Here is a 72,089-nt window from a genome sequence, read left to right as displayed (position 1 = left end):
TAATAAATAACAATCTGGGGAAATTGCGACAAAATTAATCTTGTAAGAGAGAAATCTCAACGGAATTTCAGTTCTAAAAGAATTTTGTTGCATAAAGACATCTAAAAATGACATCTAAAAATATTAGAAAGTGTCGCGTTCGCGGGTGTTCTTCGGAATCGGGGGAAAGATTCTTTTCTTTCCCCAAAGATGAGGAGCAGTTCCGGAAGTGGGTGGAAAACCTAAAAATCCCACCAACGCAGGACTTACCAACCCACAATGCATTGGTTTGCATTAAGCACTTTGATAAAAGTGCAGTGGGTGCGAAGAGGCTAAGGACAAATGCAGTGCCCACCCTGCATCTTAGTAAGTGTTTCGTTTCTCTTATATGAAAGTGTGAATGTGTTAATACAAGTGAAATATGCGTTAATAAACTGTTAATTACCGTAAAAATTAATTTAAATTTCTTTTCGGGAAATTCGTTTTTTGTGTTCGGTTTTATAAATGTATGATGTGTGAGTTTGTGTGTGAAAGTGTATGAATGTTTAATATGAATAAGCATTGGTGCTTTTTATATGAAATAAGCACTGGTATTTCCGTGTGTAAGTGCATGCATATTATTTTTCGTTGGTTTCTGCACATTGGTAGCAATTATATGTATTTGTACTTGTTGCTGATATGTATGAGCCAATTTCTAATGTATGTAGATATTTACACACAGTGTTGGTGAAAATTAAAGCATCGCATAAGTAAAACAATAATGTAAATGTTAATTGATTATTTCGAATATATTTTTTATTCTACTTAAAGTAATGCAAAAATATAAAATAAATTTAAATAAGAGATTTTGAAAAAATATATATATATATAGTTTTTTCTTAATAACTTTAAAATGTTTAAATTTAAAACAATTTTGTGTTCGTTATATTATTGTTTTACTTAATTTAACCGAAATATTTTAAATTTTTTTCGCACCTATTTTATTGGCCAAGCTAATGTTCTTCGCAACAGTATAAGCTAAATGCACAACTTTTTTTTTGTCCATAAGTGAATATGTATGTACAGTAGAATCCCGAATATCCGAACACCGATTTTCTGAATATCCTATTATCGGAACTCGTTAGAATCGTTATTTGCCAATTTAAACATGTTTTAACGGCGCAACGAGACATGTCTATCTCATTGTTCAATTGAACCGAACAACGATATTATTAGCATTGGTGAAGGGGGCGATGAGGAGAATATTAAGGAGTGACTGATGAAGACCCTGGATTCTTAATATTATCTGATGGAGAAATCATGGACTTTTTGAACACTAAAGTGAGAGATGGTAATGAAGAAGCTGGTTTGAAGGACAGGATGAATTGGATCCCATACAGTTGATACAACTGGAGCGCACCAGGGACTTGGCCCCTTATTATCATTATAGCTAATATTTTATATATTGTGTTATCTATCGATTACATAATAAAAATTTAGTAAAATTAAAATATTGTTTGATTTGCTTTGAAATCGATTATCCGGATTTTCGATTTACCAGAATACCCCTTGTTTTATTTTATTCTAATAATCGGGATTCTACTGTACCTTTTATAATCTGTTATATTACAAACGGTTTGAAAAATTAAAGACGTGTGAACAGAACAACGTCTGTCGGGTCCCCTAGTATTTATATGTACATATATATTTATTGAATACTTTATTTTATAAAAACATAATTTAAATTTATTATAATAATACATTTATAATAAGTATATGTATGTAGTTATTGAGTTGTAGTATTTGTTTTTTATAAATAGGCTACGACGAACCACCGAAGCATATATGCACGCTGCCCCCGACTATTAGGAGTTGCTGTGTCAGCAGTTGTAGAGCAAAGGGAAACAAGATTCTCTAAAAGTTCCCCAAAAGGGAAGATGTTCGTCAGAGTTGGGCAAAGGCGTGCAAATTAAATGTGTCAGCTTCCGAGTCCTTACACATCTGCCAGGACCATTTTGAGTCACAATATGTGACTAAGTATAGACTTTTACCTGGGGCTTTTCCCTGTTTAAGATTAGAGCCAGCACTGAATCGTAGCTCCTCAAGTGCTGACTCTGATTGGGTGTGCCCGCCCGTTACCGAAACTTACAGTCGTCAAAAGTTAGTTTTAGAAAGGGACGATATTGATTTGTTAGAATTTGAGAAGTATTCAATTTTAGAAGGTAAGCGGTTAGGATTAGGACCCTCAGATAATGGCGTAGGCTTCGAACCAATTGACAGTCGCGAACGATTTGCTAGGTCGGCGCGCTATTATCAAAGTAATGCGCTGAAATTAAATAAAAAGATTGAAGAGTTGCAGAGGGAGTTAAACAAATTAGAAACTAAATATAAAGACCTGGAAGATCGTGCAATAGTTGCAGATAGTACTTCAAGCGATGACGCTATAACTTTCGCTAGGATGATCGTCACTAAACGCACTTTCTTTAGTGAAAAAGAAAAAACATTGGCCCAAAATATTAATTATATGTCCACCAAATCTTACAATTTCATGCGTGACGAATTAGGTTTCGCTTTACCAAGTAAGAGTTCTTTGTTGCAATGGCGCCCAATAAGATATGTTGTCCCTGGTTTAGATGCCAATGTTTTGAGTAATTTAGACAAGATAGTCAAAACCATGTCCGATTTAGAGCGCAATTGCGTAATTTTGTTCGATGAAATTATCATCAAGTCCGACCTAACTTATAACAGAGTTAGGGATGTAATAGATGGGTTTGTAGATTATGGGAATGGCCATCGCGAAATGGAAATTGGTAATAAATGTTTGTTTTTCATGGTGAAGGGGCTCAGTTCCAACTGGAAATATGTATTTTCATATTATATTTCAAAAGGGGGTATTTTTTCAAAAAGTTTACTGCCAGTTGTGAACAAAAATATTTCAGCATTGAAGTCCATCGGCCTTAATGTTAAGGCTTTAATCTGCGACCAAGGGGCCTCAAACTCTTCCATTTTTAATCTGTTTCAAATTTCTAAGGAAAACCCCTTTTACATGCACGAAGATTCAAAACTTTATTGTTTCTATGACTATTGCCATCTCATAAAATCCGTCCGAAACACATTAATGAAATATGACATTTCAACTCCTGATGGAATAGCCAGTTTTAACGTAATAAAAAAACTGTACTCAATAGACCAATCAAATACTAATTTTAAAATTTGTCCTAAATTGACCGAGCCCCATATATACCCCAGCGTTTTTGAGAAAATGTCCGTTAAGCGTGCGACTCAGGTCCTTAGCAATTCGGTCGCTTCCGGAATTGAAATGGCGTTAAGCCAAAATTTATTCGGCTCGGACGAATATTTGTTAAGATGTGCGAAGCCTACGCAGTTATTTGTTAAGAAAATGAATGACCTTTTTGACGAGTTAGATTGCAAAATTTTATATTCAAAAAATCCCTTTAAATGTCCGTTGTCCAGGAATAATTTCGAGAAAGTCCAGCGTCTTGTTAGTTATATAGGGTATTTAAAACAACTTAAACTTCCGAACGGTGTCCGCGTAAAGTGTATTGAGGGTTTTTGTATTACCATAAGTGGTATGCTCAAATTGAGCGATGAGCTATTTAAAGAACAGGGGGATTTACAATTTTTATTTTTGGGAAAATTAAATCAAGATGCCTTAGAAAATTTTTTTTACCGAGTCCGTGCAAGTCAGGGTATAAATACCCACCCTAGTGCTAATGAAGTTCAGTATATTGTAGGTCGTTTAGTGTCCATGAAAATTCTAAGGCATAATTTTGAGAAAAAGGGTAGCAATTGTGAGGAAGATGACGATGTTAATTTAGATTGGAATTTAGGCCCCGAAGATCGTCATCTTGAGTTGCAGGAAAGCGAGCAGGAATTAGTGCAATTAGCCACCGATATAAATATATCTGGCGAAAATTTTGCTGAGGAGGGTGACACAGCTGACGTCCACATCAAGCGGTATTACACTGGCTATGGTATTTACCAAAAAATTCTGTGTAAGCTTCATTGCGAAAAGTGCAGAAAGGCAATGTCGAAGACACAAAGTGATTTATCACTTTATTCGGAGGCTCTTATCAAAGCCAAAAACTACAAGGAAGACACCGATTTACGGCTTGTCAATCCTGATGATAGGGTCTTCGAAGTGTGTCGACTGCAAATGATGTGGTACGTCGAGCTCTTCAGCAAATATGCGCATTATTCCAATGTTCGCCGTCTAATGTTGTCCGCTATTAAAGAAAAAACAGAAAAAGTTTTCCCTCTTTGGTTTACAGAAACCGATGAGTGCCTTCCCCATAAACTTAAGTTGTTAGAATACTTAGTGACTGTATTGTTGTACAAAAACTCGAAATGGTTTGCGGCGGAGAAACAAAGTGAGGAAAGAAATCGGAAGCGCGACGAAAAATTAAAAAAACTGAAATAAACAATTGCACGCCCAAACCCTTTGCTTAAAGAACATCTCACTTTCGGGTGAGTAAATAATTAACAACATAATTTCTATCATATTTTTAATAATTTTTTCTATCATTATCGAATTTTCAGGTTTCTTGTATTTTCAGCCTTTTTTCTTCTATTTGCAGTTTTCTCTTCTATTTTCAGGTTTTTTATTTTCTTATCTTTGTTTTTTATTTAGCTGTGCTTCTGAGCCTAGCTTTTTTAAACACAAAAGTTGATCTTAATCAAGATCGATTGAGTTGTGTTTAAAAAAGCAGGTAAAATTAAATGACTTAATTTAATTATTGAGTCGTGTGAGAATTTGTCCATTTTAACAATCGAATTTTAACAATGGACAATTTCGCAATTCAGAAATGCATTTTTAATTTGTTTATTTTAAATTTTTTTGTAAATATGTAAATTTGTAAATATAACTTTAATATTAATTTAATTTATTTTAATTTTTTATTTTAAATTTTTTGTAAATATGTAAATTTGTAAATATAACTTTAATATTAATTTAATTTATTTGAATTTTATTTTATATTATTTTAAATCTGAATAGTACTTTAAAATAAATAACAAAATATTTATAAATAAATTAAAATTGTATCTTTTAATATTAATATAACAATAAAATAAATAACTAAATATTTATAAATAAATGAAAATTGTATATTTTATCTAAAACAATAAAAATGTCTATAATTTCCAGTAAAAATGATTTTGGATATTATAGAATTTCGTGTACTCAGTCTTGAACAATACAATCATATACACATTCATATATTAGCGACATGCCAATATGCGAACGAGTAGACAAACATACAAACCTATATCAGCTTGCGAGATGTGCAAAATCAACCCCTATTCAACAACTCGAACGCGTATGGAAATATGTACTTGTGCAAGTGAATGTTCAACAGCATATCGAAATATACATACATGTCTATACGTACATATGCATATATTCAGACAAATTACAAAGTCACAGAAAAATTGAATATTGTCTTGTAAATCGCCAAATATGCTATGTTGCCACTTTTATTCCTAGATTTTTGCGGTGTTGTCAACTTTCCTTTCTGGAGGAACTTTTGAAAAATATTCAATTTATAATTTTTGTCATCGTCGCGAAAAGACGTTTGTAGGCATGCGTATGTGCGGGGAGATGTGTGTGGCATTTGCGTTTATGAATGAAGCAACTTTGCCATATTGAATGTACGCTTGCGTCGAATAAAAATGTTTTTGTTGTGTTTGCTAGAATATTTGGCTTCGTCGATTGGCTGCTACATACATATGTACATATATTGAATTATGATGCCACTTCTGCGCATTCAGACGATTGTTGTTTTTGTAGAATAATGCTGTTTTTTTATAATTGTTGACAAACTTATAAGTTCTCATATTCATACATATGTATGTATGTAGGTTAGTGTATCACTTTTTCGGCAAGGTCATGCATACATATTTATTTGCATATAAAGCTGTGCGTACACATGTTCTTCAGTGATAAGTAAAATTATAATGATTTAAATTTGTATAGGTGTTATATGGAGGTATGTGGATATATAGATATGTATGAATATGCAAATTTGTGTAAGTGTTCCATATTTTATTTTATTTTTTTTTATATGTAGATATGTGCATACATATATAGATATGTACGTATATGTAAGCATTAACCGATTAAAGTGTGATTATTATTAATATTGTAAAAAATTGTTTAAAATATATATTCATATAAACATCGCAAATAATTACATACAATGCATATATAACATGACCTCATTGAAATTTAACAAACTGGGCGCAATATCATATCAGCGCATATTCTGGTATATGATTACTTATAAAATGTGCAAATATAAATATATGCCAAATAACTAACATATAGCGAGAGCATCGATGAGCATATTTTTCATATAACTCTCACCGTGTTATCGTGGCTCTGTTAATATTTCCCCTTCCGAGCCGGCTCTGGTGAAACACGCTTATAGAATCTTGTTATGTTTTGACAATTCACACACTTGTCCGCAATTGAACCTTCTCTATATTATACATTCTCTGAGTCTGCCCTGTTTGATGTGCGGCAGTCCGATAAGCCATCAGGAACAAGGCTATATGGGTATCCCAATCCTTTTGATACTTGTTTACCACTATCTTTAGATGTTCTTCCAAAGTTCGATTGAAACGTTCTACCATACTATCGGACTGTGGATGTAAGGCTGTTGTACGAGTTTTCCGTATACCTAATTTGTGGCACATTTCCTGAACTATATCGATGATTCGAAATTCCTTCCTTGGTCAGAATGTAATTGTATTGGAACACCATACCTCGTTATCCAATTTTTGATGAATACTTCCGCTACTTTTTCAGCTTCTTGATTAGGAATTTTGTATACTTCTAGCCATTTGCTGAAGTAATCCATAACTACCAAAACATATTTGTTTCCTAATTTACTGGTGGGAAACGGGCCAGCTACATCCATGGCAATTTGTTCAAATGGAGCACCACAATAAAATCTTTGCTTTAGTTTTTCCAAGGTTTTTGTGTTTCCCATGTGCCCTCCACTTGGACCGTTATGCATCTCCTTGAGAACAGCAGGTATTCTTACTTTCGGAACGATTAAAAGAGTTCGGGAACTTTGTCCATATTCACTTTCCCATACTGGATGTAAGCAGCCAGATACCAACTTTAAACTGTTCCACTCTGCCCAATATGCCTTTGCAACGGGACTCTCTGCACCTATTTCTTCTCTCGTTGGACGCTTGTTCGGCTCCACTCCATGTATTATATATATATATATATATATTTGGCGTAGGAACCGCTTTAAGCGATTATAGCCGAATCCACCAGAGCGCGCCACTCATTCCTCCTTTTTGCTTTTTGGCGCCAATTGGAAACACCAAGTGAAGCCAGGTCACTTTGCACTTGGTCTTTCCACCGGAGTGGAGGTCGTCCTCTTCCGCGGCTTCCTCCAGCGGGTACTGCATCGAATACTTTCAGAGCTGGAGTGTTTTCTTCCATCCGTACAACATGACCTAGCCAGCGTAGCCGCTGTCTTTTTATTCGCTGAACTATGTCAATGTCGTCGTATAAATCGTACAGCTCATCGTTCCATCGCCTGCGGTATTCGCCGTTGCCAATGTTTAGAGGACCAAAAATCTTGCGCAAAACCTTTCTCTCGAAAACCCCAAGAGTCGTCTCATCGGATGTTGTCATCGTCCACGCTTCAGCGCCATACATCAGGACGGGAATAATGAGCGACTTATAGAGTTTGATTTTGGTTCGTCGAGAGAGGACTTTACTTTTCAATTGCCTACTCAGTCCAAAGTAGCACCTGTTGGCAAGAGTGATTCTGCGTTGGATTTCAAGGCTGACATTGTTGGTGTTGTTAATGCTGGTTCCCAGATAAACGAAATTATCTACAACTTCAAAGTTATGACTGTCAACAGTGACGTGGGAGCCAAGACGCGAGTGCGCCGACTGTTTGTTTGATGACAGGAGATATTTCGTCTTGTCCTCATTCACCACCAGACCCATACGCTTCGCTTCTTTATCTAGTCTGGAAAACGCAGAACAAACGGCGCGGTTGTTGCTTCCGATGATATCAATATCATCGGCATACGCCAGGAGCTGTACACTCTTGTAGAAGATTGTACCCTCTCTATTTAGTTCTGCAGCTCGTATTATTTTTTCCAGCAATAGATTGAAGAAGTCGCACGATAGTGAGTCACCCTGTCTGAAGCCTCGTTTGGTATCGAACGGCTCGGAGAGGTCCTTCCCGATCCTGACGGAGCTTTTGGTGTTGCTCAACGTCAGCTTACATAGCCGTATTAGTTTTGCAGGGATACCAAATTCAGACATCGCGGCATAAAGGCAGCTCCTTTTCGTGCTATCGAAGGCAGCTTTAAAATCGATAAAAAGATGGTGAGTATCGATTCTTCTCTCTCGGGTCTTTTCCAAGATTTGGCGCATGGTGAATATCTGGTCCATTGTGGATTTTCCAGGTCTAAAGCCACACTGATAAGGTCCAATCAGTTCGTTGACGGTGGGCTTTAGTCTTTCACACAATACGCTCGACAAAACCTTATATGCGATATTGAGGAGACTTATACCACGGTAGTTGGCGCAGATTGTGGGGTCTCCCTTCTTATGGATTGGGCAGAGCACACTAAGATTCCAATCGTCAGGCATGCTTTCTTCCGACCATATTCTACAAAGAAGCTGATGCATGCACCTTATCAGTTCTTCGCCGCCGTATTTGAATAGCTCGGCCGGTAATCCATCGGCCCCCGCCGCTTTGTTGTTCTTCAAGCGGGTAATTGCTATTCGAATTTCTTCATGGTCGGGTAATGGAACATCTATTCCATCGTCATCGATTGGGGAATCGGGTTCGCCATCTCCTGGTGTTGTACTTTCACTGCCATTGAGCAGGTCGGAGAAGTGTTCCCTCCATAATCCCAGTGTGCTCTGGACATCCGCTACCAGATTACCTTCTCGGTCCCTACATGATAATGCTCCGGTCTTGAAACCTTCTGTTAATCGCCTCATCTTTTCATAAAATTTTCGAGCATTACCCATGTCGGCCAGCTTTTCAAGCTTTTCATACTCACGCATTTCGGCCTCTTTCTTTTTACGTCTGCAAATGCGTCTCGCTTCCCTCTTCAGTTCTCGATATCTATCCCACCCCGAACGTGTTGTGGTCGATCGCAACGTTGCGAGGTAGGCAGTCTGTTTTCTCTCCACTGCGGAACGACAATTCTCATCGTACCAACTGGTTTTTTGGCGTTGCCGTAGACCAATTGTTTCGGCTGCAGCGGTATGCAATGAGTTTGAGATGCCGTTCCACAGCTCCCTTATATCGAGATGCTGATGAGTGCTCTCAGAGAGCAGGAGCGCAAGTCGAGTAGAAAATCGTTCGGCTGTCGGTTGTGATTGCAGCTTTTCGACGGCGAACCTTCCTTGTGTTTGTTGACGGGCGTTCTTTGCTGCACAGAGGCGAGTGCGTATCTTTGCTGCTACTAGATAATGGTCCGAGTCAATGTTTGGTCCTCGGAGCGTACGCACGTCTAAAACACTGGAGACATGTCTTCCGTCTATCACAACGTGATCGATTTGGTTGCGCGTGTTTCGATCAGGGGACAGCCACGTTGCTTGATGAATTTTTTTATGCTGGAATCTGGTACTACAGACAACCATATTTCGGGCCCCAGCGAAGTCGATCAGCCTCAGGCCGTTTGGCGATGTTTCGTCATGGAGGCTGAATTTTCCGACTGTTGTGCCAAAGACACCTTCTTTACCCACCCTGGCGTTAAAATCGCCAAGCACGATTTTGACATCGTGGCGGGGGCAGCGCTCATAGGTGCGTTCTAGGCGCTCATAGAAAGCGTCTTTGGTCACATCGTCCTTCTCTTCCGTTGGGGCGTGGGCGCAAATCAGCGATATGTTGAAGAACCTCGCTTTTATGCGGATTGTGGCTAGACGTTCATCCACCGGGGTGAATGCCAGGACTCGGCGACGGAGTCTCTCTCCCACCACAAATCCAACACCAAATTTGCGCTCCTTTATATGGCCGCTGTAGTAGATGTCACAAGGACCCACCTTCTTCCGTCCTTGTCCCGTCCATCGCACTTCTTGGACGGCGGTGATGTCAGCCTTTAGTTGTATGAGGACATCAACCAGCTGGGCAGAGGCACCTTCCCAATTAAGAGTCCGGACATTCCAGGTGCATGCCCTCAAATCATGATCCTTAGTACGTTTGCAGGGGTCGTCATCAAAAGGGGGGTTTCTCATCCGAGGCTCGGTGTTTGTTTTCATTGGGGAGATTTTTTTATGTGGTGGGTCCCAAGCCCTACGCACAACCGCACAAGCGGGCTTCGCCTTCTCACTTTAGCTCGCCTCCAAACGGATGTCTGTTAGCTACCCAGGGGATACTTGGTCTAAAACCGGAAGTCGTGAGCTGCTTGAGTCATATGCAAAAGAATCGTTCCTGGCCACTCCCAAGTGAATGGCAATCAGAAACTTTCCTCACTTGCGTGAACTTCTACATATGACCCCATCCCCCAAGACAAACCAGTTACCAGTTCCAAATCTGGATCTTCTTGCTGACATTTTCGTAATTCTTTTGGATCCCAACCTTCTGTCGAGGTTAACAATAACAAGGACGACGGGACATCGCGTCCTCATTCCCATGACTACTATATTTGCGATGTTCTAGAGAGAAGTCATAACTTTCGAGTCTCTCAATCCACCGTGCCAACTGCCCTTCTCGGTTCTTGAATTGCAGAATCCATTTTAATGCTACATGATCTGTCCTTACTCGAAATCGCTGTCCTTAAAGGTACTTGTGAAAATGTTTGATGCACTTCACCAATGCCAGTAATTCTCTTCGTGTTACGCAATAATTCTTCTCAGGCTTACTTATCGTCTGGCTATAATACGCGACCACTTTCTCATTCCCGTCAATCACTTGTGATAGAACGCCTCCTATTGCATAGCCACTAGCATCCGTGTCCAAAACGAACGTTGAGCCTGGAACTGGATATGCTAACATTGGCGCAGTACATAATCTCTCCTTCAGAGTTTGGAAGGCCAATTCTTGTTCTTCATTCCATTCAAAGGCTCTGTTCTTCTTCGTGAGTTCATGGAGGCTATTAGCTACGCTGGCGAAATTTGGAACGAATCGTCGGTAATACGTACACAGTCCAAGGAAACTCCGCAATTCATGTAAATTTTTAGGTCTGGGCCAATCCTTTACTGCTTCTATCTTTTCCTGAGCTGTACAAATGCCCTTCGTAGTCACTAAATAGCTCACTTCCTTCTTGAACAGAGAACACTTCTTTGGGCTCAGTTTTAAACCAGCGCTGGCTATACGATGGAAAACCTCTTCCAAATTTTTGAGATGCTCATCAAAGCTTTTACCCAACACGATGATATCGTCTAGGTACACCAAACATGTCTTCCAGTGCAATCCTTTTAACACTTGGTCCATAAGCCTCTCGAAAGTGGCAGGAGCGTTACATAACCCAAAGGGCATTACAGTGAACTGCCATAGACCATCTCCAACGCTGAAAGCCGTCTTTTCTTTGTCTTCTTCGTTTATTTCCACTTGCCAATAGAAACTTTTCAAATCGAGTGTCGAGAACCAATTCGTGCCTGATAGTGAGTCTAGGGTGTCATCTATTCTAGGTAATGGATAACTGTCTTTCTTCGTGACATCATTCAACTTTCTGTAGTCCATGCAAAACCTCATGTTACCATCTTTCTTCTTCACAAGTACTACAGGTGAACTCCTTGGACTCGATGATGGTTCAATTATACCGCTATCGCTCATTTCACGTATGGTCTGACTTTTAACTTCACGTTTGGCTAATTGAACTTTGCGAGGAGCCTGGCGGATTGGTCTTGCATCTCTGGCGTTGATGAAATGTTTCACAATTTTGGTTCTACCTGGTTTGCATTCATCTTTATGAAATATGGTGGAGTATCTGAGAAGAAGTTGTTTGGCCTTCTTTTTATGGTCTACCTCTAGTTCCTCGGTCCAAGCGTTAATCTCGTTCGAAATATCGTTTTTACCCACAGGATTTCCTTCAAGATGTGTTTCGCAATTTATTACGGCCTCAATCTCCTGACATTGCCCTACTATAGCTCCTTTGGGGACTGTAATTGGTGACTTACACTCATTAAGGACTCTTACTGGAACTCTTTTGTCTTGTCGTGTCATAGCCAGGGTTTTTCCTATAAGTAAGTTGGGTATAGATTCTTTTGCGCCTTCAACAACCCGCAAGTTGTCCGTCCCACAGTCTCCATCTACCTCTGCCCAAACAACAGATTCTGATTTTGGTGGAATCTTCTGATTTTCTGTTACTAACACATGTCTAACGTTGCATTTGTTATCATAACCAAACATAAGAGGCACTTCCATATTGGTATAAGTCATAATTCTCTTTTCCAAGTCTAGTTTGATCCCTTTATTAGCTAGAAAGTCTACTCCAATTATGACTTCATCGACGATATCTGCCACTACAAAATTATGTAACACGGCTATCTTTCCTATAACAATTTCGCACGTTACTTCCCCTAGAACTTGAGTGTCATCTCCAGTTGCAGTGCGTAACTTTGCCCCAGCTAGTGGTCTTACTTCCTTGTTGACCAGATCCGATCGAATTATGGAATGTGTTGCGCCCGTATCCATCATCTTCCATCCACACACCCGTTAACGGTAACGTTGTTCGCATTTCTATTTATTTGAGAGACAGAGATTATAGGGCATTCACTTGGGGGAGCCAGCACGCGCCCCTTTCGACTGGCTCGCTTTAGTTTAACGATTGATTGTTTTTCTGAGGTTGGTCTTCTTCAGCTTTGCGTTTGCGTCCAACTAGATTATTGCAATTACGTGCAATATGACCATTCTTTCCGCAGTTGAAACACTTAACCACGCCATAATTTTTCTTAGGTGTTTCTCCAGAGTTTTCCAGCATTTTATACATTTATTCAAAAAATTTCTTTGTCCAGGCGGGCTCTTCTATTTCTACACGATGAGCTTTAAATGTCCTATGGCTCAGTAAGGAGGCAGTCTCGTGCGTTGGAGCAAAGGATACCGTTTCTGCAAAAGTCAAATTCCTGCAAAGACTCACTAGTTTTCTGTTTCCGATTTTGCAGTTCTATTTAGAAAATTTGCCTCCTGTGCTCACTCCCATACCGCCTTTCTACAGCAGCCATCAACACTTCGTAACTGCTTGACTCACAATTGGGTATAGTTTGTAGAATTTCCGCAGCAGCCCCTTTTAAAGCCACGAATAACGCTGCAACTTTGTCTTTCACGTTCCAATTGTTTGTAACTGCCGTCTTTTCAAATTGGAGTTTAAAAATTTGGAACGGAGTTGTGCCGTCAAATGATGGCGTTTTGACTTTGACAGAACCTGTTGACACCACTGGTCGATTTAGTTGCAGTTCACGGAAACGATCTTTTTGTTCTTCCACATCAGTCTTAGTCTTGTCTTTCAATTCTTCCACATCAGTTTTGATCTTGTCTTGCTCTTCTGAAATCTTTGTTGATACTTCTGCTATTTGTGAAGTCACCTGTGATATACGGGCATCCTGTTCTTTCAAGTGTGCTGACATGTGGACTGACATTTGCGATTATAGCTCTGTTATTTTTAAGGACACTTGCGTTAATATTTGCGATGGCATCTGGGCTTGCTGAGCCAAAATTTGTGCCAACATTGTGCTTATGTCCGTATTCTTTGATGAACATTGGGTTTCTTCCCTCTCTTCTATCTTTGTTGTTGATTCCTCCAACAACGATTCGAAAACATATTCGTCAACGTTGATGTTTTCTTCCTCCATGGCCTCTCGCAATCGGGCTTGTAACTCAGCTTTCAACCCATTCGTTGCTAAGCCTCGTTGTTCCAACTCCTTTTTGAGTTGTGGTATCTTTAAATCGTTGAACTTACCATTATCTCCGACGTTGTTTTATTTGTCAATCCCACCTCAGACACCAATTGTAACGGATTTCCAAAATAAATCGTTTACTCTAAAACTCTACCTTGAGTTCGATCACTGGATTGTGAAATAAAAGTCACCGTTTAATGGTTATACACTTATCTTTATTTCTAATTTACCAAACTTAACACTTTATTACTCGTTGTATAAGTTTACAACTTCTTACTTCTAATTTCTTCAATTAAACCATTTGGCCATCTACATACATTTGACATCCACGAAATGCGAGTGCAACAAGCACGTGGAGAATTGAAACGGCATGGTTTAGGTGATTTTGTAACCGTTTATCATCGCGACGTGTGTCAACTGGGTTTTGCCAATGAGCTAGAGGGCAAAGCAAATGCAGTATTTTTGGACTTACCGGCACCTCAGTTGACGTACCATTAGCAGCTAAAACATAGAAATCAGAGGGTAAATTTAGGTGAATGTTTGTAATCATAAAAATTTAAAAACTTCTTCTATGTTTAATTGTTCAATTTTAATTTTTTGATTAATTTTCACCTTGTATTGAGGAATCATAACGTTGTTGTATCGCTATACAAGGACATGTATTCACCGAAATTAGTTCAATGGGAATACTACAGCAAGAGCATGGATGTTAAAACTAGAACGGTGCCGTGCTAGATTTAGAATTCCTGAAGTATAAGGTAATTATTATCTTCATTTATGTTGTGAAAATTAAATATTTTCTTTATATTTTATAGAAACCCCCCTCACAGAAATGGGATGAATCTATTACTAGTGAAATAAATGAGTGAAATGATGAATATTTTGCCTTCATTTTATCTCTCATGATTTGTTTGCTATGGTGAGATAGCATGTATTTCTCTCATCTCGTCTTCTAGGACACTGTTGGCTTCCCTAACATTCTTTCCACCATTTGCGTTTATACCAAACTTTAAATCAATCGGTAACCGAACCAAAGATTAATTTTGCTGGAGTCTGCCAGAGAATGTATAATATTGTAATGAAAATGGCACCAGAACAAACTAGAATAGACAATCGAAGGCGATAACTTGCCAGATGTATCTAGACATCGATATTCGTAGTTGCCAGAATGTTCGAGTGACGATAACATGTTAGCAATCGACTATATAAGGGCTGCCGGGCTGGCAGCAAGACACAGTTCTGATAAGAGAGTTGTCGAGTGAGGACAATTCTAAGGAGAGAGTTGTCGAGCAAAGTGTAAACAAGTTATAAGTTAGAGTTGTAAAGTAGAGTATTGAGTACTAAAGTGTTAAGTTATAAGGAATTAGAAATAAAGATTAGTGTATAGCCATTAAAGTGTGACTTTTATTTGACAATCCAGTGATCGAACTCAGGGTAGAGTTTTGGAGTAAACGACAGATTTTGGAAATCCGTTACAATTGGTGTCAGAAGTGGGATTGACAAATAAAATTCCATAGCAGATAATGGTTAAGTTCAACGATTTAAAGATACCACAACTCAAAAATGAGTTGGAACAACGAGGCCTAGCTACGAATGGGTTGAAAGCTGAGTTACAAGCTCGTTTGCGAGAGGCGATGGAAGAAGAAAACATCAACGTGGACGAATTTGTTTTTGAATCGCTGTTAGAGGAATCAACAACGAAAATTGAGGAAAAGGAAGAGATTCCATGTTCATCAGGGGTACTGGACATGAACAAACTTTTGTCTGCAATATCGTCACAGTTCCAGGCGCAGGACACACGTTTAACAACAAAGTTGTCCCAACAGATAAAAGAGCAAATAACAGAGCTATCAACGCAGATATCAGCTCAAATATCGGTACAGTTAAAAGAGCGGAAGTTGGAAGCGAATGGGATATCTTCAGAGTTAGGGAAGCAGAAGGAAGAATCAATGGATGAGACTTCAAATACAGCGGATGTGTCAATACAGCTGGAAACGCAAGACGAGAATTTGTTAACACAGACCGAAGCGAATGATGCATGTATGTCAAGGACTTTGGAAGCGCATGGGCAGATTTTGTCAACACAGTCGGAAGCGAATAGGGTGTCCTCACAGTTGGAAAAAGAGGAGGAGGATGAGTCAATGGATGTGGCCTCAAATAGAACAGAGGTGTCAACACAACTCGTAGTGCATGGGGAGAATATGTCCACACGGTTGGAAGAGAATCAGACCTGTATGTTAAGACCTTTAGAATCGCATGGACAGATTTTGTTAACACAATTGGAAGTGAATGGGATATCCTCACAGTTGAAAGAGGAGGAGTCGATGGAGGTGACCTTAAAAAGAGAAGAGGTGTCAGCACAGCTGGAAGTGCATGGAGAGGGTATACCATCGCAGGTTTCGGCACAGGTGTCGACACAGTTGAAGGAACAGAAGGTACATATATCGACGCAGGTGATCCCAGAGAAGACAGACGTGTCATGGATAAAAGATTATGATCTGAAGGAAGAAGACTCTCAAACGTCCAAAGAAAGTCCAGAGAAAGAAGAAAAGGCTGCAGAATCTCTAGTCGCAAAGGCACAGTGCAAAAGCTTCAAGTTAGTGGCTGGTTGCTTATATCGGGTATGGAAAAGTAAAGAAGGACAAATCTCCCGATCTTTCATGGTTGGTCGGAATGAGAGATTACCAAAAGTTCACTACGAGATGCACAAAGGTCCAAGTGAAGTGGACATAAGAATCACGGAAACCTTGGGAAGGTTGAAGAATCAGTTTTGTTTGGTTGGTTGTCGTAAAATAATGGGAGATTGCATTGCAAATGAGGTGACGAGTTCCAAGAGTCATGGTCAGATGAAGCAGTACAGTTCGGGAACGCCATTTGAGCAATTTGCCATGGTTGTAGCTGGTCCATTACCTACCAGCACATCTGGAAACAGGAGTGGTTTGATGGCTAGGACGGAGAAAACCCCAATTCGTAGAAAAGAGACTGACGAGATGACGGACGTGGATATCAAAAGTTGGGAGATGTGCCAGAAGCTATGTGTCCGGAAAATATGTGAAGCTGCATCACATCCACGATTCGATATCATGGTGGAAAGATTCATCCGAAATTTGGAAGAGCATTTTAGAAAGCTGGTGGACAGGTATCGTCACAGATACAGAGGACGTCCATATATCCATGTTCCTGGAATCAACGGCGTAGACCACTGCGAGGATAATTTTTGGTTACTGATTGATTTAAAGTTTAGGATTAATGCCAATGGAGAAAGAAACGCTAAGGAGGACAACAGTGTCCTAAAAGACGAGATGAAAGGAAGAAATGCTAAGGGTTTGGTTCTGGAAGTATGTCTATTCGGGACGATCAGACTTAAGTGGAGGGCAGTGTAACGAAAATGGCACCAGAACAAACTAGAATAGACAATCGAAGGCGATAACTTGCCAGATGTATCTAGACATCGATATTCGTAGTTGCCAGAATGTTCGAGTGACGATAACATGTTAGCAATCGACTATATAAGGGCTGCCGGGCTGGCAGCAAGACACAGTTCTGATAAGAGAGTTGTCGAGTGAGGACAATTCTAAGGAGAGAGTTGTCGAGCAAAGTGTAAACAAGTTATAAGTTAGAGTTGTAAAGTAGAGTATTGAGTACTAAAGTGTTAAGTTATAAGGAATTAGAAATAAAGATTAGTGTATAGCCATTAAAGTGTGACTTTTATTTGACAATCCAGTGATCGAACTCAGGGTAGAGTTTTGGAGTAAACGACAGATTTTGGAAATCCGTTACAATATAGAGAAGGTTCATGGTGTGCCAATTGTCACTCTGGTCCGTTTTTCGAAGGGGTACTCGTTTCTATAAGCGTGTTTCACCACATGTAGCTATAAGCGTGTTTCACCACACCACAGCAGCAAGAGACCCGAAAATAGACAGATTGAGAGGATTTAATGTTAAAAGAGAAATTTAATGTAAATATATTAAAATGAGAGGGTCAATGAGGGCGAAATTGTTCATATGTACATGCAGGTGCTTTTTGGTGGGAAAAAATGTACATATATGTATGTAATTTATATTTTTTAATAAATAGCATCCTGGGTAAATTGCGCCAAATTTTTTCTTAAAAGAGATGTAGTATGTAAATATATATTAAAATAGGAGGGCCAATGCAATTATACATTCACATGCAAGTGCTTTTTGGTGGGAAAAGTTCTTACATATTATGCATATGCATGTAATTCGACTTTTTCTTACTACAGTGGAACTTCTCTAACTCGAATCACCATAATCCACAAAAAAACTTCGAGTTAGAGAGACTTCCGAGTTACAGAATGTAATTTGTATGAATTTTGACTTCTATTGCCAATTCAATAGTTCGAATTATGGAGAACTTCGAGTTAGAGCAGTTCGAGTTATGGAAGTTCAACTGTATTTTCTAAAACTGCAAAAATTGCGCCAAAATTTGTCTTATAAGAGGAGTAGTATGTAAATACATACATATGTATATTAAAATGAGAGGGCCAATGAGGGCGAAAAGTTCTTACATATTATGGATATGCATGTAATTCGACTTCTTCTAACTATTTTCTAATACTGGAGAAATTGCGCCAAAATTTATCTTATAAGGGGAGTAGTATGTAAATACATATATTAAAATGAGATGGCCAATGAGGGCGAAACATATGCACATACAGGTGCTTTTGATGAGAAAAGTTCTTACTTTTTCTAATAAATAACAATCTGGGGAAATTGCGACAAAATTAATCTTGTAAGAGAGAAATCTCAACGGAATTTCAGTTCTAAAAGAATTTTGTTGCATAAAGATCGTTCCGTTTTTCTCAACAAAACTTTAAGAATTTTTAAAAAATTATGACATCTAAAAATATTAGAAAGTGTCGCGTTCGCGGGTGTTCTTCGGAATCGGGGGAAAGATTCTTTTCTTTCCCCAAAGATGAGGAGCAGTTCCGGAAGTGGGTGGAAAACCTAAAAATCCCACCAACGCAGGACTTACCAACCCACAATGCATTGGTTTGCATTAAGCACTTTGATAAAAGTGCAGTGGGTGCGAAGAGGCTAAGGACAAATGCAGTGCCCACCCTGCATCTTAGTAAGTGTTTCGTTTCTCTTATATGAAAGTGTGAATGTGTTAATACAAGTGAAATATGCGTTAATAAACTGTTAATTACCGTAAAAATTAATTTAAATTTCTTTTCGGGAAATTCGTTTTTTGTGTTCGGTTTTATAAATGTATGATGTGTGAGTTTGTGTGTGAAAGTGTATGAATGTTTAATATGAATAAGCATTGGTGGTTTTTTATATGAAATAAGCACTGGTATTTCCGTGTGTAAGTGCATGCATATTATTTTTCGTTGGTTTCTGCACATTGGTAGCAAATATATGTATTTGTACTTGTTGCTGATATGTATGAGCCAATTTCTAATGTATGTAGATATTTACACACAGTGTTGGTGTTGTCTTGGTTTCTGCACATTGGTATCAAATATACATATGTATATACTTATGTGTACTTGTTGCTGATATGTATGAGCCAATTTCTAATGTATGTAGATATTTACACACAGTGTTGGTGAAAATTAAAGCATCGCATAAGTAAAACAATAATGTAAATGTTAATTGATTATTTCGAATATATTTTTTATTCTACTTAAAGTAATGCAAAAATATAAAATAAATTTAAATAAGAGATTTTGAAAAAAAAAATATATATATAGTTTTTTCTTAATAACTTTAAAATGTTTAAATTTAAAACAATTTTGTGTTCGTTATATTATTGTTTTACTTAATTTAACCGAAATATTTTAAATTTTTTTCGCACCTATTTTATTGGCCAAGCTAAGGTTCTTCGCAACAGTATAAGCTAAATGCACAACTTTTTTTTTTGTCCATAAGTGAATATGTATGTACAGTAGAATCCCGAATATCCGAACACCGATTTTCTGAATATCCTATTATCGGAACTCGTTAGAATCGTTATTTGCCAATTTAAACATGTTTTAACGGCGCAACGAGACATGTCTATCTCATTGTTCAATTGAACCGAACAACGATATTATTAGCATTGGTGAAGGGGGCGATGAGGAGAATATTAAGGAGTGACTGATGAAGACCCTGGATTCTTAATATTATCTGATGGAGAAATCATGGACTTTTTGAACACTAAAGTGAGAGATGGTAATGAAGAAGCTGGTTTGAAGGACAGGATGAATTGGATCCCATACAGTTGATACAACTGGAGCGCACCAGGGACTTGGCCCCTTATTATCATTATAGCTAATATTTTATATATTGTGTTATCTATCGATCAGAACAACGTCTGTCGGGTCCCCTAGTATTTATATGTACATATATATTTATTGAATACTTTATTTTATAAAAACATAATTTAAATTTATTATAATAATACATTTATAATAAGTATATGTATGTAGTTATTGAGTTGTAGTATTTGTTTTTTATAAATAGGCTACGACGAACCACCGAAGCATATATGCACGCTGCCCCCGACTATTAGGAGTTGCTGTGTCAGCAGTTGTAGAGCAAAGGGAAACAAGATTCTCTACAAGTTCCCCAAAAGGGAAGATGTTCGTCAGAGTTGGGCAAAGGCGTGCAAATTAAATGTGTCAGCTTCCGAGTCCTTACACATCTGCCAGGACCATTTTGAGTCACAATATGTGACTAAGTATAGACTTTTACCTGGGGCTTTTCCCTGTTTAAGATTAGAGCCAGCACTGAATCGTAGCTCCTCAAGTGCTGACTCTGATTGGGTGTGCCCGCCCGTTACCGAAACTTACAGTCGTCAAAAGGTAGTTTTAGAAAGGGACGATATTGATTTGTTAGAATTTGAGAAGTATTCAATTTTAGAAGGTAAGCGGTTAGGATTAGGACCCTCAGATAATGGCGTAGGCTTCGAACCAATTGACAGTCGCGAACGATTTGCTAGGTCGGCGCGCTATTATCAAAGTAATGCGCTGAAATTAAATAAAAAGATTGAAGAGTTGCAGAGGGAGTTAAACAAATTAGAAACTAAATATAAAGACCTGGAAGATCGTGCAATAGTTGCAGATAGTACTTCAAGCGATGACGCTATAACTTTCGCTAGGATGATCGTCACTAAACGCACTTTCTTTAGTGAAAAAGAAAAAACATTGGCCCAAAATATTAATTATATGTCCACCAAATCTTACAATTTCATGCGTGACGAATTAGGTTTCGCTTTACCAAGCAAGAGTTCTTTGTTGCGATGGCGCCCAATAAGATATGTTGTCCCTGGTTTAGATGCCAATGTTTTGAGTAATTTAGACAAGATAGTCAAAACCATGTCCGATTTAGAGCGCAATTGCGTAATTTTGTTCGATGAAATTATCATCAAGTCCGACCTAACTTATAACAGAGTTAGGGATGTAATAGATGGGTTTGTAGATTATGGGAATGGCCATCGCGAAATGGAAATTGGTAATAAATGTTTGTTTTTCATGGTGAAGGGGCTCAGTTCCAACTGGAAATATGTATTTTCATATTATATTTCAAAAGGGGGTATTTTTTCAAAAAGTTTACTGCCAGTTGTGAACAAAAATATTTCAGCATTGAAGTCTATCGGCCTTAATGTTAAGGCTTTAATCAGCGACCAAGGGGCCTCAAACTCTTCCATTTTTAATCTGTTTCAAATTTCTGAGGAAAAACCCTTTTACATGCACGAAGATTCAAAACTTTATTGTTTCTATGACTATTGCCATCTCATAAAATCCGTCCGAAACACATTAATGAAATATGACATTTCAACTCCTGATGGAATAGCCAGTTTTAACGTAATAAAAAAACTGTACTCAATAGACCAATCAAATACTAATTTTAAAATTTGTCCTAAATTGACCGAGCCCCATATATACCCCAGCGTTTTTGAGAAAATGTCCGTTAAGCGTGCGACTCAGGTCCTTAGCAATTCGGTCGCTTCCGGAATTGAAATGGCGTTAAGCCAAAATTTATTCGGCTCGGACGAATATTTGTTAAGATGTGCGAAGCCTGCGCAGTTATTTGTTAAGAAAATGAATGACCTTTTTGACGAGTTAGATTGCAAAATTTTATATTCAAAAAATCCCTTTAAATGTCCGTTGTCCAGGAATAATTTCGAGAAAGTCCAGCGTCTTGTTAGTTATATAGGGTATTTAAAACAACTTAAACTTCCGAACGGTGTCCGCGTAAAGTGTATTGAGGGTTTTTGTATTACCATAAGTGGTATGCTCAAATTGAGCGATGAGCTATTTAAAGAACAGGGGGATTTACAATTTTTATTTTTGGGAAAATTAAATCAAGATGCCTTGGAAAATTTTTTTTACCTAGTCCGTGCAAGTCAGGGTATAAATACCCACCCTAGTGCTAATGAAGTTCAGTATATTGTAGGTCGTTTAGTGTCCATGAAAATTCTAAGGCATAATTTTGAGAAAAAGGGTAGCAATTGTGAGGAAGATGACGATGTTAATTTAGATTGGAATTTAGGCCCCGAAGATCGTCATCTTGAGTTGCAGGAAAGCGAGCAGGAATTAGTGCAATTAGCCACCGATATAAATATATCTGGCGAAAATTTTGCTGAGGAGGGTGACACAGCTGACGTCCACATCAAGCGGTATTACACTGGCTATGGTATTTACCAAAAAATTCTGTGTAAGCTTCATTGCGAAAAGTGCAGAAAGGCAATGTCGAAGACACAAAGTGATTTATCACTTTATTCGGAGGCTCTTATCAAAGCCAAAAACTACAAGGAAGACACCGATTTACGGCTTGTCAATCCTGATGATAGGGTCTTCGAAGTGTGTCGACTGCAAATGATGTGGTACGTCGAGCTCTTCAGCAAATATGCGCATTATTCCAATGTTCGCCGTCTAATGTTGTCCGCTATTAAAGAAAAAACAGAAAAAGTTTTCCCTCTTTGGTTTACAGAAACCGATGAGTGCCTTCCCCATAAACTTAAGTTGTTAGAATACTTAGTGACTGTATTGTTGTACAAAAACTCGAAATGGTTTGCGGCGGAGAAACAAAGTGAGGAAAGAAATCGGAAGCGCGACGAAAAATTAAAAAAACTGAAATAAACAATTGCACGCCCAAACCCTTTGCTTAAAGAACATCTCACTTTCGGGTGAGTAAATAATTAACAACATAATTTCTATCATATTTTTAATAATTTTTTCTATCATTATCGAATTTTCAGGTTTCTTGTATTTTCAGCCTTTTTTCTTCTATTTGCAGTTTTCTCTTCTATTTTCAGGTTTTTTATTTTCTTATCTTTGTTTTTTATTTAGCTGTGCTTCTGAGCCTAGCTTTTTTAAACACAAAAGTTGATCTTAATCAAGATCGATTGAGTTGTGTTTAAAAAAGCAGGTAAAATTAAATGACTTAATTTAATTATTGAGTCGTGTGAGAATTTGTCCATTTTAACAATCGAATTTTAACAATGGACAATTTCGCAATTCAGAAATGCATTTTTAATTTGTTTATTTTAAATTTTTTTGTAAATATGTAAATTTGTAAATATAACTTTAATATTAATTTAATTTATTTTAATTTTTTATTTTAAATTTTTTGTAAATATGTAAATTTGTAAATATAACTTTAATATTAATTTAATTTATTTGAATTTTATTTTATATTATTTTAAATCTGAATAGTACTTTAAAATAAATAACAAAATATTTATAAATAAATTAAAATTGTATCTTTTAATATTAATATAACAATAAAATAAATAACTAAATATTTATAAATAAATGAAAATTGTATATTTTATCTAAAACAATAAAAATGTCTATAATTTCCAGTAAAAATGATTTTGGATATTATAGAATTTCGTGTACTCAGTCTTGAACAATACAATCATATACACATTCATATATTAGCGACATGCCAATATGCGAACGAGTAGACAAACATACAAACCTATATCAGCTTGCGAGATGTGCAAAATCAACCCCTATTCAACAACTCGAACGCGTATGGAAATATGTACTTGTGCAAGTGAATGTTCAACAGCATATCGAAATATACATACATGTCTATACGTACATATGCATATATTCAGACAAATTACAAAGTCACAGAAAAATTGAATATTGTCTTGTAAATCGCCAAATATGCTATGTTGCCACTTTTATTCCTAGATTTTTGCGGTGTTGTCAACTTTCCTTTCTGGAGGAACTTTTGAAAAATATTCAATTTATAATTTTTGTCATCGTCGCGAAAAGACGTTTGTAGGCATGCGTATGTGCGGGGAGATGTGTGTGGCATTTGCGTTTATGAATGAAGCAACTTTGCCATATTGAATGTACGCTTGCGTCGAATAAAAATGTTTTTGTTGTGTTTGCTAGAATATTTGGCTTCGTCGATTGGCTGCTACATACATATGTACATATATTGAATTATGATGCCACTTCTGCGCATTCAGACGATTGTTGTTTTTGTAGAATAATGCTGTTTTTTTATAATTGTTGACAAACTTATAAGTTCTCATATTCATACATATGTATGTATGTCGGTTAGTGTATCACTTTTTCGGCAAGGTCATGCATACATATTTATTTGCATATAAAGCTGTGCGTACACATGTTCTTCAGTGATAAGTAAAATTATAATGATTTAAATTTGTATAGGTGTTATATGGAGGTATGTGGATATATAGATATGTATGAATATGCAAATTTGTGTAAGTGTTCCATATTTTATTTTATTTTTTTTTATATGTAGATATGTGCATACATATATAGATATGCACGTATATGTAAGCATTAACCGATTAAAGTGTGATTATTATTAATATTGTAAAAAATTGTTTAAAATATATATTCATATAAACATCGCAAATAATTACATACAATGCATATATAACATGACCTCATTGAAATTTAACAAACTGGGCGCAATATCATATCAGCGCATATTCTGGTATATGATTACTTATAAAATGTGCAAATATAAATATATGCCAAATAACTAACATATAGCGAGAGCATCGATGAGCATATTTTTCATATAACTCTCACCGTGTTATCGTGGCTCTGTTAATATTTCCCCTTCCGAGCCGGCTCTGGTGAAACACGCTTATAGAAGTTATGTTTTGACAATTCACACACTTGTCCGCAATTGAACCTTCTCTATATTATACATTCTCTGAGTCTGCCCTGTTTGATGTGCGGCAGTCCGATAAGCCATCAGGAACAAGGCTATATGGGTATCCCAATCCTTTTGATACTTGTTTACCACTATCTTTAGATGTTCTTCCAAAGTTCGATTGAAACGTTCTACCATACTATCGGACTGTGGATGTAAGGCTGTTGTACGAGTTTTCCGTATACCTAATTTGTGGCACATTTCCTGAACTATATCGATGATTCGAAATTCCTTCCTTGGTCAGAATGTAATTGTATTGGAACACCATACCTCGTTATCCAATTTTTGATGAATACTTCCGCTACTTTTTCAGCTTCTTGATTAGGAATTTTGTATACTTCTAGCCATTTGCTGAAGTAATCCATAACTACCAAAACATATTTGTTTCCTAATTTACTGGTGAGAAACGGGCCAGCTACATCCATGGCAATTTGTTCAAATGGAGCACCACAATAAAATCTTTGCTTTAGTTTTTCCAAGGTTTTTGTGTTTCCCATGTGCCCTCCACTTGGACCGTTATGCATCTCCTTGAGAACAGCAGGTATTCTTACTTTCGGAACGATTAAAAGAGTTCGGGAACTTTGTCCATATTCACTTTCCCATACTGGATGTAAGCAGCCAGATACCAACTTTAAACTGTTCCACTCTGCCCAATATGCCTTTGCAACGGGACTCTCTGCACCTATTTCTTCTCTCGTTGGACGCTTGTTCGGCTCCACTCCATGTATTACCAGTTCCAAATCTGGATCTTCTTGCTGACATTTTCGTAATTCTTTTGGATCCCAACCTTCTGTCCAGGTTATTGTCATTAACCCGACACCTATAATGTCTTCTTTGGCCTCAGCTCTTGAACAATGTCTACATTCCAAATAACAAGGACGACGGGACATCGCGTCCTCATTCCCATGACTACTATATTTGCGATGTTCTAGAGAGAAGTCATAACTTTCGAGTCTCTCAATCCACCGTGCCAACTGCCCTTCTCGGTTCTTGAATTGCAGAATCCATTTTAATGCTACATGATCTGTCCTTACTCGAAATCGCTGTCCTTAAAGGTACTTGTGGAAATGTTTGATGCACTTCACCAATGCCAGTAATTCTCTTCGCGTTACGCAATAATTCTTCTCAGGCTTACTTATCGTCTGGCTATAATACGCGACCACTTTCTCATTCCCGTCAATCACTTGTGATAGAACGCCTCCTATTGCATAGCCACTAGCATCCGTGTCCAAAACGAACGTTGAGCCTGGAACTGGATATGCTAACATTGGCGCAGTACATAATCTCTCCTTCAGAGTTTGGAAGGCCAATTCTTGTTCTTCATTCCATTCAAAGGCTCTGTTCTTCTTCGTGAGTTCATGGAGGCTATTAGCTACGCTGGCGAAATTTGGAACGAATCGTCGGTAATACGTACACAGTCCAAGGAAACTCCGCAATTCATGTAAATTTTTAGGTCTGGGCCAATCCTTTACTGCTTCTATCTTTTCCTGAGCTGTACAAATGCCCTTCGTAGTCACTTTGTGTCCAAAATAGCTCACTTCCTTCTTGAACAGAGAACACTTCTTTGGGCTCAGTTTTAAACCAGCGCTGGCTATACGATGGAAAACCTCTTCCAAATTTTTGAGATGCTCATCAAAGCTTTTACCCAACACGATATCATCGTGATATCTAGGTACACCAAACATGTCTTCCAGTGCAATCCTTTTAACACTTGGTCCATAAGCCTCTCAAAAGTGGCAGGAGTGTTACATAACCCAAAGGGCATTACAGTGAACTGCCATAGACCATCTCCAACGCTGAAAGCCGTCTTTTCTTTGTCTTCTTCGTTTATTTCCACTTGCCAATAGAAACTTTTCAAATCGAGTGTCGAGAACCAATTCGTGCCTGATAGTGAGTCTAGGGTGTCATCTATTCTAGGTAATGGATAACTGTCTTTCTTCGTGACATCATTCAACTTTCTGTAGTCCATGCAAAACCTCATGTTACCATCTTTCTTCTTCACAAGTACTACAGGTGAACTCCTTGGACTCGATGATGGTTCAATTATACCGCTATCGCTCATTTCACGTATGGTCTGACTTTTAACTTCACGTTTGGCTAATTGAACTTTGCGAGGAGCCTGGCGGATTGGTCTTGCATCTCCGGCGTTGATGAAATGTTTCACAATTTTGGTTCTACCTGGTTTGCATTCATCTTTATGAAATATGGTGGAGTATCTGAGAAGAAGTTGTTTGGCCTTCTTTTTATGGTCTACCTCTAGTTCCTCGGTCCAAGCGTTAATCTCGTTCGAAATATCGTTTTTACCCACAGGATTTCCTTCAAGATGTGTTTCGCAATTTATTACGGCCTCAATCTCCTGACATTGCCCTACTATAGCTCCTTTGGGGACTGTAATTGGTGACTTACACTCATTAAGGACTCTTACTGGAACTCTTTTGTCTTGTCGTGTCATAGCCAGGGTTTTTCCTATAAGTAAGTTGGGTATAGATTCTTTTGCGCCTTCAACAACCCGCAAGTTGTCCGTCCCACAGTCTCCATCTACCTCTGCCCAAACAACAGATTCTGATTTTGGTGGAATCTTCTGATTTTCTGTTACTAACACATGTCTAACGTTGCATTTGTTATCATAACCAAACATAAGAGGCACTTCCATATTGGTATAAGTCATAATTCTCTTTTCCAAGTCTAGTTTGATCCCTTTATTAGCTAGAAAGTCTACTCCAATTATGACTTCATCGACGATATCTGCCACTACAAAATTATGTAACACGGCTATCTTTCCTATAACAATTTCGCACGTTACTTCCCCTAGAACTTGAGTGTCATCTCCAGTTGCAGTGCGTAACTTTGCCCCAGCTAGTGGTCTTACTTCTTTGTTGACCAGATCCGATCGAATTATAGAATGTGTTGCGCCCGTATCCATCATCTTCCATCCACACACCCGTTAACGGTAACGTTGTTCGCATTTCTATTTATTTGAGAGACAGAGATTATAGGGCATTCACTTGGGGGAGCCAGCACGCGCCCCTTTCGACTGGCTCGCTTTAGTTTAACGATTGATTGTTTTTCTGAGGTTGGTCTTCTTCAGCTTTGCGTTTGCGTCCAACTAGATTATTGCAATTACGTGCAATATGACCATTCTTTCCGCAGTTGAAATACTTAACCACGCCATAATTTTTCTTAGGTGTTTCTCCAGATTTTTCCAGCATTTTATACATTTATTCAAAAAATTTCTTTGTCCAGGCGGGCTCTTTTATTTCTACACGATGAGCTTTAAATGTCCTATGGCTCAGTAAGGAGGCAGTCTCGTGCGTTGGAGCAAAGGATACCGTTTCTGCAAAAGTCAAATTCCTGCAAAGACTCACTAGTTTTCTGTTTCCGATTTTGCAGTTCTATTTAGAAAATTTGCCTCCTGTGCTCACTCCCATACCGCCTTTCTACAGCAGCCATCAACACTTCGTAACTGCTTGACTCACAATTGGGTATAGTTTGTAGAATTTCCGCAGCAGCCCCTTTTAAAGCCACGAATAACGCTGCAACTTTGTCTTTCACGTTCCAATTGTTTGTAACTGCCGTCTTTTCAAATTGGAGTTTAAAAATTTGGAACGGAGTTGTGCCGTCAAATGATGGCAGTTCACGGAAACGATCTTTTAGTTCTTCCACATCAGTCTTAGTCTTGTCTTTCAATTCTTCCACATCAGTTTTGATCTTGTCTTGCTCTTCTGAAATCTTTGTTGATACTTCTGCTATTTGTGAAGTCACCTGTGATATACGGGCATCCTGTTCTTTCAAGTGTGCTGACATGTGGACTGACATTTGCGATTATAGCTCTGTTAGTTTTAAGGACACTTGCGTTAATATTTGCGATGGCATCTGGGCTTGCTGAGCCAAAATTTGTGCCAACATTGTGCTTATGTCCGTATTCTTTGATGAACATTGGGTTTCTTCCCTCTCTTCTATCTTTGTTGTTGATTCCTCCAACAACGATTCGAAAACATATTCGTCAACGTTGATGTTTTCTTCCTCCATGGCCTCTCGCAATCGGGCTTGTTACTCAGCTTTCAACCCATTCGTTGCTAAGCCTCGTTGTTCCAACTCCTTTTTGAGTTGTGGTATCTTTAAATCGTTGAACTTACCATTATCTCCGACGTTGTTTTATTTGTCAATCCCACTTCAGACACCAATTGTAACGGATTTCCAAAATAAATCGTTTACTCTAAAACTCTACCTTGAGTTCGATCACTGGATTGTGAAATAAAAGTCACCGTTTAATGGTTATACACTTATCTTTATTTCTAATTTAACAAACTTAACACTTTATTACTCGTTGTATAAGTTTACAACTTCTTACTTCTAATTTCTTGCACTTTAGGCCGCGGCCACGTAGTAAACGACTGAGCGATGAGCGGCTGATCGACGATTTTGAGCGACGTATGGCTTTTTACTGAGCGACTGTTGTTGAGCGATTAGTTGCTAAAATGCCGTTGTCAAGGGCTGTACAGCGTATATTGCTGCTTGAAAATAGATATCATGTTTATAGAATCTTGCTACGTATAAAAAAAAGAAAGTATGGTGTTCATCCTATAATCCAAACAAGATGGAGGTTCGGTGAATTTAATCATTTATATCAAAATCTACGTAAATTTCCAGATAGATTCTTTCAATATCTACGTATGTCTATACAATCTTTTGATATATTGCTTTAATCCAACTTTTGGAGGAGTATATGCCTATACCAACAACAGACCGCCTTAAAACTATCATAAATGATTACTACAGGCGTTGGAAATTTCCGAACTGTTTTGGCAGTATTGATGGCAAACACTGTCAAATTAAGTGTCCGGCAAATTCTGGGTCCCATTATTTTAAATATTTGCACTACTTTTCCGTAGTACTGCAAGGTGTAGCAGATGCTGACAAAAAATTTGTAACTATAGAAGTGGGAGGAAGAGGAAAGCAAAGTGATGGCGGTACTTTTTCTGGATCAACATTATTTCGATTGCTTGAAGCGGATAAATTGAATGTTCCTCTTCCCCAAGCATTGCCAAACTCAAATACTATTTTACCTAATTTTCTGATTGGTGATGAAGCTTATCCACTGAAAACATATTTGTTAAGACCTTTTCCACGTAGGAATTTAAATGCGAAAACAGAAAATTTTAATTATCGACTTTCAATAGCAAGAAAATGCATTGAATGCGCATTTGGAATATTAACCAGTAAATGGCGTTTTTTGCAAAAAGCCATTGAAACAACACCAAGAACAGCTATTATTTTAATTAAATGTGCTTGTGTACTGCACAATTTTGTGAGGGAGCGCGATGGCGATAGTGATCTTGATTACTTACAAACAACAACAACTATAAACAATGCTAACGCTCAAACAAATACCGTTGATCGAGAACAACAGCAAAACTTCAACAGAAGCAGCCAAACAGCATTAAATATACGTAATGAATTAACAGAATACTTGTGGGAGTTTGGACATTAAATTCCACTTAAAATTTTAATTTTATCATGTTAATATGTTAACAATAAATTTTTTTTATGAATAAAAAAACACTCACCAGAACAACCACATATTTCTCCCAGTTTTTTCCATATGTTGTCAGTGATATTTTTATTTTTGAAGTCTTTGTGGCTATCCTGCCACAAAACCGGATAGCTTTGCACCTCGGAAATAAGCATTTCAATGTTAAATTTGTCCATTCTTTCTGTTCGTCGCTCAGCAGTCAACTGAAAATTAGAACATGTTTTAATTGTTAAGCGACGTCGCTCAGTCGCAGAGAAATCGCTCAGTCGCTCAGTCGCTCATCGCTTACTGCTTGGCCACTTCAATGGCATTTCATATGTTTAAATTTCGTCGCTCATCGCTCAGCCGCTCATCGCTCAGTGCGTGGCCGCGCACTTACTCGGCAACTCTCTAATTAGAACTGTGTGTTGCTGCCAGTCCGGCAGCCCTTATATACCCGATTGTTAGCAAATTATCGTCACCCGAACATTCTGGCAACAACGAAAATCGATGTCTGGATAAATCTGGCAAGTTATCGATTTCGTTGTTGATTCTAGTTTATTCTAGCATACACGTTCGTCACAATATGTACGATTTTGAATTATTATAATATTTTGTTCTATTTATGTTTGGGTGCTTATTGTTTATCTTACAATATATATTTATAAATGTATGTGTAGGCGTAATATTGGATAAGAAGTTTTTATAAAGCGTAAATTGCAAACCAATGAATACCCAAGAAATCGAATAACATCTAGTGGCACCCCTGCCAAATGTTATAAAAAATGCGGACTTTGACAGCTCTGAAAGAGTTTCGAATCATGTTATCTTTGCCCAGCAAGTTATGGGTACTGAAACACCAACACATTCAAAGAAATTTGAATAACACCACTACATTCACACATATGCAACAAAAGGAAAAATGTGCATGAACATTTACCTCATCTCTTCTCACGTACAGCACCCTGAATGAGAGAAAGAAACAACCAAAGTTCACGTCCTTGCAAGTCAGGTACCGGCGAATTCTTCTGTGAAAGGCCAGGGAGCGGTATTACCAGTTTCAATGAAAGTTTCTATGCGATTCTTAAAGGCGAATTGACAAAAGTACCCGAAATTCTTGTGTAGGTGTAATCCTTTATCCCTTTCTTGCACATTACATCCATCATTTAGCAATGTATATATAACTCTTGCACAATTCGGTGAATGATCTTGGTATAACCACGGATGAAAGACCCAAAACTATAGGTGCACTTTCACTACTGTTCTTGGTACTATCGCGGATGAAAGACGCAAAACTGCGAACGAAAACTCCTCGTGCACTTTGAGTACTGTGACCCACAAAAGCCCAGAAACTATACCCGCTATTTTGGTTAGTTCTACCAAAATCTCAAATTATAATTTAATAACAAAATAATTAATTATATTTCATATTTATTGAAAATATCATGCCATTCAGGTGTTTGTTATTATATTTACTTTATACATGTATTATCGTACTACACTATTTACATATTTATATTGTGACGAACATGTATGCTAGAATAAACTAGAAGCAACAACGAAATCGATAACTTGTCAGATTTATCCAGGCATCGATATTCGTAGTTGTCAGAATGTTCGTGTGACGATAATTTGCTAACAATCGGGTATATAAGGGCTGCCGGACTGGCAGCAACACACAGTTCTAATTAGAGAGTTGCCGAGTGAAGTGCAAGAAATTAGAAGTAAGAAGTTGTAAACTTATACAACGAGTAATAAAGTGTTAAGTTTGTTAAATTAGAAATAAAGATAAGTGTATAACCATTAAACGGTGACTTTTATTTCACAATCCAGTGATCGAACTCAAGGTAGAGTTTTAGAGTAAACGATTTATTTTGGAAATCCGTTACAATTGGTGTCTGAAGTGGGATTGACAAATAAAACAACGTCGGAGATAATGGTAAGTTCAACGATTTAAAGATACCACAACTCAAAAAGGAGTTGGAACAACGAGGCTTAGCAACGAATGGGTTGAAAGCTGAGTTACAAGCCCGATTGCGAGAGGCCATGGAGGAAGAAAACATCAACGTTGACGAATATGTTTTCGAATCGTTGTTGGAGGAATCAACAACAAAGATAGAAGAGAGGGAAGAAACCCAATGTTCATCAAAGAATACGGACATAAGCACAATGTTGGCACAAATTTTGGCTCAGCAAGCCCAGATGCCATCGCAAATATTAACGCAAGTGTCCTTAAAAATAACAGAGCTATAATCGCAAATGTCAGTCCACATGTCAGCACACTTGAAAGAACAGGATGCCCGTATATCACAGGTGACTTCACAAATAGCAGAAGTATCAACAAAGATTTCAGAAGAGCAAGACAAGATCAAAACTGATGTGGAAGAATTGAAAGACAAGACTAAGACTGATGTGGAAGAACTAAAAGATCGTTTCCGTGAACTGCAACTAAATCGACCAGTGGTGTCAACAGGTTCTGTCAAAGTCAAAACGCCATCATTTGACGGCACAACTCCGTTCCAAATTTTTAAACTCCAATTTGAAAAGACGGCAGTTACAAACAATTGGAACGTGAAAGACAAAGTTGCAGCGTTATTCGTGGCTTTAAAAGGGGCTGCTGCGGAAATTCTACAAACTATACCCAATTGCGAGTCAAGCAGTTACGAAGCGTTGATGGCTGCTGTAGAAAGACGGTATGGAAGTGAGCACCGGAGACACATTTTCCAAATCGAACTGCAAAATCGCAAACAAAAAGCTAGTGAGTCTCTGCAAGAATTTGCTACGGAAGTGGAAAGGTTAGCTCACTTGGCTTATGCGCATAAGTCCGCAGAATATATAGAGGATATAAAAATCCACAGTTTCGTTAATGGTATACGAGACGAGAATACGCGCTATTCTGCACTATCATGCCCAAAATTGACATTTGCAGAAACAGTGTCATTTGCTCTAACGCACGAAACTGCCTTTTTACTTAGTAACAGAACATTTAAAGCTCATCGTGTAGAAATAGAAGGGCCTGCCTGGACGAAGAAATTTTTGGGAGATATGCATAAAATGTTGGAGAAATCTGGAGAAACACGTAAGAAAAATGATGGTGTAGTTAAATGCTTCAACTGCGGGAAAGGCGGCCATATTGCACGTAATTGCAATATGAAATCGAATCAACCCAATTACCTATCCCTAAAAAAGATAAAACGCAAAGCTGAAGAAGACCAACCAACTCTGAAAAGCACCCAATCGTTAAACTAAAGCGAGCCAGTCGGAAAGGGCGCGTGCTGGCTCCCTCAAGTGAATGCCCTGTAATCTCTGTCTCTCAAATAAATAGAAATACGAACAACGTTACCGTTAGTGGATGCGTGGATGGTAAAAAGCGCATTCCTACTGTGGATACGGGAGCAACACATTCCATAATTCGATCGGATCTAGTTAACAAGGAAATAAAACCACTAGCTGGCGCAAAGTTACGTACTCCAACTGGAGATGATGCTCAAGTTCTCGGGGAAGTAACGTGCGAAATTGGAATAGGAAAAATAGCCGTGTTATATAACTTTATAGTGGCAGATATCGTCGACGAAGTCATAATTGGAGTAGACTTTCTAGCCAGTAAAGGAATCAAATTAGACATGGAAAACAAAATTATGACTTATACCAATATGGAAGTGCCTCTTATGTTTGGTTATGATAACAAATGCAACGTTAGACAAGTGTTAATAACAGAAAATCAGAAGATTCCACCAAAATCAGAAGCAATTATTTGGGCAAAAATAGATGGAGACAGTGGGACGGACACGTTGTGGGTAGTTGAAGGCACAAAAGAATCTATACCAAACGTACTTATAGGAAAAACCCTGGCTATGACACGACAAGACAAAAGAATTCCAGTAAGAGTCCTTAATGAGTGTAAGTCACCAGTCACAGTCTTCAAAGGTGCTATATTAGGGCAGTGTCAGGAGATTGAGGTCGTAATAAATTGCGAAACAGATTTTGATGATAATTCCAGTTGTAAAAACGATATTTCAAACGAGATTAATGCATGGACCAAGGAACTTGAAGTAGACCATAAAAAGAAGGCCAAACAACTTCTTCTCAGATACTCCACCATATTCGACAAAGATGAATCCAAACCAAGTAAAACCAAAATTGTGAAACATTCCATCAACACCGGAGATGCAAGACCAATCCGCCAGGCGCCTCGCAGCGTTCCATTAGCCAAACGTGAAGTTGTAAGCCAGACCATACGTGAAATGAGCGATAGCGGTACAATTGAACCATCATCGAGTCCATGGAGTTCACCTGTAGTACTTGTGAAGAAGAAAGAACATGAGGTTTTGCGTGGACTACAGAAAGTTGAATGATGTCACGAAGAAAGACAGTTATCCATTACCTAGAATAGATGACACCCTAGACTCACTATCAGGCACGAATTGGTTCTCAACACTCGATTTGAAAAGTGGCTATTGGCAAGTGGAAATAAACGAAGAAGACAAAGAAAAGACGGCTTTCAGCGTTGGAGATGGTCTATGGCAATTCACTGTAATGCCCTTTGGGTTATGTAACGCTCCTGCCACTTTTGAGAGGCTTATGGACCAAGTGTTAAAAGGATTGCACTGGAAGACATGTTTGGTGTACCTAGACGATATCATCGTGTTGGGTAAAAGCTTTGATGAGCATCTCAAAAATTTGGAAGAGGTTTTCCAACGTATAGCCAGCGCTGGTTTAAAACTGAGCCCAAAGAAGTGTTCTCTGTTCAAGATAGAAGTGAGCAATTTAGGACACAAAGTGACTACGAAGGGCATTTGTACAGCTCAGGAAAAGATAGAAGCAGTAAAGGATTGGCCCAGACCTAAAAATTTACATAAATTGCGGAGTTTCCTTGGACTGTGTACGTATTACCGACGATTCGTTCCAAATTTCGCCAGCGTAGCTAATAGCCTCCATGAACTCACGAAGAAGAACAGAGCCTTTGAATGGAATGAAGAACAAGAATTGGCCTTCCAAACTCTGAAGGAGAGATTATGTACTGCGCCAATGTTAGCATATACAGTTCCAGGCTCAACGTTCGTTTTGGACACGGATGCTAGTGGCTATGCAATAGGAGGCGTTGTGATAACAAGTGATTGACGGGAATGAGAAAGTGGTCGCGTATTATAGCCAGACGATAAGTAAGCCAGAGAAGAATTATTGCGTAACGTGAAGAGAATTACTGGCATTGGTGAAGTGCATCAAACATTTCCATAAATACCTGTATGGACAGCGATTTCGAGTAAGGACAGATCACGCAGCATTAAAATGGCTTCTGCAATTCAAGAATCCAGAAGGACAGTTGGCACGGTGGAATGAGAGTCTCCAAAGTTATGACTTCTCTATAGAACACCGAAAAGGTAGTAGTGATGGGAATGCGGACGCAATGTCCCGTCGTCCTTGTAATTTAGAATGTCGACATTGTTCAAGAGCTGAGGCCAATGAAGACTTTATAGATATTCGATTAATGTCAATAACTTCGACAGAAGGCTGGGATCCAAAGGATTTACGAAAATGTCAGCAAGAAGATCCAGATTTGGAACTGGTAATGCATGGAGTGGAGCTGAACAAGCTTCCAACAAGAAAAGAAATAGCTGCAGAGAGTCCAGTTGCAAAGGCATATTGGGCACAGTGGAACAGTTAAAAGTTCGTATCTGGCTGCTTGTATCGAGTATGGGAAAGCGAAGATGGGCAAAGTTCCCGAACTTTTATAATCGTTCCGAAAGAAAGATTCTTGATGTACTTAAGGAGATGCATAACGGTCCAAGTGGAGGGCACATGGGAATCACAAAAACCTTGGAAAAACTAAAGCAAAGGTTTTATTGGGTTGGTTTTCGGCAATCAGTCACGGAATGGATTGCTAATTGTGCTGAGTGCATTAAAGCAAAAGGGCCGAAATCCAGGAGTCACGGTCAGATGAAGCAGTACAATTCGGGCGCCCCATTTGAACGAATTGCCATGGATGTAGCCGGCCCGTTTCCCACCAGTAAAATAGAAAAAAAAATATGTTTTGGTAGTTATGGATTACTTCAGCAAATGGCCAGAAGTATATCCAATTCCTAATCAAGAAGCTGAAACAGTAGCGAATGTATTCATCAATAATTGGGTAACAAGGTATGGTGTTCCAATAGAATTACATTCTGACCAAGGAAGGAATTTCGAATCAGCTCTAATCCAGGAAATGTGCCTAAAATTGGGTATACGGAAAACTCGTACAACAGCTCTACATCCACAATCCGATGGAATGGTAGAACGTTTCAATCGAACTTTAGAAGAACATCTAAAGAAAGTGATAGACAAGTATCAAAAGGATTGGGACACCCATATAGCTTTGTTCCTGATGGCTTATCGATCTGCTGTACATGAAACAACGGGGCAGACTCCAGCAAAGGTAATCTTTGGTCATCATCTTCGGTTACCGATTGATTTAAAGTTCGGAATAAACGCAAATGGTGGAAAGAATGTTAGGGAAGCCAACAGTGTCCTAGAAGACGAAATGAGAGAAATTCATGCTATGGTGAAGCATCGGACGCAAATCATGAGTGATAAAATGAAGGCAAAATACGACAAGGCAATGAACTCCGAAGGATTTGTGGAAGGAGATCATCCAGAACGGCTTGCAGCATTTGGTTCTGGAAGTATGTCTAATCGGGACAATCAGACTTAAGTGGAGGGCAGTGTGCCGAACATGTATGCTAGAATAAACTAGAATCAACAACGAAATCGATAACTTGCCAGATTTATCCAGACATCGATTTTCGTTGTTGCCAGAATGTTCGAGTGACGATAACTTGCTAACAATCGGGTATATAAGGGCTGCCGGACTGGCAGCAAGACACAGTTCTAATTAGAGAGTTGCCGAGTGAAGTGCAAGAAATTAGAAGTAAGAAGTTGTAAGCTTGTACAAAGAGTAATAAAGTGTTAAGTTTGTTAAATTAGAAATAAAGATAAGTGTATAACCATTAAACAGTGACTTTTATTTGACAATCCAGTGATCGAACTCAAAGTAGAGTTTAAGAGTAAACGACAGATTTAGGAAATCCGTTACAATATTATAAGTCAACATAAACAAGAATGTAGCTTAGTCTTCGGCACTATTTTGTAACACATATATTGATTTATATTTTATAAACAAATAAATACCTCAAATCATATTCCGAGGGAAAATTTTAAGTGGTTAGATTACATTTAAACGCTTCACAAAACTATCCCGTTCTCACTGCCGTTGGAGATTTACAAATCAGCTGTTTTTGATTCATATACGTAAGAGTGTTCCTGTACTGTTAGCTAGTGAAATTATGAAAACACAAATTATTAGTTATTATTAAAAATAATTATTTTTATTGTTGGGGCTTTAGTTTTAAATATCTTCCCAAGTAATTTATTCAATATTATATTGGTAAATTTTAAAAAATAATACGGTTGGTACTCTTCTTCTTTTGAAAGCCAGCAGCAGCCAGCACCTACTAACTGTAAACAAACACTCTTCGCAGCTGTTGACCGAAGCTGTGACATTTTTTGACAGTTTGTAGTGAAAAGCAGCTCTGATTAAACAAATATGACCAACAGATGGCGCAAAATCAGAGTCGCATAAGGGGATTTAGAAGAGTTCAACTTAAAATCGCTTCGGTAAAGTGATTATGAAGTATGTTACACGTTGATACAAATAGCCACCGTTTCTTAAATATTACATACATATTAACTCCATTCAATAATTTAATAATAATTATTTCATCGATTATTTCTGCGGGATTCAGTGCGGTAGTTCGTCATTTTGACTGATAGGTGTTCAGTTGCCCATGATCTGGCTTTGTAGCCAACAACAAAAATGAGTTCATGGGAGATAAGAGTTTTGTATCATATTGTAACGAATTTCCAAAATCTGTCGTTTACGCTGAAACTCAACCTTGAGTTAATATTTATACATTAATCTTAATTTCTAATTCCTTTTAACTTAATACTGTATTACTCAATACTCTACTTTACAATTCTAACTTATAACTTGTTTACACTTTACTCGACAACTCTCTCATTATAGCGGTTTTAGACAGAAGCAAATTGATCAATTTACTGGCATCTGCTCGATTTAAACGCTTATTAATATCGATTTAAATTAAATAAAATCTCCATTTATTTTAAATTGAATTTAAATCGACGTGAAAATCAAATGCAACTTTGCGACAAAGACGTACGATATATGTTCTATACCACTAGACGGTAGATGGCGCTGCTGAAAAATAATAATCAGTTGATGAAATTGCCAACTTCTTATGAAAAGCAAACACAAAAATGTATAACAGCTGGTCGTAAATCGAGTAGCCGGTAGTATAAACGGCAAAAGAGGGTTTCTAGATTTAAATTTAAATTGATCAATTTATTTGGCTGTCTAAAAACGCTATTAGAATTGTCCTCACGCGACAACTGTCTTATTAGAACTGTGTCTTGCTGGCAGTCCGGCAGCCCTTATATAGTCGATTGTAAGCAATATATCGCCACTCAAACATTCTGGCAACTACGAATATCAATGTCTAGATAATTGGGCAAGTTATCGATTTCGATTGTCAGTTCTAGTTTGTTCTGATGCCATTTTCGTTACAATATTGATCGTGCGGAAAACTTTCAGATATTAGCAGATCAACATCTGAGTCTCAGTATATTAAGTAGAAAACCTATGGTTTGTTTACATTATTTTTCATAATTTTACACACCACCGAGGTGTACTTGGGTTGTATACTACGCTTTTTTAGCTACAATTGTAGTATTTAGGGTGTTGTGTTAGCATTTAATCTTCACAAAAATTTTAAAGTCCGATGAACAGTACTTAAATAATTATTAAATAAAATAAATTTTTTCATTATTATTGGAATTATTTTAAATTATTTCGCATATTTATTAAATTTTATGGTGGTATTAAATGTTATTTATTGATAAGTTAGTTATATTTTATGTACAAGTGTATAACGTGATTCAACTCATTTCTAAATATTGTATTAAAATAAATACATCCCTGGGTTGGTGACACTGCATTTGGCGCTTTCAAATTTTAAAAGATTTAATATTACTATGAAACAATTTGAATAATTTGCTCTAAATAGCCTTGAAAGAGTATGTATGTCTGGTACAAGATAGTTCTAGGCAAACTTTTCAAGCTTTGGCAATATCTTCCATAGATAGTCAGCAATCTATTAGACATTGTATGAAAATTGATATAATTGAAAACGATGTCCTTCAGAGAAATTCATTTTCATATTTATATGGTTATATGTATAATGTATACTTTAAAATGCACAATTGTTTACTGTCTTTAACACTATTCGAGAAAGGGTAGATCTCTGAACACGCCTATACTTGTACAAAATATAAAGTGTAGTATTCGTCAAACTTAGTAAAAGCCCTTGAACTTTTTATTCATTTCATAAAAAACATGTATTAGTATTAAATGACGATTTTGATTTTTGTTACCTTGGACCCGATGGTTTGAAATACATATTCAATAGGATCATGACATATTTTGTTTTAAAAATGTTTAATAAGGAGGCAACCTCGTATCATTTCAAGCTCATAAAGCTTTTGTGTACTTTCAAGCTTTGCAATTCAAAGCTTTTTAAATAGAATTATTTGTAAATAATTTAAGTAAAAACTAGCAAAAATGCATTTTTTTAATTTTGTGTCTGTAAAGTTTAAATAAATGTGGCCACAATAACTTACCACAGAGAAGTACTTGTATAAGAGCTGTATTTTATTCTCACCACTTATAAAATATCTCATCCACATTTAATAAATTTTTTGAAATAATATGGCACACATTGATGTTAAAATCTTCTATAATTTAAATATAGTTTAAATAAATAATTTCGCTTTATATAAGACAGCTATATACATAATATATATGGAATATTGGTTACCGGTAGAGAAAGCTTGTATTATTTTTTTGGCCTCTTTTGTTCTAGCAGCAGGAAAAAAGTTACCATTTCTCCTCTTTTACGGCATGTCGGTGTGATTATCTTGCTCGCTCTCTCTCACTGATTTTGGTGCCAATGCTGCATATGTCTTTCTTTTTCTTTGTTTTGGAAGGACATATGTCACTCTGTGGTTAGCAGAGCCCCCTGTAGTATTTTTTTTTTAATCAGCCATCTACCAGTGGAGACTGTTCGATTTATCATTTTCAGGGTAACCCTTTAATCACAGGTATTGGTCATTTGTTGGGTCACCGTTTCGTTACTTAAATTTGGTTCATTCGTCTCCATTGGTCTTCATTCTATAGGTCACCTACTTTTCCGTTTAAAAATTAAAAATTGAAATTGTTTTATTTTTATTTTTATTTATTTATTATAATTGTATGATGTATTTACATTTATAAATTAGTATTGTATAAAATTTGAAATTTTTAATAATCATTATAGATTAATTTTTAAATATTAGCATTTCAGTACAAAGTGAACTTTTTACAAACTTTTTTGCAGCTATTTATACATTGATTTTTTACAAAGGTTTTTGCAGCTATTTATACACTGATTTTTTATACATTTATATTTATATATATATATATATTTGGCGTAGGAACCGCTTTAAGCGATTATAGCCGAATCCACCAGAGCGCGCCACTCATTCCTCCTTTTTGCTTTTTGGCGCCAACTGGAAACACCAAGTGAAGCCAGGTCACTTTGCACTTGGTCTTTCCACCGGAGTGGAGGTCGTCCTCTTCCGCGGCTTCCTCCAGCGGGTACTGCATCGAATACTTTCAGAGCTGGAGTGTTTTCTTCCATCCGTACAACATGACCTAGCCAGCGTAGCCGCTGTCTTTTTATTCGCTGAACTATGTCAATGTCGTCGTATAAATCGTACAGCTCATCGTTCCATCGTCTGCGGTATTCGCCGTTGCCAATGTTTAGAGGACCATAAATCTTGCGCAAAACCTTTCTCTCGAAAACCCCAAGAGTCGTCTCATCGGATGTTGTCATCGTCCACGCTTCAGCGCCATACATCATACCGAGGACCAAACATTTATATTTATACATTGACAAAATTTACATATTTTAAAAATAAAGGTAGTATTTATTATTAAATTTTTACTTTTTACATATTTCATATATAAATTTAGTATTAATTATTCCTTTTTTATTTTTTGTAGTTGTTGTTATACAATTCAAACAAAATTCCATTACTATTGCGAATATTATTAGTATTCGAACATTCATTTGTATTATTTAATAATATTTTGCAAATGAATTATAACTATCCTGTAAGGATCCAACGAAACTAATGAACCAATATTGTTTGATGTCAATTCCACACAATCCGATCCCATATGTACATCATAAAAAGGTTCAGCTCGTCGAAAAGAGGTTGTGCAACTGCTAATCTAAATGTCCGATGGGATTTGTTGTTGTCTTGTTTATCATGCCTGAAAAATATTAGAAATAGAAATTGTTATTAACGATTAGAAAATATGAATATATTTGTATTCGTAGTACAAACCTAAGAAAAGTTGTAGCTATTGTAATCCTCCCTTGGTGCAAAGTATTTGTGTTTATGGTCTGAGTAGGCAATTGAAAAGTAAAGTCCTCTCTCGATGAGCAAAAACTAAACTCTACAAATCCCTCATCATTCCCGTCCTACTTTATGGTGCAGAAGCGTGGACGGTGTCAACATCCGATGAGACGGCACTTGGAGTTTTCGAGAGAAAGGTTTTGCGGATTTATGGTCCCTTAAACATTGGCGGCGAATACCGCAAAATCATGTCATTTAGGTGTTTATTATTATATTAACTTTATACATATATTATCGTACTACACTATACACATATGTATAAAGAATTGAATAGTTGAACAATTTTTGCTATCGGACAAAGGCTGGAGGAAGACTGACAAATGTCAAATACCCCGTGCGGGCTCGATGTGTAAGCTGCGCACATTATGTGAGGACTCTTTTGGTTTCCTTAGGAGTTTTTATAAGATCTGTTCTTTCATTAATTTCACTAGTACTAAATTCATCTGGGAGGAGGGATTCTATAAAATATAAAGTAAAATTTGATTTTTTATAAAGTTTGTAATAAAAGTTGGTAATAATTACCTTATGTTTAAGGAATTCTAAATCTAGCACGGTTCAAGTCTTAACATCCATGCTCTTGCTGTAGTATTTCCATTGAACTAATTTCGGTGAATTTATGTCCTTGTAAAGAGATACAACAACGTTATGATTCCTCAATACAAGATGATAATTAATCAAAAAAGTCCTCCTAATTAAACATACAAAAAGTTTTTATATTTCTTTGAGCACAAACATTCACTTAAATTTACTCTTTAATTTCTGTGTTTTGGCTGCTAATGGCACGGCCAAGTGCCGGTAAGCCCAAAAATACTGAAACTGCTTTGCCCTCTAGCTCATTGGCAAAACCCAGTTGACACACGTCGTGATAATAAACGGTTTCAAAAGCACCTAAACCATGTCGTTCCAATTCTCGTGCTTGTGTTGACCAAAAGGTTTAATGGCACGTAAAAAAGTGACATTAAACTAAATATCTGGTGTGTAAATGATTTGTGTTCCATGTAGCAGCGTTTCCATACATAGTTCTGGATTATCTTGCAGCACATATTCCATCGCTTCGAAAGTTCTACGCCATAAGTGACACCAATAAGTTTGCGTACCTTTAACGCGCCATATGAGGTTTGAAATATCTGTGTGGAAAATTAATTAGAATTAAGGCAAGATAATATTATTATATTCAACAATTATTTACGTATTCAATGGTTTCGCCATTGATGTTGACAATTGTTGGCGTAGCTTCTATTGCGTGCTTCGAATTGACAGTGCAATGAAGTATTAATGTATCACCCTCTTCTATTCCATATTTTGGCTTTAGAAAACTTTTATTTTATTTTCAATAATTACGTGCTTCAATAATTTAAACTTTAATTAGGCTGCAGATCACTAATTTAAATAACACACGAAAAACAATAATTCACAAGCAGCCATGATATAGCTCAAAACAAAACTTGATCAAACACGGGCACTTTGGTTGTTTCTTTCTATCATTCAGAGTGCTGTACGAGAGAAGAGTTGAGGTAAATGTTTATGCACATTTTGCCCTTTGTTGCATATGTGTGTATGTACCCTGCCAGCCAGGCCTAACCACTTTCCCCTCATGTTTCTTCAATTACTAACACCAACGCACACGTTTGGGTTGTTTTGTTTTTGTATTCGTACGTATGAGGGGAATAGTGGTTAAAAAACTCACAAGCAGCTATGCTGGCCTATGGCAAACTCACCACTTTTTTACCACTTTTGTGGGTTTAAAAAACTTCTGTTTAACCAGCTTTTTCACCACCTTTGCCTGGCAGGGTAGTGGTGTTATTAAAATTTCCTTGAATGTGTTGGAGTTTCAGTACCCATGACTTGCTGGGTACCACCGAGAATCTGAGTGCTGTTGGCAACTACGTCATATTATATCTTAAAAATGAATCAATATGATATTGAAAAAATTGCTAGTCAAGATATTTTAAACTAAAGATGAATTACAATAAAAACTTAAATTCACTTCTAATTAGCCCTAACATTCACAATTTGTGTTTTCGACAAATAATAAAAATTATTAATAATAACACAATCAAAGCAAATGCTCATGCAATGTAAAACGGAAGTACTCTTATTTATGACATAGTGTGTTCTATGGGTAAGAACAGTTGACTATAGCTTGGTTCGAATTTCGTGATACCTGCTGACTGCTCCTCATATAAAAGTTACACTCATACAAAAAACTCAAAACAAGCATAAATTAGAAGGGAAATATCCCAGTGCTGTTGTTGGCGAGTACGCCACTTTATAGCTTTCAAATTGATTAATATAGTATTGCCCATTGCTCGTCAAGATATTTTAAACTAAACAAATATATAATGATAACGAATGAATTATTTGTTATAATAAAACATAATTAAACTATACATATATAATATATAAAAATATATATGTATATATATAAATATAAACAAAATCAAAGCAAATGCACAAAACATTCCCGATTTACAGATTTATTCCATAGCTACATATATCATAGAGAGAGAGCGTAATTTCCGCTATCGAACATCAAAAATCACCATATTCTGCGACCAGCTGACGCTCTCTGCTATTTTTTTGAGTGAAAAAACACTTTCGCCAGAAACTAGACTAACTATCACTTGGTACTAATAGAGAAACAGACTTTATATCGAGTTTGTTTGTGATATGGCAGAGGAATTAAGAAATAAGCTGTACGAATATCGAATTAAAAAACAAAAACAGAAAATATTTCAGGTATTAAAATCTAAATTTAGAGAATTCTGGATGTTGGGTATTGGACAAACTACTTTGAATGGAAAAGATCATATCATCAACGTGAATGTGAGTTTGGGATTTGCAATATATAATAATAACTGATTTTGAACTAAATGTAGTAATTTACTTAAATTATTTTTTTTTTTTTTTGATAATAGGACACTAATGTTGATGTGACCAAAATCCAAAAACTTGACTCAAATGCCGAAGTTACTAAGTACGTTGAAGATACATTGGCACTGAGTTCTGTAGATGAAGATGATATCGTATCTGGGGAAAGTTATTCTTCTGATCTCCTCACATATGCCCTAAGAGCTGTGATTATATTATTATGGATAACACTTTATGTTATTGCGATAAAATTACAATTTGGAACGGTATATTTTATGTTATCTGCGCTGTTTGGAATATATTTTAATACAAGGACTACACGGAAGAAAAAAAATGAAATTAGTGCATATAGCGTATTTAACAAAAATTGTGAAAGTATAGATGGATCGTTAAAAGCTGAGCACTTTGAAAAAGAAATTAGATATGGATCCCTTACGTGAAACTAATTTTATTATGTATTCCAAACGGAGCTTTTAGATAATATTAATTATACGTGGCATAGCTACATTCATATGATAGTATGTATTTTTCCTATAATGGTAAAGAAATTTTCAAATATTTGAAAAATTAAGTGCACATAAGCAGTTTCCTTTAAGGGGTTGAAAACTTGAGTGTATTTAATTTTTTTTTCATATATTTTTTCATATATTTTAATCATATATTTCATTCAGCGTATTCAAGATACATACAGTATTTTGTGAAATTTATATATACAAATTCCGAAAGCTTAGTCGTTGGTACCTCATCTTCCATAAAGTGTCAAATAAAAGGTTCTTGCCGTGGACATCATAACTCATTATTGGTTCATCAAAATCAACAAATTAAAAAAAATTTTGGATAGATTTTGAACTAAAAAACTAATTTTGTGGTCAAATTTCGCCATATACTAACTTAATAGTTGTAATAAAGATGTGTGGAAATGTTTAAACAAATTGTTCAATTTAGCGAGTATCTGTTAATGATTTCCCGGTAAATTGAACGAAAATATGTGCAAATTTTGATGTGCAATTAAGCAAAAGTACTGTACTTTTATATACAAACAGATATGGACAGACATTTAACTCACTTTATGATAGTTGTTGTTGTTGTTGTAGTAACGAATATCTAACCCTGCCGGAAAGGAAGCATAAATATAGTTGTCGTCGAGGTCATCTAAGTGGAGGCCCAGGAAACGTGCTGTTTCGACAGGATATGTATTTTGTGTGTCGGGGTACAGTCTGGATAAGTAGGAGTTAACCTGCTACAATATCCAGATCGAAGTTGCGCAAGGGTCACTCCCATTTCACGCGGAAACTAGAGATCTTCGTCTGCTAAAGGTGGTGGTTTGGTTCCAAGGACGCCATTCACTGGAAGGGAGTCAAGGAAGGTGTTAATAGCTCCACTGTGAATGGCGTTTAGAGCGTGTCTAAAACAGTCTGCGTCCGCATTCTGTTTGGTGTATTGTTCAAGTTCGTCGACATGCTGTAGGAATGATCTCTTGATGCGACCATACCGGTGCTGCGTAATTTACGACCGGCCGGGCGATAGTCTTGTAAGTGGCCAACAACGTTTCTTTGTCCTTTGCGGAGTGCAGACTGTCAAATGTGACTCCCAAAATCTTGGGATTGTTCACAGTTGGTATTGGTGTGCCATCGACGTGAATATTAAGACTTACAGCCCTATTCTGTGCACTTTACAAATTCAACAAATTTCTAATTTGTAAAAATTTTAAATTTATCAAGCATTTCGAATTCTGTGTCTAAAATAAAAAGCTTTTTTCTTTATAAATTGTTAAGACGTAAAATGCTCTTGACAGTGCGGTATAACCTTATCATCTATATAGAGTAAATCGGATAGATAGGCTGATAATCGGTCAATCGTAAACCAAACTTATCAACGAAACCACAACGAAGAAGTCTCGGTTACAACAAACCTCGGTTAACGATCTTTTGCATGAAAAATAGGGCCAGATTCGGAGCATGGAATGTTTGGCGACTCTCAGAAACTTCACGTCTAGACCAAGAGCAAAGAATTTATTGTGAAATTGAAGTTAAATTATTAACTATTTTGCTACAAATATTGACATGAATGTGAAAACTTACGTTATAAAATAATTCGAACAACATTTTCAAATCAATTCAATATATTGGACAGAAACCAGCTGTTTCTGTTTACATTATTTTGTTTCCCACATGTGTGGGGAAAAGCTATGCGTAATGAAGCTTTTTACTTTATCAAAATTATCACAGAATACCAAAAAATTTCATACTTGATAAAAATCTGAAAAAATTTTAAAATTTTTTGTTATTTTGTCCGTTGTTTCGCATTTTGCGCAGACTTCTGATGACACATCTTTTAGCCTTGTCAACCGGGGTGTGCAGTATAAATTATCGGCTAAAATAGCTCGCGCACCTCTCCGGGTCCGAGGAGGCATAGCCACCAAACTGAACTTCAACCCGGTCGGTTGACCAGAGCTTGCTTACACCTGTGGAAAGATTGCAGGACTTCAAATGCTCTACCCATTTCGTCCGCTTATAGTTGTTTACCAGTTGTCGAAGCTCCAAACTGAGATCCCTTATGCGGGGATCGCAGGGATCGACCTGGCGTAAGGAGTCATGCTCATTTGCTAAAACTGCCACTTCAGCCATGAAATTAGGGCGCATATTTGCAATTCTTCCAGCTGGTATGAAACGAGCAGTAGCAGCGGTGATCACCTTGCGGAATTGACGTCCGCTAACGATTACGTCCGTAGGAATGGGTAGAGCGGCGAAGGCATTCTCGGTGAATTCTGTGAAGCCGTCCCAGTTAGCTTTATAGTTGCGGTTGTCTGCAGAATTAAAGTCGGGAGGTTTTTCAATCGAGATAATTATGGGCAGATGATCTGATGCAAGAAATAGCACAGGTCGCCAGGTTATGCAATTTATCAGACCACCGCTAGCAATGGTGATGTCTGGCGAGCTGCTGCAAGTGCTCATAATTCTAGTAGGGGCTTCGTCATTCATTGTGCAGAATGTCGAATCGTCTATCTGTTCTGCCAGCTCTACCCCTTTTCGATCATTTGACAGGCAAGAATGTCAAAGATCGGGATGCGAGTTATAGTCGCCAAGCACCAATCGGTTTTCACCACGAAATAGCGCACTAATATTCGTGGGATATCCTGTTGGGCAACTTGTAACTGGGGGATGTATATATTATATTTCGAGCTCGACATCGCCTGACGGGACAGCTATACCTTGACATTCTGGGATAGTGTCCCTGCGGACGATACGCCTTCCCGACTCATAAAATTAACTATCTATCACTTCGGTGTTGGTTGGCGACTCCGATGTTGTCGGTTGCGGGGCAGACTCCTATTACGGCGTGGAGCAACGTACGATACACTCCACAATTAAATATACATTATTTTCAATTATAAATACAAAGAAAAACTTTCAAAATTAATTTTTATTAAGCACAATATTTACAAAAAAAAAAAAATATCAAATACAACCACTACACAACTTATTTCGTGTGACTACCTAAACTTAAAAATACATGAATGCTGCTGAGAATTCAATTAAGTTTTATTAAATTTGTATTTCGTGAGATAGTCTTTTTGCTTTGCTTTTGAGTATAGTCTGGATAAGTAGCAGTTTAGTCAGCTGCAGGATCCAGAACGAAGTTGTCGTCGACGTATTTCAGGAAGGTACTCTTGAGGGCTATGCGAGGCGGCTCGACTCACAGTAGGTGACTGCTGATTTCTGCGCAAGCATCCCCACATAAACTGTTTGGAGAGCATTTCGTTATGCTCCTTGACAGGTAGCTCGACCGGAGACATCAGCTTTTGCCTTTCGCTTTCGCTTTGACAAAAGCTTTTGACAAGTCCAGAACCGTCCTCTTGCAGGGAGGTTTTTGATTTAGACAATGAGTTATCTGGGCGTTTATGACTCTAAGTGCTGTGGTGGTACTGTACGGCATCCGTGTTGGTGATGTGCTAGGCTCAGGTGGTGAGTGAAGGTCGGGAGTAATAAGGCCTCAAGTGTATTCCCTACTTGGGAAAGGAGAGTTATCGGGCGATAGGATTCCCTTTGGTTGTCTGGTTTCAGTAGTCGGACCCTCTTCCGGTTTTCCACGAGTCGGGTATATTAAGAGTGGTCATAGAAAGATTGAGGACCATGTTGAGGTAGTTTACTCCCGCCGAGTCAAGGTGTTTCAGCATAAACATGTTTATACCGTCAGGGCCAATGGATTTAGACGATTCGGCCTTCTGGATGGCATCTGGAAGCTCACCGCTGGTGAAGGTAAGTGGTGCGCAGTTTTTTGGCATTTTGTGCAGCCACCGGGTAACACATCTTTTCACCTTATCCACCGAAGTGTGAAGTGTAAATTGCAGTATAAAATAGCTCTTTTATGTTCTGCCAGTTCCATCCCCAATGATCATTTGACAGGAAAGAATGTCATAGATCGTGATGCCCGGTAAAGTCGCCAAGTACCAGTCGGTTTTCAACTCGAAGCAGCGCACCCATGTTTTATTGATATCCTTTTTGGCAACATGTAACTGGGGGTATGTATATATTAAATATTTCAATCTCGACATCGCCTAACTGCTGATATCTTTTTTTTGGACCGCAGCTATCAATACGCCTTCTCGACTCATTACTCCTCAATATTACTCAACTATCTCCTCGATCTTACTCTGGAGTCCATTGCAGTTGAATTGTAGAAGCTTTGTTTGTCTCGGTTGGCCAGTGGTGATCCTGGGAGTGATGTACAGGTGTTGAATGTTGCGGGGGCAGACACATGCATCTTGGGGGAACGGATGACTCACGGATGGTGCGCGAGCCGGAACGCGTCGGGAAATGAAACCAGCCAGACCAAGAATCGCACTTACGTATTACGGTCTGACACACGGAACCAGGAGCTTGGAACCGGGGTTTGGCTAAACGCCAGCAACCCTGCAGCAATGTGTTGCTAAATTGATGAGAATATTAGACTAGAACTTACCAATCCAGACATGTCTATGTCGCCGAAATAACAGCCCTTGGTCGGATCCGAAAATCCAAATCAATCTCTTCTGCTATGTTTAGGTCTTGTCTGTTGCTTACGTGATGTTTTCTCATTTTTTGCTCGAGAACACTCGACAAATGTTCAATTACATTAAGATCTAGTTACTGTGTCGACGTTTCTGCCACATAGGAAAGTTTTTCATATCCACGATAGAACTAATTGCGATTTGTGGTTCGGATCATTGTTCTGGCAAAAACTAAAACTGCCAGGAATGCACAATTTTTCAGTACTTTGTAATAAATTATGTTTCAATAAATTTAAATAAAGAGTTTTAGCTCAAGTTTAATAGCATGACTTTCAGCAACTTCCCTCTAATTTTCTATTGCGCTCACTAACAAACAGTAGGTTTCGAGCTCTCCGATCATGAAAATCAGCTTGGCGTAGAATTCTCCTCATTGTCTCAGGATTACATGACTTTCCAAGTACTATTTCAACCTCTTTTGTCAATGTCAGGGCACCTATTGTTGGGTATTTTTTAATTTTTCGTACGAGTAATCACTAATTCGCATTTTTCAATAGACGCACGAGGACCAACGAAATTTAAATTAATCTCAACACCTGACCACTTTCAAAGTTAAAATTTTATTAAAAAAGAAACTAATATATCATTTAATTCAAGTTGCTTCTTATTGCTAATCGTTATACCGGCGTCAATAACGATAAAAGTGTATACTCGAAATAAGGTGTGACGTCGTTTTACTTGGTATTTTTTTGTTGTAAATATTATGCCTAAGAAAAAATAATTTTTAAAGTTTTTTTTGTGTTTGTAATTGAAAAAAAACTTTAAATGTCCATTTAAGATTTTTTAAATTAAAATATATACAAATTTTTCTACATTCAAATATTCTTTTTAAAAAATTGTCAAACGAAATATGCTGTGAGCCACTGTACATGATTAATTCTGTATGTAATAACCGTTACTCTTAATACTGCTTCACACGCACACCAAATACGACAAATTTGCCTAAAACCGTTTTTGTTGTCAAACAATACATGCTGAGCTATGCGCAACCCACACCGAATCAAACAAGCCAAGCAAACCTAGATAAGACTGAAAAACCCGTTTCGATGCTTATCGCTGCACCGTTGTTTTTCAAAGACAAAATCATGCATTGCATATAATTTAAAATAGATATTGACGCGAAAAATTGTACTTTTAATTGATGCAAGAATGGGCTTCATATGTAATTATAAAAAAGAATAATTTAAAAAAATTTTAGATAAATTAATTAATTAAATAGTGTTATAATTAATCTCTCCGCAATAGTTATGCTTTGCGGTAATTTTTATTTTAATTAAAGACAACATAACCCATGATTGGTTCATTAAAAAACAATAAACTAAAAATATTTCGATAGTGCATGAATAATTCTAGTTAATGAACCAAGGAAAAAAGAAATTATTGAATTTTGAATTTCTGAGCACACTCTTTAGGTCAAATTTTCGCCATACATTGGGTCAAAGATGTGTGCAAAATTTGAACAAAATCGCTTTATAACTTTTGGAGATGTTGTGTTCACCGACTTAAAAAATTGAATTTTGAGATAAACACGTTTTACGTTTAAAGTTTTACATTCATAGTGACGTGGCCTGATGGGCGGAACTTCCAAAGGGTATATCTCTTACAATATTATTCGGATTGCTTTGATTTTTTTGGATAATATTCTAAACATATATATAAGACAAAAATTTTTTTTTTTAATTTTGAAACCCACCTAACCCTTTAATTGAGGCAGGAAGCCCCATATATAATTATAAAAATATTCATCACTTAAATAAATTAATTAAAAACATAGTTATATAATTAATCTTTCCGCAGGAGTTATGTTTTCTTGGCAGTTTGTACATATTTAGATAAAAAATGTAATGTTTTACATTTTTAATTTTTTATCTACGTTTTGTTTTATTTCAATGCACACCAAAAGAGACAAAAAGACAAAATTGGTAGCCACGACGCATTGTGTTGCGCTTGGTGTGGGTTAGAGCACAACACGTTTTTGTGTTTTTGACTAATCCGGTGTGGGTTCACCCTAAAAAACGAGTAAGCATTGCACTGCATTGTCGTGAATACGAACAAATGTTGCTTGCTTATGTCTTTTAGTGTTCGTTGCTATTTAGGCTCACTGCTTATATTGTTTAAAATGCCATCAAACAAATCACATGCAGTAGGTCGCACATTGTTTTGGTGATTTCAAGTGCACTTGTATAGCAGTTTAATATATATATATTATTATTATATTATATTTAACGCTGTATTCGCTACATATAAGCAACCCGGACAACAACAACGAAATACACACCAGGAGTCTACACACGCAAATATGTTATGTTGGTATCACCATAAATTTGGCGCCAACGCTCGAACGTGTAGAAAACCTTGTTCCTTTAACAACTGGGAAAAAACGAATGACTATCCGCTACGAAGACTGCAGCAAACATATGTAACTTACGTCCTGCAGCCACACACCGCTTGAAACTCTTCGACGGACTTTCTCAATACATCTTTTTGATAGAGACCGGAGCAGACGCGTCGGTAACCACTCGAAACAACAACGTGAAGCCGTCAACCGTTAAATTATTTGCGGCGAACGGTACCCCGATTACAGTATATTTCGAAGTTCTTCTTAAAATCGATTTAGGCTTAAGACGAGAATTCCTTTGGAATTTCCTCATCGCGGACGTCACGAGCGGAATTATAGGCGCCGACTTTATAAGCCACTATGGATTACTTGTGGACTTGAAGACAACCTAACTTCCATAGCATCGGCTGGAAAACTCGTTAGTAATAATAAAATATCGATAAAAACGTTCGACACATCATGCGCTAACGCAAACCTACTTAAAGAGTTTAGCAATTTAACACGTTTGGCACAACTCGGAAGCCCAGCAGTGTCCTCAGTAGTTCATCACATTGAAACTCGGGGCCTTTATCAGCACCACCGAGACGTCGAGCAGCGAAAGCAGAATTCGAAAGACTGATCAAATTAGGCATCTGGCCCCCATCGACCAGCAGTTGGGCCAGCCCTCTTCACATGGTAAAGAAATCAGACGGTACCTGGCGACCCGGTGGAGATTTCAGAGCCCTCAACAGTGTGACAATCCCCGACCAATTCCGTATCTACAGGATTTCACCAGCAACTTAAAAGATAAGACGATCTTTTCTAAGATTGATCTACAAAAAACATTCCACCAAGTTCCCGTTAATCCAGAGGATGTACCGAAAACAGCTATAATCAACTTTTCGAGCGCCAACAAAAACATAACCTAAGACCCAACGTAACAAAGTCAGCGTTTGGAAAATCCGAAATCACATTCTTAGGACACACCGTTACAGCAAAAGACACAAGGCCTCTACAGCAACGTGTACAAGCTATAAAAGATCTTGAGAAACCAATTACAATCAGCGGACTGAAACGTTTCTTAGCCACTATAAACTTCTACAGACGTTTGATTCCACACGCGATCGAAGCACAGATACCACTATTAGCCATGTGCCCCAGAAACAAAAAGAACGATCGCTCTCGGCTCTACTGGACAGAAATTACGACAGCAGCCTTCAAAAAATTGGACAAAACGCAGATACGTTACAGCACATACAATAGAGAACTCACAACAATATTCATGGCCGTTCGTCATATTAAATACATGTTAGAAGGATGTATTTGTCATATCTATAGTGATCATAAACCACTAATCTATGCATTCCAGAAGAATCCCGAAAAATGTTCCAACCGACAAGCTCGTTAAAATCATCAGTTTTATGCATCAACTCAGAACGTTGGACCGACTTTCCCCCTACAATACTCTTGGGCCTTCGAACCGTCTACAAACAAGACTTAGGAGCATCACCCGCAGAATTAATCTATGGTACAACCCTACGAATTCCTTCACAATTTTTCATACACGAAAGCCGAGTTAAAACACAATCAGAATTTGTTACTCAACTCCGAGACATAATGAACGCAATCAGACCATCCAATATTTCATGGCATGGTCAAAGGAAAGTTTTTGTACAGTCCGATCTCGCAACATGCCAAAACGTTTTCGTAAGGAATGACTCAGTGCGACCATCATTTTTTTAAATCTTACGAATGACCCCGTAAAGTTTTATCCCGAGAATAAAAATATTACAAAATCGAAATAAAAGGAAAATATTTCCATAGATCAACTAAAACTGGCATACCTGTCGCCAAGTATATTTCGTCACACACAAGCTACGAACGGTTACGTTCACCCAGTCTGGAGGAGGACAACGCTATATTCGCTACATATAAGCAACCCTTTACTACATTTATTATCTTATGCTTAAGCAACTCTGTACTACTATTTTCACCTTAGTTGTAAGCAACCCGCTTTTCTCATTCCTTCAATTCTACCTTTTTTCCTGAAACAATCGAAGCGGTCGGATGAGCCATCGGAGAAATAAACAAAATAGAATAAGTATTTTTGTAACTTCTAATAAAGCTTAGCGTAGGACTTATTTAAAAGTCCATTTTTTCTATGAGTAACACATGGTATTTCACACACTTTAACGTATTTTTTCGCATTTCACATATTGAATATATATATATTTGACGTGGGAACCGCTTTAAGCGATTATAGCCGAATCCACTAGAGCGCGCCACTCGTTTCTCCTTTTTGCTTTTTGGCGCCAACTGGAAACACCAAGTGAAGTCAGGTCACTTTCCCCTTGATTCTTCCATCGGAGTGGAGGTCGTCCAACCTCTTCCGCGGCTTACTCCAGCGGGTACTGAATCGAACACTTTCAGAGCTGGAGTGTTTTCACCCATCCGTACAACATGACCTTGCCAGCGTAGCCGCTGTCTTTTTATTCGCTGAACTATGTCAATGTCGTCGTATAAATCGTACGATTTATGGGTATTTAATATATGAAAAAAGGCAAAAATGAATCACCAACTAATTGACAAATTCATTAAAAATGCCTTTACAAACGATAGGCAACGGTAAAGTAGGGTTAACTGTGTAACACGTGTTAAACAAGTCAAACAAAAGTGTGTAAAGTGTTTCTTGACACTAACAAAATTTAATGATTTTTGTTTTTTTGTTGTTCTTGGTTGGTTTAAAATATTCTCTTTAAATACTCTATGTAATACCCTATGTAAAAAAAGTTGAACTGAAGTAAAAAGTAAAAAATTTTGCTGCGGAAAGTGACAAAGTGTTTTTTGTTTCAATGTGTCAACTGTTTCTTGACAAACTGTATATAAAAAATCTTTCCAGGGATGTCTGCATTTTTTTCGCGTAGAACTCATTTCAGCATTGGCGGCCTTCGGCCGCGCTTTAAAAAATTAACCCTGGTCGAGCCAAAACTAGGGGTGTCCGAAGTTTTTTCGCGTAGAACTCTTCTCTGCACTGTGCAAAAAGTGCGTAAAATATGTTGAAGTGTGGAAATTGCTTGTTGACATTCCTATTACCAACGGTACCTTCAGTACCTCCATTTTTTTCTCTCGAAACCCCCAAGAGTTGTCTCATCGGATGTTGTCATCGTCCACGCTTCAGCGCCATACATCAGGACGAGAATAACGAGCGACTTGTAGAGTTTGATTTTGGTTCGTCGAGAGAGGCCTTAACTTTCCAATTGCCTACTCAGTCCAAAGTAGCACCTGTTGGCAAGAGTGATTCTGCGTTGGATTTCGAGGCTGACATTGTTGGTGTTGTTAATGCTGGTTCCCAGTTAAACGAAATTATCTACAACTCCAAAGTTATGACTGTCAAGAGTGACGTGGGAGCCAAGACGCGAGTGCGCTGATTGTTTGCTTGATGACAGGAGATATTGCGTCTTGTCCTCTTATTATAAAAATCAGTAATAGCTGAAATTGTGTTTACAATTATGTGGAAACCGCGCGTTGCAACACCTTAGAAGCTATATGTGGAGGATTTTGCAACACTGCGTTTTATTTATTTGCATTTCATAGTTCTTTGTCGTAGAACTTTCTTCTGCATCAAGTATGTACAGTTTGTCAAAACAACAGTTTACACATTGAAAATAAATATACTTTTTCACTTTCCTCAACAAAATTTATTACTTTTTACTTCAGGTCAACTTTTATTTTGAATCATGGATGGTTACATACAGTATTTAAAGAGAATTGATGCAAAAAAAAGCTAATGCAATGGAAAAACAAACCAAGAACAACAAAAAACAAAAATCATTAAATTTTGTTAGTGTCAAGAAACACTTTACTCACTTCGATTTTTTTACTTGTTAAGCACGTGTTATACACCTAACCGTGTTTTACCGTTGCCTATCTTTCGTAAAGGCATTTACAATGAATTTGTCAATTAGTTGGTGATTCATTTTTGTTTTTTTCATATCTAAGATACCCAATATTGTCGTGCAAAGGATTTAGTTTGAAGAGATCCAACATTGCCCCATAATCCCCAATGGGGTAAAAACATTTTAGCTCTAACAGCAATGTTTTCTTTCACCCTCTAAATAGTGTATAATGGCTAAAATTGATCGGAAAATAAGGAAATTATTGAACTAAAGCGAGGAAAAGACCCTGAATTATAAATAAGTGGACATTGCCTAATGTTTCGAAAACTTGACCAAATTCCAAAAATTTCGATGAGTGTTCTTACGAATAAGTTCTACAAAGAGTGCAACATACAGATTTCTCACGTAACTGCGCGCCAAACATGCTACAATATTGGGTATTTTATATATGAAAAAATGCAAAAATGAATCAGAAACTAAAAAATTTTGCTGCTGTGACAAAGTGTATTTATTTTCAATGTGTCAACTGTTTCTTGACAAACTGTATATAAAAAATCTTTCCAGGGATGTCTGCATTTTTTTCGCGTAGAACTCATTTCAGCATTGGCGGCCATCGGCCGCGCTTTAAAAAATTAACCCTGGTCGAGCCAAAACTAGGGGTGTCCGAAGTTTTTTGAGTAGAACTCTTCTCTGCACTGTGCAAAAAGTGCGTAAAATATGTTAAAGTGTGTGAAATTGCTTGTTGACATTCCTCTTACCAACGGTACCTTCAGACAGCGTTGCCGTTTTGGTTCGAATGGACCAAAATTGGTAGTTTCATGTGCCTTGGTAGTTTGGTTGGTAGGATAAAGGTTTTGGTAGGCAAAATTTTGTATTAGATGTACATATCTACAAAGAATGTTAATCTTAAAGTTGGTTCGCTTAATATTGTATACTTTCTTGCTTTAAGAGAATTTCAAGAATACTGTTCAGTAGAATTCCAAAAAATGTATGAAATGTGTACCTGTATATGTTTTTTCTTTTATTCAAACATGAAATGTTTTATTTGAAATGGTATTAAGCTCAAATGAATTCAGTTGTGTTAAAATGTTTGGTATATAAATTTTATTGGCTTTTTGTACGAGCCTATAATAATATTATTAATATATATATATATATATATATATATATATAGTAAAGTTCAATAAAACACCATGTTCAGATCGTGGCGCCAAAGAAATCGGAATTGTGCCTATATATGTATAGGCTTATACAAAAAAGCTCATAAAATGTATGTGGGATGGCCGAGTAACTCGACGAATAAAAACACCGCGTTTTACATAAAATGATTAATAACAACTTTATTCAAATTATCTAATTAATATGACCGCAATGAAATAATTACACTGGCCGGTATATAAAAGATTAAATAGCGATCACGTCCGCTGTGATCTGCCGTGGTCTTGCGTGGTCCGTGGTTGCCGGTGATCTGTCTGTTTGTCTGTCCTTAATTCGTCTTCGTCCCTATCATCGGAATAATAATCTGGTGCATGCGCTCTACTTGCCCGTTTGCTCGTGGCACTCCCGTAGCAATTAATAAATGCTGGATTTCCTCATCCTCGCAGTACTGTTTAAACAAATTCGATGTAAAGGCTGCGCCTCTGTCTGTTATGACACGTCTTGGATTTCCGAAAACGGCTGCTCTTTTCTTTAAGCATTCGGCGACTGCATCAGCTCCTGTGTTCTTAGTTGGATATATAGTACCTCAAGATCGTACGAATGGTACTTTTCCTCTGCTGGTTTTGTCTTCCGACTCATGTATTGAACTGGATGGAACGCTTGATCCTTCTGAAGTAGCACTGCTCCGTACCTGGACATACAAGCGTATGTATGTACATCAGTCACTGCTTTCGGATTGTACAACATTAGGACTGGTGCGCTGATCAATGCTGAGTTCAACTTCTGGAATGCCTCTAACTGCTTGTCGCGCAACTCGAACTTAGCCTCTTTCCTGAGTAGATCCGATAGCGGTTTGGCTATTATTGCAAATCCATCGATAAATCTTCTAAAGTATGATGTCAATCCCTGGAATCTCTGCAAAGCCTTCTGGTCATGTGGCAATGGGAAATTCCTAATCGCTTTTGTTTTTGCATCAGATGGTTTTATCGAACCATCTTCTATAACATAGCCTAGAAAGTCTATTTTACTTATAAGAAACTGACATTTGTCCCATTTCATCCGCAAACCATATTCTTCAGCTCTTCGTAGAACTCGTTCCAAATTGTGTACGCCTTCAGTATAATTCTTGGACGGAATAACTAAATCGTCCATGTAAGCCACCACAGTATCGTCTTGTATAAGATCTCTAAATACTGCTGAAATAAATCTTTAAAAAAACTGCCGGCGAATTCGATATACCAAAAGGCACGTATTGAAATTCATATTGCCCATTGTATGTAACGAATGCGGTGTACTTCCTTGAGGTAGGCTCCACTGGGACATGGAGAAATCCATTCCTAAGATCCAGTGTCGTAAAAACATTAGCACCCTGTAACTTTTCGATAACATCGTCGATATTTGGCATCGGGAAGTTATCGCGAACTATCTTTGTGTTGAGGTGTGAAAGATCGACTTCGTCCACAGGTACCTTCTCCATTCCTGCGACCATACACAGGGTTCCAAAATCTTCGCTCAGTTCAGCAATCCTGTTATCACCTTCGTCAATTGGGTTTTCCTTAGCGTCAGTGCCCATCTCAGCAGTCTCATGAACCAACTTCGAACTCGCTTCTGAAATCCTGAACTCTCTTTGCTCCTTAGCCACAACAGCGCCCTCGCTCTCATTGTTTGCTACTTCCAAAGCCCTTCTATCACGGATTCGCTTGCGATACTTCCTAACAGCTTCCATATACTGCTCCTCATCTTCATGCACCCTTGTGCCCACATTTGATTTCACATCAATCCTCTTAGGCTTCGCTGACCCAACACTGCGATCTTTCCTTACTGCTCCACTATTCACCTCCTCCTTAATCTGTGGCTTTTCCTCCACCTTCTTCTGCCTGAACTCGGCGCCATCTTCCGTAACGAATAAATCCACTTGTCTCAGAACGTCGTTACCAATCACGAGCGCATATTTGATGTCTCGCTCTCTCACTACGTGAAATTTTACTTCCAACCTTATGCTGTCTATCTCGATGGATGTGGTAAAGCTACCTATTGTTGTAAGTTTGTTGGTACCGATACCCATCAACTGTCGCTGTTCACTACTTAAGTCAACGTCCAGACTAAGTATGTTTAACGTATCGTAACGTATAATAAGTCGTTACCTGTGTCGATTAATGCCGACGCAGATTTTCCGTTGAAACTTACATCCTTAAAAATCAATCCACTCCGTTTCTCCGATTTCTCCTTCATCCGTCATATTATTGACGCTGCTTCGTTCCGATTTAGGAGTTTTCTTTCCTGCCTTACAGTCAGCTGCACGATGACCCTCTTTACCGCAATTGTAACACGATATCTTATTGCGTGGACAGCTTCTAGCGAGATGTGATGAATCCCCGTAGACAAAAAACTGGAAATCCTTGTTTGACGACGATGCCTTCTCCTGGTTCCCATTCACGGGTTGTGACTGGCTGTAACGAATCTTCTCGTATACCTTGATCTGCTCTTTCAAATCCTGTATAGTTTTCGCCTGGTATATGTTGCTTTTGTTCGACCTTGAGTCTGGTATGCCTTCAATGAAATATTCTATTAGGCTTGAGTCATCTAGCCCTGTCGGTTTCCCCAACTCCATTAGAACGTATAAATATTCTCGAAGATCTTCCCCATGTCGCTTCCGACGACTACGTAAAGTACGCTGCTCTTCAATCGATGACAATGTTATACAAAATTCCTGCCGCAGCGCTAGTTTTAGTGAACTCCAGCTGCTTATTCCGGTTTGGCTTCTTATAAAAATCTTTGCCGCACCTTTTAACAATTGTTTTGCGTAGATGAATTTCTGCAGCTCGTTCCAACGCACTGCTGATGCGTTTGCTTCAAAATCCTCAAGCCATTGTTCGAAACTTGGACGACCTGTTCCTTTAAACGAAGTCATTAAGTTCTCAACATCTCGGAGAGTAAAGTTGTGGTATTCGACTCTAACCTCACGCACACTCCGTTGGCTTGCTACCTCTTCCACATCAGTTTCGGAACCGTCAACCACAGTCAGGCCGAAATGCTCCATCAGTCTGTCCTGTAGTATCGCTTTCCGTCCAATAGTCGATAGCCCTAAATCGCCTAACCTTTTCTTCAGACCGTCAACAGTCAGCTCAAAAATTTCGTTGCGGTTCATAATTTACAATGTTGTACAAAAAATGGATAATATTCTAAAAATCTTAATTTTAATAATAATAATTTTTCCGCATACAATTCTGATAACTTTATGTTATTCAATTAGATCGCAATATCCGCTTTTACAATTTCTGTGTACAATTTTAATAACTTTTATGTTTAACGAATTTCAGAACAATATTCGTTTTAACTCTTCCGCATAAAGTTTTTAGAGAGAAATGTTTTCTATCAATCGAATTTTATTACAATATCCGCATTTAACTTTTACATAAAATTGTAAGTTATTCGGATTTTATTGTAATATTTTCTTTAACAATCTCACGTAAAAAGTCTTAAAATGTATTTTCACCAATAAAAGTTTGCTGCGATATTCGCCATAAATTTTCATAAAAGTATTCAATAACTTATTTTACGTTATTCAAAAAATGTACAATTGTATATCAAAAGACTTAGCTGTTTCTCCAATGAAATGTAACGCCACCTCCAACGATGTACTGTACTTTACCGCACACACTGTGTATGTCCGCCGTTAATGCTGCTACCGCTACTACTGCTACTGCTGATGCTGCTGTTACTACCGCTACTGCTGCTCTGCCGCTACCGCTGTGACGTTGCTACTGCTACTAATGTTGATGCTGCTACTGCGTCTTCGCCGACGCTGCGCCTTGTTGTTAGCGCTCCTCTCGACAGCCAAGCTGTACCACTCTCCCGTATGCGGTTTTGGTTCCGCAATTTTCGCACACCACGGACCACTTGTTGAAATTAACGCGTTTGAAATTTATCAACAAATTTCACTTTAAATCGCAAGTTTTTCACGCAAAATCGCACTTTAATCCCGAAATTTCACTTCTGACACCACTTGTGAGATGGCCGAGTAACTTGACGAATAAAAACACCGCGTTTTATATAAAATGATTAGTAACAACTTTATTCAAATTATCTAATTAATATGACCGCAAGGAAATAATTGCACTGGCCGGTATATAAAAGATTAAATAGCGATCACGTCCGCTGTGATCTGCCGTGGTCTTGCGTGGTCCGTGGTTGCCGGTGATCTGTCTGTTTGTCTGTCCTTAATTCGTCTTCGTTCCGACTGTTTCGTTGTCATTCCAGTCCGTTCGCTACTGTCACATCTGTTCCCTACACAGTGTTGCATTTATATTTCAATCTTATTGTCCGTTTACACAGTCCTACATGTATATATCAAACATTTGAGCTTAATATCAATTCAACTCAAAAATTGTATGTTTGAAGAAAAGAAAAAACTTATGCAGGTATACATTTCATGTGTTTAAATAAAGTTTAAACATATTACATAATATAAAAGGTAATAAATTATTTATCTAAGAGATATGTACATAACGTACTTCACCCTTGTGTACTAGTTCTTTACAATGTATAATACTACTTAAAGTACTTATATTTAATATGTTTCTTAATTTTGTATTCATAAGTACAAATTCCAAAAATTTTCGGTCCGCAGCGACTGAACTGTACGGTAGTGTGATTGGATTAATCTCAAACTTGTATAAATCAATAAAACAAAACTTATTCATATCATTTTAATGGTACTAACGGTACTCCAATATCTATCTATTGATATTCATATCTTTCTTTAAATGATTATCACTCAACCCATTGAGTTATTTTCTTATCGGGATTACAGAACTAAATTGCAAATCTTCCCGGTTAAAATCAAATCTCGCTTTGATTTGGTCTAAAGCTCAATATAAAATTCAAGAACGTTAGTTTGATTCTCACTTATTTCGTTGTCGCTAGTTTTACTTTGAGGGATGGGGTCATATGTAGAAGTTCACGCAAGTGAGGAAAGTTTCTGATTGCCATTCACTTAGGAGTGGCCAGAAACGATTCTTTTGCTTATGACTCAAGTAGCTCACGACTTCCGGTTTTAGACCAAGTATCCTCTGGATAGCTAACAGACAACCGTTTGGAGGCGAGCTAAAGTGAGAAGGCTAAGCCCGCATCTGCGGTTGTGCGTAGGGTTTGGAACCCACCACATAAAACAACCTACCCAATGAAAAAATAATCAGAGCCTCGGAAGAGAAACCCCACTTCTGATGACGACCCCTGCAAACGTACTAAGGATCACGATTTTAGGGCATGCACCTGGAATGTCCGGACCTTTAATTGGGAAGGTGCCTCTGCCCAGCTGGTTGATGTCCTCGTAAGAGTAAAGGCTGACATCACCGCCATCTAAGAAGTGCGATGGACGGGACATGGACGGAGGAAGGTGGGCCCTTGTGACATCAACTACAGCGGCCATATAAAGGAGCGCAAATTTGGTGTTGGATTTGTGGTGGTAGAGAGACTCCGTCGCCGAGTCCTGGCATTCACCCCGGTGGACGAACGTATTGCCACAAAGCATCAAAGTGCGGTTCTTCAACATATCGCTGATTTGCGGCCACGCCCTAAACAAATCGATCACGTTGTGATAGACGGAAGACATGTCTCATGTGTTTTAGTCGTGCGTATGCTCGAGGACCAAATATTGACTCGGACTAATATCTAGTAGCAGTAAAGATACGCACTCGTCTCTGTGTCTCAACGCCAAAAAACCACTTGGTACGATGAGAGTTGTCGTTCCGCAGTGGACAGAAAACAGACCCTACCTCGCAACGTTGCGAACGACCACAACAGGTTCGGGGTGGGATAGATATCGAGAACTGAATAGGGAAGCGAGACGCATTTGCAGACGTAAAAAGAAAGAAAAGAAAAATTTTATGAAAAGATGAGGCGATTTACAGAAGGTTTCAAGACCGGAGCATTATCATGTAGGGACCGAGGAGGTAATCTGGTAACGGATGTCCAGAGCATACTTGGATTATGGAGGGAACACTTCTCCGACCTGCTGAATGGCAGTGAAAGTACAACACCAGGAGATGGCGAGCCCGGTTCCCCAATCGATGACGATGGAAAAGATATTCCATTACCCGACCATGAAGAATTTCGAATAGAAATTACCCGCTTGAAGAACAACAAAACGGCGGGGGCCGATGGACTACCGGCCAAGCTATTCAAATACGGCGGCAAAGAATTGATTAGATGGATGCATCAGCCAATTTGAGTCAATTACCGTGGTATAAGTCTCCTCAATATCGCATATAAGGTTTTGTCGAGCGTATTGTGTGAAAGACTAAAGCCCACCGTCAACGAACTGATTGGACTTTATAAGTGTGGCTTTAGACCTGGAAAATCGACAATGGACCAGATATTCACCATGCGCCAAATCTTGGAAAATACCCGAGAGAGAAGAATCGATACTCACCATCTTTTTGTCGATTTTAAAGCTGCCTTCAATAACACAAAAAGGAGCTGCCTTTATGCCGCGATGTCTGAATTTAGTATCCCTGCAAAACTAATACGGCTTTGTAAACTGACGTTGAGCAACACCAAAAGCTCCGTCAGGATCGGGAAGGACCTCTCCGTTCGTTACCAAAGCCGTTCGATACCAAACGAGGCTTCAGACAGGGTGACTCACTATCGTGCGATTTCTTCAATCTATTGCTGGAAAAAATAATACGAGCTGCAGAGCTAAATAGAGAAGGTACAATCTTCTACGCCGATGATATTGATATCATCGGAAGCAACAACTGAGCCGTTTATTCTGCTTTTTGCAGACACGATAAGGAAGCGGAGCGTATGGGTCTGGTGGTGAATAAGGACAAGACGAAATATCTCCTGTCATCAAACAAACAGTCAGCGCACTCCACGTCAATGTTGACAGTCAAAGCCGAAAGACGTGTTCGATGTCTGAATTTAGTATCCCTGCAAAACTAATACGGCTATGTAAACTGACGTTGAGCAACACCAAAAGCTCCGTCAGGATCGGGAAGGACCTCTCCGTTCGTTACCAAAGCCGTTCGATACCAAACGAGGCTTCAGACAGGGTGACTCACTATCGTGCGATTTCTTCAATCTATTGCTGGAAAAAATAATACGAGCTGCAGAGCTAAATAGAGAAGGTACAATCTTCTACGCCGATGATATTGATATCATCGGAAGCAACAACTGAGCCGTTTGTTCTGCTTTTTCCAGACACGATAAGGAAGCGGAGCGTATGGGTCTGGTGGTGAATAAGGACAAGACGAAATATCTCCTGTCATCAAACAAACAGTCAGCGCACTCCACGTCAATGTTGACAGTCATAACTTTGAAGTTGTAGATAATTTCGTTTAACTGGAAACCAGCATTAACAACACCAACAATGTCAGCCTCGAAATCCAACGCAGAATCACTATTGCCAACAGGTGCTATTTTGGACTGAGAAATTGAAAATTGAAGTCCTCTCTCGACATACCACAATCAAACTCTACAAGTCGCTCATTATTCCTTGGGGATAACCTTTCGAGAGAAAGGTTTTGTGTAGGATTTATGGTCCTCTGAACATTGGCAACGGCGAATACCGCAGACGATGGAACGATGAGCTATACGATTTATACAACGACATTGACATACTTCAGCGAATAAAAAGACAGCGGCTACGTTGGCTAGGTCATATTGTCCGAATGAATGAAAACACTCCAGCTCTGAAAGTGTTGGATGCAGTACCCGCTCGAGGAAGCCGCGGAAGAGGACGACCTCCACTCTGGTGGAAAGACCAAGTGCAAAGTGACCTGACTTCACTTAGTGCTTCCAGTTGGCGCCAAAAAGCAAAAAGGAGGAACGAGTGGCGCGCTCTGGTGGATTCGGCCATAATCGCTTAAAGCGGTTTCTACGCCACCATTGTCCCAACAAATAGTTTCGATACATGAATATGATTTTTTGTATCTATTTATTTAATAAATGTATTGTTTGAAAATTTGTTGGCAATGAAATTACTCAAGGAATATTTACTTAATATTAGAATAAAAATATGACAACCGACTGAAATTCCTTATTCAAAATATTAATAATAGGGAGTACATACATACGTTAAAAACAAAAAAGAGGCTCACATTTTTGAGTTCATAGTGTTTGCTAAATATGCGGATCGAATTCCATTGACTTCAAGATAATTTGATATAAAATATAATCTCAGACTTTCCCATTGTTCAAGAAGACTGTAAATTACATCTAATTATTACGACAAACAACTGGGATTTTACTGAACATTATTCTTTAAATTCTTTTAAAGTCAGAAAGTATGCAATATTAAGTGAACCAATTTTTAGATTAACATTCCTTGTAGATATGTACAACTAATAAAAAATTTTGACTATCAAAACCTTTAACCTACCAACCAAACTACCAAAGGCAAATGAAACTACCAAATTTTAGTCCGCAGATCGTAGGTGCTCGTTTTACGCTCTTCGCTTGTGCGTATTAGTGACAATCGGTGTGTGTACGTATACGATCACTTACCATCGATAGCTTGACCTCAGAGAATGAGGTAGTTGGAGAAGATCCTATGGAGTCCTCAAGCGATATCGAAAGCATAGACCAAGGTGAGTACTCGTCAGGGTCTGAGCTAGTAGACAGACTCTCAAAACTATATACTGAGATAGAGCTTTTAAGCGACCCTCAGTAGGATGCAGACGTAACTCTAACTAACGGGTCTTCTACAAATAAACCTCCACCACAGTAAATTAGCTTCATTAGCCCTTCTTAACCGTGGGGCAAAAGAACAGCCTTACTTTGTCCTCATTCAGGAGCAATGGGTTAATGCGGGGCGTATTTGCGGACTGAGGACTTCGGATTATTCTTTATATATGGCAAACTACGAAGGCAAGAATAGGTCTTGTATAATGGGGATGGGGTAATATGTAGAAGATCACGCAAGTGAGGAAAGTTTCTGATTGCCATTCACTTGGCAGTGGCCATATGACTCAAGCAGCTCACGATTTCCGATTTTAGACCAAGTATCCTCTGGGTAGCCAACAGACATCCGTTTGACGGCGAGCTAAAGTGAGAAAGCGAAGCTTGCGGTTATGCGTAGGGTTTGGGACCCACCACCCCAATGAAAGCCCGAACAGAGTCTCGGATGAGAAACCCCACATTTGATGACAACCCCTGCAAATGCTTAGAGGATCACGATTTGAGGGCATGCACCTGGAATGTCCGGACCTTTAATTGGGAAGGTGCCTCTGCCCAGCTGGTTGATATCCTAATACAACTAAAGGCTGACATCACCGCCATCCATGAAGTGCGATGGACAGGACAAGGTCGGAAGAAGGTGGGTCCTTGTGACATCTACTATAGCGGCCATATTCTTCTTCTTAACTGGCGTAGAAACCGCTTACGCGGTTATAGCCGAGTCCACAACAGTGCGCCACGCATCTCTCCTTTTGGCGGTTTGGCGCCAATTGGTAATACCAAATGAAGACAGGTCCTTCTCCACCTGGTCCTTCCACCGGAGTGGAGGTCTCCCTCTTCCTCGGCTTCCACCAGCGGGTACTGCATCGAAAACTTTCAGAGCTGGGGCACTTTCATCCATTCGCACAACATGACCCAGCCAGCGTAGCCGCTGTCGTTTTATTCGCTGGACTATGTCTATGTCGTCGAACAACACATACAGCTCATCATTCCATCTTCTGCGGTATTCGCAGTTGCCAATGTTTAAGGGACCGTAAATCTTCCGCAAAACCTTTCTCTCGAAAACTCCTAGTGCCGTCTCATCGGATGTTGACACCGTCCACGCTTCTGCACCATAAAGTAGGACGGGAATGATGAGGGACTTGTAGAGTTTAGTTTTTGTTCGTCGAGAGAGGACTTTACTTTTCAATTGCCTACTCAGTCCATAGTAGCACCTGTTGGCAAGAGTGATTCTGCGTTGGATTTCAAGGCTGACATTATTATCGGTGTTAATGTTGGTTCCTAGGTATACGAAATTATCTACAACTTCAAAGTTATGACTGTCAACAGTGACGTGGGAGCCAAGACGCGAGTGCGCTGACTGTTTGTTTGATGACAGGAGATATTTCGTCTTGTCCTCGTTCACCACCAGACCCATTCGCTTCGCTTCCTTATCCAGGCGGGAAAAAGCAGAACTAACGGCGCGGGTGTTGTTTCCAATGATATCGATATCATCGGCGTACGCCAGTAGCTGTACACTCTTGTAGAAGATTGTACCTTCTCTATTTAGCTCTGCAGCTCTTATAATTTTCTCCAGCATCAAGTTAAAGAAGTCGCACGATAGCGAGTCACTTTGTCTGAAACCTCGTTTGGTATCGAACGGCTCGGAGAGGTCCTTCCCGATCCTGACGGAGCTTTTGGTGTTGCTCAACGTCAACTTACACAACAGTATTAGTTTTGCGGGGATACCAAACTCAGACATCGCGGCATAAAGGCAGCTCCTTTTCGTGCTGTCGAAAGCAGCTTTAAAGTCGACAAATAGATGGTGTGTGTCGATCCTTTTTTCACGGGTCTTCTCCAAGATTTGGCGCATGGTGAATATCTGGTCAGTTGTTGATTTTCCAGGTCTAAAGCCACACTGATAAGGTCCAATCAGTTTGTTGACGGTGAGTTTTAGTCTTTCACACAGTACGCTCGATAGAACCTTATAAGCGATGTTAAGGAGGCTTATCCCACGATAGTTGGCGCAGATTGTGGGGTCTCCCTTTTTGTGGATTGGGCAGAGTACACTGAGATTCCAATCGTCGGGCATGCTTTCTTCCGACCATATTTCGCAAAGAAGCTGATGCATGCACCTTATCAGCTCTTCGCCGCCGTATTTGAATAGCTCGGCCGGCAATCCATCGGCCCCCGCCGCCTTGTTGTTCTTCAAGCGGGTAATTGCTATTCTAATTTCTTCACGGTCGGGCAATGGACCATCTGTTCCATCGTCGTCTATTGGGGAATCGGGTTCGCCATCTCCTGGTGTTGTACTTTCACTGCCATTCAGCAGGCTGGAGAAGTGTTCCCTCCACAAACACAGTATACTCTGGTCATCAACCACTAGATCACCGCTGGGGGTCCTACAGGAGTGTGCTCCGGTCTTGAAACCTTCAGTTAGTCGCCGGATCTTTTCGTAAAATTTTCGAGCATTACCCATGTCGGCCAGCTTGTCAAGCTCTTCATACTCACTCATTTCTGCCTCTTTCTTTCTTTTTCTGCAAATGCGTCTCGCTTCCCTCTTCAGCTCTCGGTATCTTTCCCATCCCGCTCGTGTTGCGGTCGATCGCAACATTGCGAGGTAGGCAGTCTGTTTTCTCTCCACTGCGAGACGACAATCCTCATCATACCAGCTGTTTTTTTGGCTTTTCCGAAAGCCAATGGTTTCGGTTGCAACTGTACGTAAGGAGTTTGATATGCCGTCCCACAGCCATATAAAGGAGCGAAAATTTGGTTTTGGATTTGTGGTGGGAGAGAGAATCCGTCGCCGAGTCCTGGGATTCACCCCGGTGGATGAACGTCTTGCCACAATCCGCATCAAAGCGGGGTTCTTCAACATATCGCTGATTTTCACCAACGCTCCAACGGAAAAGAAGGGCGATGTGACCAAAGATGCTTTCTATGAGTGCCTAGAATGCACCTATGAGAGCTGCCCCGCCACGATGTCAAAATCGTGCTTGGTGATTTTAACGCCAGGGTGGGTAAAGAAGGTGTCTTTGGCACAACAGTCGAAAAATTCAGCCTCCATGACAAAACGTCACCAAACGGCCTGAGGCTGATCGACTTCGCTTCAACAAACACAAGGAAGGTTTGACGTCGAAAAGCTGCAATCACAACCGACAGCCGAACGATTTTCTACTCGACTTGCACTCCTGCTCTCTAAGAGCACTCATCAGCATCTCGATATAAGGGAGCTGTGGAACGGCATCTCAAACTGATTGCGTACCGCTGCAGCCGAAACAATTGGCCTCCGGCAACGCCAAAAAACCAGTTGGTGCGATGAGAGTTGTTCTTCCGCAGTGGAGAGAAAACAGACTGCCTACCTCGTAAGGTTGCGAAAGACCACAACACGTTCGGGGTGGAATAGATATCGAGAACTGTAGAGGGAAGCGAGACGCATTTGCAGGCGTAAAAAGAAAGAGGCCGAAATGCGTGAGTATGAAAATCTTGAAAAGCTGGCCGACATGGGTGATGCTCGAAAATTTAATGAAGAGATGAGGCGATTTACAGAAGGTTTCAAGACCGGAGCATTATCATGGAGGGAACACTTCTCCGACCTGCTGAATGGCAAAGTATAACACCAGGAGATGGCGAGACCGATTCCCCAATCGATGACGATGAAATAGATATACCATTACCCGACCATGAAGAAATTCGAATAGCAATTACCCGCTTGCCACAAGCGGAGGTGGCCGATGGACTACCGGCCGAGCTATTCAAATACGGCAGCGAAGAACTGATAAGGTGCATGCATCAGCTTCTTTGTAGAATATGGTCGGAAGAAAGCGTGCCTGACTATTGAAATCTCAGTGTGCTCTGCCCAATCCATAAAAAGGGAGACCCCACTATCTGCGCCAATTACCGTGGGATAAGCCTTCTCAACATTGCATACAAGGTCCTGTCGAGCGTATTGTGTGAAAGACTAAAGCCCACAGTCAACGAACTGATTGGGCCCTCTCAGTGTGGCTTTAGACCTGGAAAATCCACCATTGACCAGATAATCACTGTTAAATATTGGAACTATGTTTGATTAATCTGGGTTTTACTGTGCGCAATCTGGCATCACTATTATCAGGTGATCTGTTTATGCTTTGGCATGTCACACCATTCTACCGTTGCTTGGGTCATGCCATTACGCCGTTTACAAGAACAACCTTATTACTTATGTTTATTCTCTTACACCTCATTTTTCTATATAAGCATAGCTTAAGCATAATATCATCCTTCTCGATTGTTCATTATTCAGCTACATATTCAGGTCGCATGGTACTTAGAGCGTACCTAATAAATTTGTGAATATTCATTCATTTGAGTGTTTAGTGCAATCCTAAACATTTTTGTTGCCTCCTGTGAGGAATAGTGTTAATGTTAATTGTGGTTTTAATATGTCGGCATTAAAATTATGTACATCAGCGCGCACGTCTATTTTGCGCATATGGACACAAATCCAATCGGAAAGCTACAATCCAGATTGTGTCGAAAGTGAACAGCTCTTATGTAGCGCCCGCCAACATTTCACTCGTTTCATGAACAATCATTTTGCACTCGTCTCCAGCGCACATGAAGGGAAATGGTAGACCACGACGATCTCCTAGCTTCAACGGAGGAGACGTTTAACAACATTTGCATCAGATTAAAGCGTAAAATGTCAACGTATAGTGAGATTCCCAACCAGGTGTATAGTCAGGCACCAGACATGCGGTTTGACCCTGTTTCAATTCCGAGCTTCGATGGACAACCCGCAAATTGGTTGGCGTTCAAAGATATGTTCGAGACCCTTGTACACAACAGAAGTGATTTGCAGCCCACATATAAACTCGGAAAATTATGGCAATATGTGAAGGCGGAAAACGTTCCATTAGTAGGTGGCTTATACACAGGTGGGTATGAAGAAGTTCGGGCTCAGCTCAAACAACGTTACGACAATCCACGTACTCTTTCCGAGCATCATGTTCAGCATCTGTTAGGCTTACCGTACCAGCCAGCAGAGTCTAGAGATACGCTGATAAACTTCGTGGACTGTGTCCGTAATTCATTCAGAGCGCTTGAAATGATGAACGTACCAGTGAAACAATGGGATGCCCTAGCCGTACCATTACTACTACCGAAACTACCAGTGGTTACCCGTACCGAGTGAATGAGTCTACAATGACAATGACATCCCGAAGATGGAAGAAGTAATAATGTTCGTGGAACGGCGCGCAGCCAACCTGCCAGTTACTGCGAATACTCACAGCAAAGGCGTATTAACTAGAGTCGTGAAGGCGCATTTGATAACAAATACCGGAAGAATGCCTCACTCGTCAGCATCTTCAGATATGGCAACTTGTCTGTCTTGTAATAAGAATCATCGTATTGTACGGTGCCATAAATTTCGCAATCTTGAAGTAGAGAAACGTTGGGAGCTGGTGAAGCAAGCATCTTTATGTTTTAATTGCCTCAGAGCTGATCATTGCGCTCGCGACTGTTCATCTGGGTTATGTTTCAATTGTCAGCAGAAACATAATACCCTCTTATGCAGAAGGTCACAGCAGAAGGACATCGTGGGTGCCCATACCAGATAAACTCCTGGTACGTCAGCTACGGTGCCAATGGTCGCCTAAAGTACTTCCTCGACAACAATGACCAACCGGCGAGGTCCAGTCATTTCTCGCACAGAGTACCGGACCGTTCTCTTAGCAACAGCAAGAGTGCTACTTGCTGACTCTAAGGGTAATGTGCAAGAATGTCGCGCTCTGCGATATGAATTCTCAGGTGAGCTTCGTTTGTGAATCGTTACGTTACGAGAAATCCAGATGGTCGTTACATTGTGCAGATTCCATTTCGAGCTGACGCACCTCAACTTGGAAACTCACATCCTGCAGCACTTCGACAATTTTTGAAACTTGAACGGACATTAGCAAATGATTATACATTGAGAAATAAATACATTCAATTCATGAGGGAATACCTTAATTTGGAACACTTGGAGGCGATAGGTGGTAATCAATTGTGTGGAACACAACTACAAGACAACTTAGTTGACATACTGCATCGATTTCGGTGGTATT

General features: G+C 38.5%; 4 protein-coding genes and 1 long non-coding RNA gene across 7 annotated transcripts; 3 read left to right on the top strand and 2 right to left on the bottom strand.

Moving 5' to 3' along the window:
- The first annotated feature begins 2,568 nt into the window (after nt 1–2,568).
- Nucleotides 2,569–4,784, top strand: LOC128919832 (uncharacterized). The gene is made up of 2 exons (XM_054225283.1): nt 2,569–4,446; nt 4,519–4,784. Exon 1 carries the CDS (start codon nt 2,633–2,635, stop codon nt 4,397–4,399), a length of 1,767 nt encoding a protein of 588 aa, XP_054081258.1. The 5' UTR covers nt 2,569–2,632; the 3' UTR covers nt 4,400–4,446; nt 4,519–4,784.
- Nucleotides 4,785–14,913: 10,129 nt separating this feature from the next.
- Nucleotides 14,914–23,284, top strand: LOC128924133 (transposable element P transposase). 2 transcript variants are annotated; one of them, XM_054235974.1, is made up of 3 exons: nt 17,199–18,902; nt 20,279–22,946; nt 23,019–23,284. In XM_054235974.1, the coding sequence occupies exons 1-2, from the start codon at nt 18,665–18,667 to the stop codon at nt 22,897–22,899; spliced, it is 2,859 nt and encodes a 952-aa protein (XP_054091949.1). In that variant the 5' UTR covers nt 17,199–18,664; the 3' UTR covers nt 22,900–22,946; nt 23,019–23,284. The 2 variants fall into 2 exon arrangements, with proteins under 2 accessions (XP_054091950.1, XP_054091949.1); XM_054235975.1 differs by lacking the exon at nt 23,019–23,284 and having other exon boundaries at nt 14,914–18,902; nt 20,279–22,871.
- A 17,611-nt stretch (nt 23,285–40,895) lies between these two features.
- LOC128922550 (uncharacterized) lies at nt 40,896–44,056 on the bottom strand. Of its 2 annotated transcripts, XR_008471760.1 has the most exons (6): nt 43,772–44,056; nt 43,243–43,546; nt 42,803–43,180; nt 42,576–42,741; nt 41,982–42,511; nt 40,898–41,907 (listed from the first exon to the last, which is right to left on the bottom strand). It is a non-coding gene; the product is annotated as an uncharacterized LOC128922550 (long non-coding RNA). The 2 variants fall into 2 exon arrangements; XR_008471759.1 differs by having other exon boundaries at nt 40,896–41,907; nt 43,243–44,056.
- Nucleotides 44,057–44,340: 284 nt separating this feature from the next.
- Nucleotides 44,341–45,819, top strand: LOC105220096 (uncharacterized). The gene is made up of 2 exons (XM_029045610.2): nt 44,341–44,879; nt 44,972–45,819. Exons 1-2 carry the CDS (start codon nt 44,724–44,726, stop codon nt 45,362–45,364), a joined length of 549 nt encoding a protein of 182 aa, XP_028901443.1. The 5' UTR covers nt 44,341–44,723; the 3' UTR covers nt 45,365–45,819.
- Nucleotides 45,820–57,873: 12,054 nt separating this feature from the next.
- Nucleotides 57,874–60,490, bottom strand: LOC128919955 (uncharacterized). The gene is made up of 3 exons (XM_054225851.1): nt 59,550–60,490; nt 58,582–59,444; nt 57,874–58,535 (listed from the first exon to the last, which is right to left on the bottom strand). The coding sequence occupies exons 1-3, from the start codon at nt 60,488–60,490 to the stop codon at nt 57,874–57,876; spliced, it is 2,466 nt and encodes an 821-aa protein (XP_054081826.1).
- Between the last annotated feature and the right edge of the window lie 11,599 nt (nt 60,491–72,089).

Source organism: Zeugodacus cucurbitae, chromosome 2, assembly GCF_028554725.1.
Source record: "Zeugodacus cucurbitae isolate PBARC_wt_2022May chromosome 2, idZeuCucr1.2, whole genome shotgun sequence".
Lineage (NCBI taxonomy): Eukaryota > Metazoa > Arthropoda > Insecta > Diptera > Tephritidae > Zeugodacus > Zeugodacus cucurbitae.
This window is presented reverse-complemented; position numbering and strand designations above follow the sequence as displayed.

What these genes read in the sequence shown, in the direction of transcription:
- LOC128919832 (XM_054225283.1), top strand. Translation starts at nt 2,633, where the DNA reads ATGTCCGATTTAGAGCGCAATTGCGTAATTTTGTTCGATGAAATTATC.
- LOC128924133 (XM_054235974.1), top strand. Translation starts at nt 18,665, where the DNA reads ATGACATCTAAAAATATTAGAAAGTGTCGCGTTCGCGGGTGTTCTTCG. An exon ending in AGTGCCCACCCTGCATCTTA is followed by an intron (nt 18,903 to 20,278) that starts GTAAGTGTTTCG and finishes TTTTATAAATAG; the next exon opens with GCTACGACGAACCACCGAAG.
- LOC105220096 (XM_029045610.2), top strand. Translation starts at nt 44,724, where the DNA reads ATGGCAGAGGAATTAAGAAATAAGCTGTACGAATATCGAATTAAAAAA. An exon ending in ATCATATCATCAACGTGAAT is followed by an intron (nt 44,880 to 44,971) that starts GTGAGTTTGGGA and finishes TTTTGATAATAG; the next exon opens with GACACTAATGTTGATGTGAC.
- LOC128919955 (XM_054225851.1), bottom strand. Translation starts at nt 60,490, where the DNA reads ATGAACCGCAACGAAATTTTTGAGCTGACTGTTGACGGTCTGAAGAAA. An exon ending in GGAGAAATCGGAGAAACGGA is followed by an intron (nt 59,445 to 59,549) that starts GTGGATTGATTT and finishes AAACATACTTAG; the next exon opens with TCTGGACGTTGACTTAAGTA. An exon ending in ATTTCAATACGTGCCTTTTG is followed by an intron (nt 58,536 to 58,581) that starts GTATATCGAATT and finishes TTATTTCAGCAG; the next exon opens with TATTTAGAGATCTTATACAA.